At 33.0% G+C, this 72,089-nt stretch overlaps 2 protein-coding genes, 1 non-coding gene and 1 pseudogene across 3 annotated transcripts; 2 read left to right on the top strand and 2 right to left on the bottom strand.

Moving 5' to 3' along the window:
• Window positions 1-22,779: 22,779 nt before the first annotated feature.
• Window positions 22,780-22,898, top strand: LOC127563641 (5S ribosomal RNA). Its single transcript, XR_007954081.1, has one exon. It is a non-coding gene; the product is annotated as a 5S ribosomal RNA (ribosomal RNA).
• Window positions 22,899-23,480: 582 nt separating this feature from the next.
• On the bottom strand, window positions 23,481-24,449 carry LOC127559046 (olfactory receptor 2T1). The gene has a single exon (XM_051992592.1). The coding sequence runs from the start codon at window positions 24,435-24,437 to the stop codon at window positions 23,481-23,483; it is 957 nt and encodes a 318-aa protein (XP_051848552.1). The 5' UTR covers window positions 24,438-24,449.
• A 24,555-nt stretch (window positions 24,450-49,004) lies between these two features.
• Window positions 49,005-51,401, bottom strand: LOC127561406 (olfactory receptor 2T6-like; the record flags this gene model as incomplete). Its single annotated transcript, XM_051996659.1, has 2 exons — window positions 50,422-51,401; window positions 49,005-49,029 (listed from the first exon to the last, which is right to left on the bottom strand). Coding segments are annotated over exons 1-2 (1,005 nt in total), but the record flags the coding sequence as incomplete, so codon positions are not given.
• Window positions 51,402-55,381: 3,980 nt separating this feature from the next.
• LOC127561404 (CCR4-NOT transcription complex subunit 7-like) lies at window positions 55,382-67,315 on the top strand (annotated as a pseudogene).
• The last annotated feature ends 4,774 nt before the right edge of the window (window positions 67,316-72,089 follow it).

The following is a 72,089-nucleotide window of genomic DNA, read 5'->3' as shown; positions in this document are numbered from 1 at the left end:
ACTCTATTCAATCCTCTTAAACCTGATTGCCTTCAATTGCAGGCCCAGCAATCTATCCATTGCATCACCTAGGTCCTTTACTGATTCATAACTGCAATCAAAATTCTTAAAATGACAGTCAAGTAAATAGCCTGTTTTTATGTTTGCTGAAGATAATTCATATCCAATGGAATAGTGATAAAACCATAAAACCAAAAGAGAATTTTGTGGTTCCTTCCTGATTAATTAACTTTGATTTCTACTGTCTTATTCAAAACTAAGAAAGTTCATAAAGATACACATATAAATTTAATGGGAAATTCATTTCTCTTCTGTTTTAAAATTGTGAATTCTAGTTGGTAGTAGAATTGAAATGAAGAAATGAGGAAAGTGTTTAAGCTTATTGAAATGATGAAGAAAATGTTCATAATAGACATTAAACTTAAAAATGTCTTTTATAACATGTTTGTTTGTTTGGAAAGCCAATTGGTAAACATTTACCAGCACATCTCCAGTATGTATCCAGCCTAGCATGTTAGAACTGTGTTCACAAAGCAGAATCAGGAACTGGGAATAAGGAATGAGTTTCTTCTATAGCCAACTTCAAAAGTTCTGATGACATAAAAAATTGAGATGAGAAGTGAAATTTTTTATTTCCACAAATACTCCAAAACCATAAAATTATTTGTAAATGTATGTGGGAGATATGATGTAGCTTTTAAATTTTTATGAGTGTTTTTCTCACAATAGCCTTGTGAAGTTGGTAACACAAAATATTCTCTCAGAAGCTCTCAGAGCCTAGTACTCTGGTGATGGGGTGGAGATTGAGAAAGTAGTATATTCTAAAGTAGAAAAGTTGGGTACAAATACTTTGACTCTAGGAAAGTCACTGAATTTCAATTAAATTCTTTTAAGTTCCACATTCAGTTAAGAAACTGAAGTTTCCTCATCTAAAAAAAATAAAAAAGCTTATCATCTCTGAGCTCCTTTTTGTCACTAACTCCCATAGTCACATGACCTCTTCATTACCAATTCAGTGATCTTTACACCATATTTAAAGGAGTGGCAATGAAATTCTTCTATCTTGAAATGTGGAGAGTTTCCCTAACCAGCTTTCTGGTATATGAGTTTCTTATTCCAGAGTTCTGAGAATTGGACATAGGGACTCCATTATGTATGATAATATGTAGATCAGGAATGAGAAAACTAAATCCTAAAAGAATATGATCTTTTACAAGGCAATATATGGGCAAGGATATCTTGCTATGTTCAACCTTGACTTCTTCCCTTCACTGTCAACATCATTATATCTTACACCCTCCTCTCAAAAAAGCAAAAAACAAAAATTATTACAAATTCACCACATATTTATTCTTTATCTTCTGTGAAACAAAACCTAAAATTATATGTGAGTACATATGCTATGTGTGAGTATATAGATGAATACATATATGTGTGTATGTATTTAAAGAGTATTCTATGGCTAGATTCAGAAGGGCCATTATAGTCACTTACCTCAAAGTATGCTCCAAAAAGACAAGATTGTTCAAAAGAGATGACCAGGATAAATCTCTCAACCAGAGATATGAAGTAAAATTAACAATTGGATTTGCTGAGTATTGGGACTAGAATTCTAATCTATTGCTTTTTCCTAATCTAAACCCATTAGATGTAGTAAAAGAAAATTCTAGTTAGTTGTTAGTTTATGCTTTTATCATGACCACTGTTAAAGAAGAGGAGCACAAAGACTTGTGTGGATCTTGGTAAAGGAGCAAAGGAGAGGGGCCTCTAGGCAAAGTCAGTGGGTAAGATGGCCACAACTTCAGCTTATGGAGAGAGAACATATTCCTACTGCTTGGAGGCCAGTTGGGATTGCTTATTCTCCCCTTGCCAATTGGACCCCTCCTTTGAAAACAGGACAAACTATAGATTCCCTAAGGGTAGATAAGGAAGGGACTAAGTTGCCATACATCTTAGACTGTTGGGAATGTATGGAAAGAGACTTAAATAAAGGAGGGAATTTGCATCATGGCAAAAACCCAACATTTCTATTTAAAGGAAAGAGTGACTTCATGATGTCATCCTCTGGGACTTTTTGTCTTTAGTCTGCAATTAGCAAAGAGGAAGTATAACAGGTTTGTTTAAGTGTATCAACACAGAACAAAAATAGTCTCTAATAACTTAATAGCTCATCATCTAGCCCCCAAAATCTAGTCATTTACACCATCATTCTCTCTGTAATTCAGGCTTGCAACTTTTAAATCATCTCTGACTCTTTTCTTCTACTTCATCCCTTCCCAACTCTATCCCTTCACCATCTGGTCATTTACCAAATTATGTCTTCTACTTCCACAATGTCTTTAACAACTAATTGTCCTTTTTTATAAATTTTTATTTAGAAAATAACTCTTTTTGTTTCTGAGAAGTGAATGGGCATCTAGGTAGCACAGTGAATAGAGCATTGTGCCTAGACTCAGGAAGAGAAGAGTTCGAATCTGGCCACAGACTCTAGGTGTGTTATCCTGGACAAGTCACTTGACCCTGTTTGTCTCAGTTTCTTCATTTGTAAAATGAGCCAAAAAAAGAAAATATCAAACCACTTTGCTGAAAAAAAACCTAAAAAAAAAATCCTAAATGATATCACAGGATACAACTGAACAGCAAGTCTTGCCTCTAACGTCTTATTTAATCTCTTCTTCATACAATTGTTCAAATAATCATCACAATATATAATCAAATGCAAAGTTCTTAACCTGGAATTGAAGAATCTCTATAACCTGGATTTAAGCACTGGCTTATCTTAATTTCTCCAGACTATTGAAATTCTCTTCCACTTCCTTCACATAACCTTTCAAGATCTCTCCCAGGATTGAAGATAGTCTTTTCCTCCTCATATTGTTATATATCATCTTATCTGGTTCTCTTTTTTACCCTTAACATAGAATAGAACTGCTGGGATAATTGGAAATTAGTATGGCAGAAATTAGGCATGGACCCACACTTAACACCATATACCAAGATAAGATCAAAATGGGTCCATGACCTAGGCATAAAGAACGAGATTATAAATAAATTAGAGGAACATAGAATAGTTTATCTCTCAGACTTGTGGAGGAGAAAGAAATTTGTGACCAAAGATGAACTAGAGACCATTACTGACCACAAAATAGAAAATTTTGATTACATCAAATTAAAAAGCCTTTGTACAAATAAAACTAATGCAAACAAGATTAGAAGGGAAGCAACAAACTGGGAAAACATTTTCAAAGTTAAAGGTTCTGATAAAGGCCTCATTTCCAAAATATATAGAGAACTGACTCAAATTTATAAGAAATCAAGCCATTCTCCAATTGATAAATGGTCAAAGGATATGAACAGACAATTTTCAGAGGATGAAATTGAAACTATTACCACTCATATGAAAGAGTGTTCCAAATCATTATTGATCAGAGAAATGCAAATTAAGACAACTCTGAGATACCACTACACACCTGTCAGATTGGCTAAGATGACAGGAAAAAATAATGATGAATGTTGGAGGGGATGCAGGAAAACTGGGACACTAATGCATTGTTGGTGGAGTTGTGAACGAATCCAACCATTCTGGAGAGCAATCTGGAATTATGCCCAAAAAATTATCAAATTGTGCATACCCTTTGATCCAGCAGTGTTTCTATTGGGCTTATATCCCAAAGAAATACTAAAGAAGGGAAAGGGACCTGTATGTGCCAAAATGTTTGTAGCAGCCCTGTTTGTAGTGGCTAGAAACTGGAAAATGAAAGGATGCCCATCAATTGGAGAATGGCTGGGTAAATTGTGGTATATGAATGTTATGGAATATTATTGTTCTGTAAGAAATGACCAGCAGGATGAATACAGAGAGGACTGGCGAGACTTAACATGAACTGATGCTATAAAAATGAGCAGAACCAGGAGATCATTATACACTTCGACAACGATATTGTATGAGGACATATTTTGATGGAAGTGGATTTCTTTGACAAAGAGACCTGAGTTTCAATTGATAAATGACGGACAAAAGCAGCTACACCCAAAGAAAGAACACTGGGAAACTAATGTGAACTATCTGCATTTATGTTTTTCTTCCCGGGTTATTTATACCTTCTGAATCCAATTCCCCCTATGCAACAAGAGAACTATTCAGTTCTGCAAACATATATTGTATCTAGGATATACTGCAACATATCCAACATATAAAGGACTGCTTGCCATCTAGGGGAGGGGGCGGAGGGAGGGAGGGAGGGAAAAAAAAAATCGGAACAGAAACGAGTGTCAATATAAAGTAATTATTAAATAAAAATTAAATTAAAAAAAAAAAAGACAAATGAGAGAAAAAAGAAAAAAAAATTACCCTGGCATGGGCTCTGTCAATAAAAAGTTATTATAAAATAAAATAAAAATAAAAATATATTTTAAAAAAGAAAAAAAAAACATAGAATAGAATCCTAGATTTGGAAGTGTAGGACATCATAGGAATATACTTCTACTTATTTTACAGAGGAAGAATCCTAGAAACAGAGGTGAGTGAATTATTCAGGATCACATTTGTATTAACTGATATAAGTACATTATGTCATACTTTTGACCCCATTAAATTGTTAACTCTTTGAAGGTAAAGACTGTTATTTTTCATCTTTATATTCTTTGTGCCTAGCATAACTCTGCATATTCTTAATAGACATTTGCTGAATTAGTCTGGTCAAAATAGCTGCTCTAAGAAGAAGCAAAACCCCAATATCCTACACATATACCAGCAAGGTTCACAGGCCCCAATTATGATAAATGGCATGTTACATATCCCTCTTCCCTCTTTTTATAATAGAGTATTGATTTCGCCCTTCTTTCTTTTTAATTCTTGAAAACTTCACAACAGAAACAGTATACCCTGAGGATCTTTGTTTTTTATGTTAAATTCACACCAGACAAACTGATCATCAAGAAATAAAATGGAAAATTATAGTAAGTGACTTCTTTCACCCCAAAGCAGAAGTTAGCTAGAAACTCCTGGGGCAAAGGGAAGAAAGTAATCTTTCAATAATAGGTCAGTACAGAATAGTCTGCCAAATCCCAAGCTTAGAGTCATCAAAAATGAAAGGATCCCTTGAAGTACCATTCCCTACTATGGACCGAAGGTGGAAATTTGAGATTGTCCAACATGGTATCATAATGGAATATCACTGAAGTACCTAATACTATGTCTTAAGGATACAGAATGGATCCTGAAAATCCTACTTTTTGAACCTCAAAAATCTTGGGGGTTTAAGCCCAAGAAAGAGAGATTAGTACAGGAATCTAGAGGACCACAGACAAAATTGAGCTTGGGCCTAGAACAAAGTCTCAAAGCTAGAGAGATGAATAAATCAAAGAAAGCACTGACTAGAATCAAAATTTGTGCAAATATTCCTTCTCCATAAAAGAATGAATAACTCCAAAACAGTAGTAGGCAAAAACTAAAAAGAAGAAACAGATTTTCTATAAAGACTATATAAAATTAAATGTTTTAGGAGAAAGAAGGAGAAAAAGTAACTTAGGAAAGAAAGTGGTAAATCTTACTCAAAAAACAAGATCAAATAAAAGTTATCTTCAAGAGACAACAAGAAATATTGGGGGGGGGGAGAGGAGGAGGGAGGAAGATTTTTAAGAATACAACTATTTTGATAATTAAAAATCACCTGATTAGGAAACAGGTTAAGGAGAGAGAATTTTTAAATCATTAAAGACTCAAAAATTAGCATTTTTTAAAAAGCTGTACACTTTGTTCCAAGAAATAATAAAGGAAAGCTATTCACATGTACTAGAAGCAAAAGATAAAGTGAAAATAGAATATATTATTCACCTCCTTGAAAGGAACTCCAAAAGGACAAGTCCTAGAAATGTCATAGTCAAAGTCCAGAGTACTAAGTACAGTTGAAATTCCATAAAACCTGTTAGCTTTTATTTAAAATGGACAGATCTTGCAGTATACTTTGAGAAATGTGAAAAATAATAGGTTTATAATACATTCTTTCAAAGATGAGTATAATAAATATTATGGGGATGGCCTTTAAGTTAAATAAAGGATGTTTTCATCATTCCTAGTAAAAAGGCTAGAACTGAGTAGAAACACTGAAATCATAATCTAGGAGTACAAAGATACTTGGAAAGCTAAATTTAACTGAATTTTAGAAGGAAATGTATGAAAATGTATTGCTAAGAGAAGAAATAAATGTTTCTTCAGAACTTTGATGTCTTCAAAGGGTATTGAAAAAGGTTTAATATGAAAAACACAGGTTCTCAGGCTATATTGATTCTGTTGTGAAGTTTTCAAGAATTAAAGTGAAAGGAAGGTGAAATCAATATACTATTACAGAAAGAAGGAAGAGGGATGCTATTTTTCATAATTAGGTTATGTGAGAAGTGTAAACAAACGGAAGAAACAGTGAGCTAGTGGGCATCACTTATTAAGTCAATAAGAACTAATCGCCTAGCTAAAAGGCTCAGTAAATTGAGCCCTGGACCTGGAAGCAGGAAGACCTGCATTCAGATCCAATCTCAGACATATAGTAATGGTGTGACCTTGGGCATGTTATCTATCCTGTCTTTGCCCAGGAGGCAACTTGGTGGCTCAGTGACTAGAGTACTAAACTTATAGTGAAGAACACCTGAGTTAAAACTCAGCCTCAAACAGTTAATAGTTACACAACTATGAGCAAGTTATTTAATTTCTATTTGGCTTAATTCACTGGAGAAGTAAATGGCAAGCCGTTCAGGAAAACTCCATGAGCAGGATGGTCCATAGGGTCACAAAGAGTTGGACACAACTAAATTACTGAAAAACAACCAATGTTTCAGGTACTGTGCTAAGTACTGGGGACACACCCAAAAAAGGCAAAAGATAGCCTTTGGCCTCGAGTAGCTCACAGTTACTGAAGGAGATGATAAGCAGCTAGTAACAAAGTAGGACAAATAGGAAATAATTAACCAAGGAAAGGCACTAAAACTAAGAGAAACAAGATAAATATTCTTTTCTGAAATAGACAATGAAGGGTACTGAAATTATCTAAGAACTTAGAAATAAATGAATCCAAATATCTTAAGCAGGAGAAAACAAATCAACAAGGAAGGTATACAAACATAAGGGAAGGAGGCTTTTATGACATCTAAACAAATCCAAACATCTTTGAATAAAAATTGCAATATAAAGGAAATTAAACAAAACCTAATAAGGAAAAGACACAATGGATTCTCAACAGTGCAAGTTTGTGATGAAATGATTGGAGAAAAAAAAAAATTAAACCATGAAAGCCAAATGTATGGTCTTTATAATAGAATAGAAAAACTTGAATCCACAGTGGCAAACCTCACCAAAGAAAGGAAAAAGAGAACAATGGTTTTGAAATGCAAATACAGCAAAACAAAGGACAATGGAGAAGAAAAATAACATGATGCAACAACTTTAAAAGCAAATATAATCCCTGTACAAGAAAAACATTGATCTCAAAAATAAGATGGATAGAACAATTTCATGGTTATATGTCTCCCAAGATAATATGACAAATAAAAAAGTGAATATCATAAAATGACTGTCCATGTCAATATAACAAAAATTATGAAAGCACTCGCATCAATTTACACTTTTAATTTTATCAGTCTAGCTATCAAATCAATATTTTATAAAATTCAATAAAATATAATTAAATTAATAAATAAAAGAATAAAAAAGCAAAAGATGTAGAATACTGGGGGAGAATAGCACTTGCAGACCACAAATTATATTATAAAGCTATGATCATTAAAACCATCTAGTATTGCTTACAAAACAATTCAAAGGAACTTATTAGTAGAGGGAAAATCAGGACAAGTAGAACTCAGTATCCAGTATTGAAATAACTGAAAAACATAAATTATCTTGAGCATAATTCTCTATTTGATTTTTTTAAATGTTGGGAATACTTGGAATCAGTCTTGACAACACTAGATTTAGATCAAGTTGTCAAGACTAGATTTAGACCAACATATTATGTTATATTCTACAATAAATTCAAAATAGATATTTGGCCTTATTATTAAAAACTGTATCATTAAAGTTAAGAAGGGAAGCAAATCAAAAGGCTTTCACAGCTATGAAATATTCTTAACCATAAAATGAATAGACAATTGCAAAAATTGAAATAATTAATTTTGATTATATGATACTGAAAAACTTCTGTACAAACAAAATTAAGGAATCTCAGATTAAAAAAAAAAAGTAGTAGAAATAAGAAAAAGTACTTGTCTTAGATTTCTCTTATAAGGATTATCCTACATAGAGAGATAGAGATAGATAGATAGATAGATGCATCATTAATAAATATAAGAGAGATAGAAATAGATTTATGATTAAACCATTACTCAATAGATAAATTATCAAAGGACGTGGACAAAAAAAAAAAAAAAAAAAAAAAAACCTCTCCAAAGAACTGCAAAATCACATGAAAGAATGTTCTGCGTCACCAATCATAAGATAAATGCAAATCAAAACAATCCTGGAGGTTTATTTCAAACCCTGAAAATTGAAAAAGATGACAAAAATGGAAATAGTCTATGTTGGAGAGTTGTGGGAAGATAAACACCCTATCCCATTATTGGTGACATTGTGAATCAGTACAACCATTTTGGAAAGCAATTTGGAATTTTCCAAATAAAGTACCTAAAATTTTCATATCATTTGACCTAGAGATTTCACCCCAAGTCTTATACCCCAAAGAGGTCATCAATAAGAAGAAGGATTCCATATGTATCAAAATATTTAAAGTAATACTTTTTGAGATAGCAAAGAATTAGAAACAAAATATGTTTATCAATTGGAGAATGACTAAAATTATGACACATGAGTATAATGAAATATTACATAAGTATGGAAAGATTCACATGACCTGATGAAGAGGGAAATAAGTAAAACCAAAATAAATACAAAATGATTAAAACAATGTAAATAAAGAACAACAAAAATAAGTGAAGAAGTTACAAAATTACAAAGAATACCTATAGCTCCAAAGAAGAGACATGAGAAGATATTCCACAACTATTCCTTTGCAGAAATAGGAGGTTCACAGATGAGGTATATTGCATATATTTTTAGATTTTTTTCTATATATGATTATTTTGATGAGTGTTTTCTGTTTTTTCTCTTTTCTCTTTGTTTTTTTTTTTTTTTTGTTTTTTTTTTTGTTTTTTTTTTTTATAAAAATAGTCTCCCCTCAAGGGCATGGGGGAGGGATGCAAGGAATTTTGATAGCTAAAAAACAAAATATCTCAATTTTTAAAATAGAAAAATAAGTAAAATTCTGAGCAGTTTGAGTTGATGCATGGGGAAGTAAGTAAAACCAGAATAAATTATACATGGACAGTAATGTAGTAAAGATGTTTGTCTTTACAAAACATTTGAAGGCTTGAAGAACTTTTATTAAACCAGCCTTTTCTCCAAAGAACTGACAGGGAAGCATATTACCTATCTGCTGACTTAGAGAAAGGTCATAAATACAAGGTGCAGAAAGAGACCTATGTTTTTACACTTGACCACTGTGTAGAACCAAAAAGGATTTCTTTTTCTTTCTTTTCTTTCTTTAGATGTGGAAACTTTGGGGGTGGGGGAAGAGATTAACAGTAGTAATTTTTAAAATAGTAGCATTGCAACACATAAATTTTACAGAACAGAAGGAAATCCAGAAAGAAGTACAGACAAACAGGACAGTTTTGAAAATAATGTATAGAATTTGTGATTTTTTTTTGGCAGCTTATTGGATTTATTTATTAATAAATTTTTATTGACAGAACCCATGCCAGAGTAATTTTTTACAGCATTATCCCTTGCACTCATTTCTGTTCCTTTGCACCTCCTCCCCCAGCAGTCTTTTACATGTTAAGTAGGTTACAGTATATCCTAGATACAATATATGTGTGCAGAAATGAACAGTTCTCTTGTTGCACAGGGAGAATTGGATTCAGAAGGTATAAATAATCCGGGAAGAAAAACAAAAATGCAAGCAGTTTATATTCATTTCCCAGTGTTCTTTCTTTGGGTGTAGCTGCTTCTCCATCCTTGATCAATTGAAACTGAATTAGCTCTCTTTATCGAAAAGATCCATTTCCATCAGAATACATCCTCATATAGGATCCTTGTTGAGGTATATAATGATCTCCTGATTCTGCTCATTTCACTTAGGATCAGTTCATGTAAGTCTCACCAGTCCTCTCTGTATTCATTCTGCTGGTCATTTCTTAGAGAATAATAATATTCCATAACATTCATATACCACAATTTACTCAACCATTCTCCAATTGATGGGCATCCATTCATTTTCCAGCTTCTAACCACAAACATTTTGGCACATACAGGTCCCTTTCCCTTCTTTAGTATCTCTTTGGGGTATAAGCCCAGTAGAAACACTGCTGGATTAAAGGGTATGCACAGTTTGATAACTTTTTGAGCATAGTTCCAAATTGCTCTCCAGAATGGCTGGATGTGTTCACAATTCCACCAACAATGTATCAGTGTCCCTGTTTTCCCACATCCCCTCCAACATTCCGCATTATCTTTCCCTGTCAATCTAGCCAATCTGACAGGTGTGTAGTGGTATCTCAGAGTTGTCTTAATTTGCATTTCTCTGATTAATAATGATTTGGAGCATATTTTCATATGGCTATAAATAGTTTTAATTTCTTCATCTGAGAATTGTCTGTTCATATCCTTTGACCATTTATCAATTGGAGAATGGCTTGATTTCTTATAAATTAGAGTCAATTCTCTATATATTTTGGAAATGAGGCCTTTATCAGAACCTTTAACTGTAAAAATGTTTTCCCAGTTTATTGCTTCCCTTCTAATCTCATTTGCATTAGTTTTGTTTGTACAAAAGCTTTTTAACTTGATATAATCAAAATTTTCTATTTTGTGATCAATAATAATCTCTAGTTCTATGGTCACAAATTCCTTCCTCCTCCACAAGTCTGAGAGATGTCCTATGTTCTTCTAATTTATTTATAATCTCATTCTTTATGCCTAGGTCATGAAACCATTTTGACCTTATCTTGGTGTACGGTGTCAAGTGTGGGTCAATGCCTAGTTTCTGCCATACTAATTTCCAATTTTCCCAGCAATTTTTGTCAAATAATGCGTTCTTATCCCAAAAACTGGGGTCTTTGGGTTTGTCAAACACTAGATTATTAAAGTTATTGGCTGTTTTGTCCTTTGAATCTAACCTATTCCATTGATCAACTAGTCTATTTCTTAGCCAATACCAGATGGTTTTAGTAACTGCTGCTTTATAATATAATTTTAGATCTGGTACAGCGAGGCCACCTTCATTTGTTTTTTTTTTTTTTTCATTATTTCCCTTGAAAGTCTTGACCTTTTGTTTTTCCATATGAACTTTGTTGTTATTTTTTCGAGATCATCAAAATAGTTTTTTGGAACTCTGATTGGTATAGCGCTAAATAAATAGATTAGTTTAGGTGATATGATCATCTTTATTATCTTTGCTCCCCCAATCCAAGAGCATTTAATATTTTTCCAGTTGGTTAGATCAAACTTAATTTGTGTGGAAAGTGTTTTGTAGTTTTGCTCATAAAGGTTCTGATTTTCCCTTGGCAGATAGATTCCTAAATATTTTATACAATCAGTAGTTACTTTAAATGGAATTTCTCTTTGTAACTCTAATTGTTAGGTTTTGTTAGTGATATATAAGAATGCTGATGATTTATGTGGGTTTATTTTGTATCCTGCAACTTTGTTAAAGGTGTGGATTGTTTCTAATAACTTTTTAGTAGAGTCTCTGGGGTTCTCTAAGTATATCATCATATCATCAGCAAAGAGTGATAATTTGGTTTCCTCATTGTCTATTCTTATTCCTTTAATCTCTTTCTCAACTCTTATTGCCAAAGCTAGCATTTCTAATACAATATTAAATAGTAACAGTGATAGTGGGCAACCTTGCTTCACTCCTGATCTTATTGGGCATGGTTGCAGTTTGTCCCCATTACATATGATGCTTACTGCTGGTTTTAAATAGATGCTACTGATTATTTTAAGGAAAAGTCCATTTATTCCTATACTCTCAAAAGTTTTTAATAGGAATGGATGTTGGATTTTATCAAATGCTTTTTCTGCACCTATTGAGATGATCATATGGTTTTTGTTAATTTGATTATTAATATGGCCAATTATACTGATAGTTTTCCTAATATTGAACCAGTCCTGCATTCCTGGTATAAATCCTACTTGATCATGGTATATTATCCTGGGGATGATTTTCTGTAGCCTTTTTGCTAATATCTTATTTAAGATTTTAGCATCAATAGTCATTAGGGAGATTGGTCTATAATTTTCTTTCTCTGTTTTCAACTTACCTGGTTTAGGTATCAGTACCATGTCTGTGTCATAAAAAGAATTTGGTAGGACTTCTTCATTCCCTATTTTTTCAAATACTTTATAAAGCATTGGGGCTAATTGTTCTTTGAATGTTTGGTAGAATTCACATGTAAATCCATCTGGTCCTGGGGATTTTTTTTTTAAGGGAGTTGTTCTATTTCTTTTTCTGAAATGGGACTATTTAAGCAATTTACTTCCTCCTCTGATAATCTGAAGCCTATGTTTTTGGAGGTAGTCATCCATTTCACTTAGGTTATCAAATTTATTGGCATAAAGTTGAGCAAAGTAACCCCTTATAATTTCTTTAATTTCCTCTTCATTGGTGGAAAGTTTTCCCTTTACATTTTTAAGACTTACTAATTTGATTTCCCTCTCTCCTTTTTCTAATCAGATTTACCAAAGGTTTATCAATTTTACTGGTTTTTTCATAAAAAGAATTCTTAGTTTTATTTATTAGTTCAATAGTTTTTTTTTTTTTTACTTTCTATATTATTAATTTCTCCTTTTAATTTTAGAATTTCAAGTTTAGTAATTGATTGGGGGGTTTTAATTTGGTCTTTTTATAGCTTTTTAAGTTGCAGGCCCCATTCATTTATCTTCTCTTTCTCTATTTTATTCAAGTAAGCCTCTAAGAATATAAAATTTCCCCTTATTACCGCTTTGGCTGCATCCCATAAATTTTGGTATGATGTCTCACCGTTGTCATTATCTTGAGTGAAATTATTAATTGTATCTATAATTTGCTGTTTCACCCAATCATTCTTTAAGATGAGAATAGTTTCCAATTACTTTTTGGTTTATTTACACCTAACTTTTTGTTGAATGTAGTTTTTATTGCATTGTGACCTGAAAAGAAAACATTTACTATTTCTGCCTTCCTGCATTTAATTTTGAGGTCTTTATGTCCTAATATATGGTCAATTTTTGTGTAGGTTCCATGAACTGCTGAGAAGAAAGTATACTCCTTTCTGTCACTATTCAATTTTCTCCAGTTTTTTTTTAAATATTCTATTTACCTCTTTAATTTCTTTCTTATTTGTTCTGTGATTTGATTTATCTAATTCTGAGAGTGCAAGATTGAGATCTCCCACTATTATAGTTTTGCTGTCTATTTCTTCTCTCAACTCTCTTAATTTCTCCTTTAGGAAGTTAGATGCTATACCACTTGGTGCATATATGTTTAATACTGATATTGCTTCATTGTTTATAGTACCCTTTAGCAAGATATAGTTTCCTTCCTTATCTCTTTTAATTGGATCAATTTTTGCTTTTGCTTGATCTGAGATAAGGATGGCTACCCCTGCTTTTTTGACTTCACCTGAAGCATAATAGATTCTGCTCCAGTCTTTTACCTTTACTCTGTATGTATCTCCCTGTTTTAAATGTGTTTCCTGTAAACAACATATTGTAGGGTTCTGACTTTTGATCCAGTCTGCTATCCAATTCCTCTTTATGGGAGAATTCATCCCATTCACATTTACCGTTAAAATGACTAATTCTGTATTTCCTGCCATTCTAATATCCCCAGATTATACTTTTCTTTTTCTTGCCCTCCTTCCCTTCTTCCTTAGTATTAAACTTATTGGTCCCACTTGTGTCACGCAGCTCTCCCTCTTTAGTATCCCTCCCTCTTCCCTTTGAATCCCTTCTCCTTTCTTGTATCCTTCCCTTATTACTCTTTTTCCTTTTCCCTTTTCCTCTCCCACTTTTTAATGAAGTGAGAGAAGAATCTCTGTAAAACAAATATGTCAATTATTTCCTCTTTGAGCCAACTCTGATGAGAGTAGGATTCACACTGTTTGTCCCTCTCTCTAAGTTCCCTCAGATATGATAGGTTTCCTTTGCCTCGTTGTCACATGTAGTTTCCCTCTTTTTATCTCCCCTTTTTCCTTTTTCTGACACTATCCCCTTTCCATTTCTACTTCCCTTTTTTATATTATATTGGTAAAATCAAATTATACATATGCTTTTTATATATATTCACAACAAAAATACAGCTCTCAACAGTTCCTTTTACCTTTTTCTACTTCTCTTGAGTCCTGTTGTTGGAGATCAAATTTTTTGTTTAGTCTGTTTTTTTCCTTAGAAACAGATGGAATTCCTCTATTTCATTAAATGTCCATCTTCTTCCATGGATAAAAATACTCAGCTTAGCTGGGTAGTTTATTCTTGGCTGCATTCCAAGCTCTTTTGCTTTTTGGAATATCTGATTCCAGGCCCTTCGATCCTTTAATGTTGAGGCAGCCAGATCTTGCATGGATCCTTATTGTGGCATCTCAGTATTTGAACTGTTTTTTTCCTGGCTGCTTGTAAAATTGTTTCTTTAATCTGAAAATTCTGAAGTTTGGCCACAATATTCCTCGGAGTCTTTATTTTAGGGTCTTTTTCAGAAGGTGTTCGATGAATTCTTTCAACGCCTATTTTACCTTCCGGTTCTATTACTTCTGGGCAGTTCTCTTTAATGATTTCCTGTAAAATAGTATGTAGGCTCTTTTTTTCATCTAATTTTCTAGTAGTCCAATGATCCTCAGGTTATCTCTCCTAGATCTATTTTCCAGGTCTGTTGTTTTTCTAAGTAAATATTTGACATTTTTTCCCAATCTTTCATTTTTTTGGTTTTGCTTGACTGATTCTTGATCTCTCAATGAATCAGTCATTTCTATTTGTTCAGTTCTGATTTTTAGTGAGTTATTCTCTTCATTAGCTTTTTTTACTTCTTTTTGTATATGTCCAATTGAATTGTTTTGCTTTATGGAATTTTTTTTTCCATTTCACTAATGTTTTTAAGTGAGTTATTTTCTTTTTCCAATTCACAAATTCTGTTTCCCTGCACTTCTTGGGAGTTTTTTACCTTTTTCCATTCACATTTCAGTTCTTTTTCCACTTTATCAAATTTTTCTTTTAGTGAGTTATATGCCTTTTCTGTACTCTCTTGCATAGCTTCTCTTTCCTTTCCTCATTTCTCTTCTACTTCTCTTTTAAGGTTTTTAATAGTCTCCTCTAGGAGAGCCTTTTGTATTGGGGAGCAATAATTGTCTGGAGACTGTCTGCTATTAGTTTCTTCAGGGTTGAAAAGCTGTTCTCTTTCTGTATAGAAACTATCAATAGTTCTTTTGATTTTTTTACTCATTTTGTTAAAGCCTCTAGGGTCTGCCTTCAGAGCCAGGAGGTTACCAGCTTCCTCTGCAGAGCAGTGAAAGGACGGGTAGCTCTTCTGCCAGCTGGCTACAAAAAGCAGGGAGGTACTGGAGTGCTCTGGGAAAGAGTTCCCCACCCGGGAGTAACTCAGGCCTGCAGGGCTGAGCTGAGAAAGTGCCCTGCAAAGAACCCCTGCTGTGTGAGATAACAACTGCCCTGGCGCTAGACGCTGAACAGTGAGAGTTTCACTATCCCCAAGCCAAACCTGCCCTGGGGCTGTGGTATTAGCAGTTGAGCAGTGAATGGATTTGCAGGGACCAGAAGTGTCTGCCCAGGAAGCACAGCCTGCTGGGGAAGTTCTATTGCCCCAGGCTGAGCCCTATACTGTGCCAATTAGAGGCTGCCCAAGCTGTGCCCCCCCTGTTGTGTAGATTTGTAACTGCCCCTACAGAAGCTCCGAATTGCAGGATATGGCTGCAGGGCTGCATTAAAGTCTGCCTGAATCACTTCCGGGTTTGAGTGATTACAGCCAGATCTTGTTAGGTTCTGGAATTTTTTAGAGTACCCTCTGCTTTAGGCTTTAATTTTGCTGCTTTGTAGTCAAGGCAGAGCAGTTAGCCTATAGCAGAGTCGTCTCTATAACTTCCCTAGCCACAGGGATCACCTCTGCCCCTGGTCTGCTCAGGATGCCAGCTTCTCTCGCTGCCTGTGCTAGTCTGTTCCTGGTCCCTCAGGACAAACTTTTCCTGGCGATCTTCCAAATTGACTTAGGCTGGTAAATTATAGTGCTTCTAATCTTCATGAATTTAAGCAGTAAAGAGCTATTTTTGAGGCTAAATTAAATAGTTGGTTATGAGGGGAATGAGAGGAGCTTAGAGAGTTGTGTGCCTTCTCCACCATCTTGGCTCCGCCCCCTGTGATTTTTTTTTAAAGCAAGTGATATGAAATGGAGATTTTAAGATTTCATATAAAACTTTTTTGTTTTGTGTTATATTTGAAAATGTATTGTATTTTCCTCCTGCTAAGTAGGAGAAACTAGTTTTTCCTTGAAAAGGTAATTAAAATATATTTAAGACAATATCCACAGAAAGAAGATTCTAAACATTGATAGAGTTCCCAGGTGATCAGATGAGGTTCTCACACTTAATTGATTATTTGTTTTTAAGCAAGCCATTACACTTGACAGAACCCCTTTCCATGAGGAATCAAAGAGAATTAGATTTATTAATTAATATTATGTGTCTTCCCAATACTTCCTCCATTAAGTAAGTTTATTTTTGTAAAATATAATGTGGTTATTTTGTTTTCTAATATAGAACCTACATGACTACCTCAGCCTAAATTAAGCCTATTCCAGAATACATTTGTTCAAGAGTTGGCTGAAGACTTACACTTTCAAAGAACTGTTCCTTGATTCCTTTTCCCTTCTTCACTTTTAAATTCAGTATGGTTGGAATAATTTTATACTTCTGAACACTATTTTTTTTTGCTAATAGCCTTTTCAAATTATTCTATATATGTGTTTGTATAATTATGTGTTCACAAAATGTTACAGCTAGATGGGAGATTGGAAATAACTTCCTCCTTTTCAAGTGAAGAAACTGATGCTCAGGGAGGAGAGGAAACACAACCAGAAATAGAACTAAGGTCTCCTAATGTCTATTTTTTTTCCCACAACATACCGTATTCCATCAATGAGACTATAAGGAGGGATTATGTCTTTAAATTTTTTGTTCCCTGTATAGTCCCTAATATGTGTAACAGTTATTCAATATATAATTGTTGGATAAATGAATAAACACCAGTGAATAAAGAGAGCATTAGATAAACAAAAAGACAAAAACACAAATGCATTTATCTCCCTTAAAATGTCTTATCATTCTCATTCTTCTCTATTTATGACAGTTGGTTCATATTATACCCATTGTGTGCAATGGGCTACCAACCATTAAATCCCTGAAACATTTTATTGTATTTATTTTCTTCCTTTAAGGCTCAATTCAGATACTACCTGATGTCTTTCCTGACATGGACAGTGTTTCAGGGTATATTTGATTGGGGAATTTATGTAATTTAATAAGAACTTGAGTGAGAAAAATATATATTATCTGTATTTTCACTAATCCATAAATCATTTCCCGTAATCATTGAGGGGAAAAATATTATTCTAAGAAGGGGCCCATAAACTCAAATATTTATTTGGTCCAAAAATTTCATGTTATAAAGGAAAAAAAAAAACCTGTGATCAGCAAAATAAAGTTCCTAGTACACAATTTCTCAATAGATTCTTACTGATATTTAATAGGTGTTTATTAGTGGCTTAAATGACTTGCCCGAAGTCATATAGTGCAAGTATCAAAAGAAATGATTCACTGTAAGAAAATCTGAATGCAAACTCAGGCATTCATTCGATTAAAGAACTTTGAACTTAGGATATTCTCCTTTGTGTGATAATATTGTGTGTGTGTGTGTGTGTGTGTGTGTGTGTGTGTGTGTGTGTGTGCATTACAAATTTTTTGAGAGTAAGGCCTGTATCTATCATTATTACATCCCTATATGTTACTCTGTGGCCTATATACTATTTATAGAAGTATAAATAGGAATTTGAGTACTTGAGTCAAATGTGAATGGGGATGGAAAGTCCCAGTACTCTCTCCATATACAAGAATTCTAAACCCCTTATTTAACATGATCTATGGCTTTTTATCTCACTTTCTGTCTTTTCTTACCTAATCTCTTGATTACTCAGTTTTCTTCTAGGCCATTTCCTCTATACAAGCATTTTCTCCTCTTTTCCCCATCTTTACCCTTTGGTGAAAGAATTCAACTTTACACTTTCTTCCTCTAGTGAATCTTTAACTCTATATTATTTTTCTGAGTGCTTCCTGTCAAACTTCAGCCTTGAATCATTTCCACTGTTCAATGCTTTTATTCTACACATTACTGCTGAATAAAAATGGAGAAAAATATGGCAACCATTCTGTTTGGGACAACTACAAATTTACCCTACACAACCTCACTTGAGCCTGAAATTCTACTATATCTTCCTAATCATTTCTCTATCCCATTCCTTATGGCACTTCTACCAAACCCTTTCATTCTTGGCTATTCATGGCTAAGAAGCTTGCCTCATATTTTAAAAGAAAAAAAAAATGAGACAATTCTTCATGAGTTCCCTCTTCTCATCTCCTCCTCATTTCATGTCACTAAGATGTCTTCTATCACTATCTCTTTCTTGAATCCTATCACACATAAGGTGATCTTATTCCTTACCAAAGCTAATCATTCTGCTCAAGCTATTATTACATTCCAGGTTTGTGTCATTTAACAGACTGTATCTTCTATCATTCTCATTCTATCACTTATTTTCAATCTCTCTCTATGTACTCATTTAATCCTTATCATTCACAAACATATTGATGTCTCTCTCATCCTGAAAAAAAAAAAAAATCCTTATTTGGTCCTTCCATCTGCACTACATCCCATGTCTTTGTGGCTAAACTTTAAAAAGCCGTATATAATAAGTGCTTCCATTTTCTTTCTTCTCAATCTTTTCTTAATAACCCCTTATAATCAGTCCAGCTTCTGTCCTTATCATTCCACTACAACTACTCTCTTCAAAATTACCAATGATTTCTGAGTTGCCAAATTCAATGACTTTTTTTTCAATCCTCATTTTCTTAAACTTCTGCACTCTCTCTGTTTCAATATTTTCTTCTTTTAAGTTTTTGATATACCACTTTCTCCTGGTTCTCTCCCCATCTATCTGACCACCCCTTCTCTATCTTCTTTGAGGATTCTTGTTCAGATTATATTCTCTAAATCTAGCTATCCCTCAGAATCCTGTTCCTTCTTCTCTTCTCTCTCTATCCTACTTCACTTGGTGGTTTCCTCAGTTCCCATCTATTTGATTACTATTTCTAGGCTGATGATTGTCAAGTATATCTAAATTATCTCAATCTCTACTAACCTCCACTCTTGCATCTCTAATTTCATTTCAAATATATCATCATACAATTTGCAATGAAATATTATTTTGGTTTTCATTGCTTATTTTAATACCTCTAATTTTTTTTCTTCTTATTGCTATATTCAACATTTCTAGCACAATAATGAATAAATGGTGATAATGATGGCCATTATCCTGCTTCTGATTTTAATGGTCATTCCTGCTTCTGATTTTATTGAGAAGGCTTCTTGTTAAGGACCACACCTAAATGCAAAACCCAGAAAGCCTATAAAAGTTAAAGGGCATGGTACCATTAAGGGGTGGGTTGGTTCTCTGAAAGCCCCCACAGCTCTGAATCATAACACACTTGAAGGAATTGCAAATCAGCCTTTACTGATGCAGATGCTACTTGTGAATTGGGAGTGAAAGGGAAGAGGAGGGAGGGCAGAGAATGCAACTACCTCTCAGTCTCCTAGAATTGTTATCATCCTCTCACAAGAAGGGATCCATTCTGCTGGTCAGAATGAAATATCTAGCAACCACTAGCACGTTGCTCCCATGCTTGCTGATGGTTTTGGTAGATACTATTTATTTAAGGAAAACTCTGTAGAGGTCCAGAACTCTGGAGAAGTATATTTGAAACAAGGATACTTACAACAAGGTGTTAACTCTGTGTGCTTGATGGGATAATGGTTCTCTAGTTAAACATATACTTAATGTGATATAATGATGTAATCACTCTAGTTGGCATATACTTAGTGTGATATCGTGATGTAATGGCTACAGGTGGCACATGCTCAGTTTCTGCAGTGATGTAATTGTACTGGGGTATTTAAGGGCTGAGAGAACTGGGGACACAGTCAAAGTGAACAGATTGTGAAGCAGACAAACTGTGAAGGAGACAATAAAGACTTTAGACTATTCCTGACCATCCTCATGTTGAGTATCCTGCTGAGACCAAGGCCTGGTATAGAAGACCTCCAGAAAGCTAGCCTGGACATTACAAAGCTCCATTTATTTCCATTCTCTAGTGTTTTTATTGGAAATGATCTATTTTGTCAAAAGTTTTTTTCTGCATCTGTTGAGATAATTATATGACTTTTCTTTGTTTTGTTATTGATAATGGTCAATTATACTGTGTAGTTAGTGTAATATTGAACCTAGGAACTAGATTCCTAGGTATAAATATCACCTGATGATAGTGTGATTGACTCCTACATAGGAATTACTTCCCTTCCAAATTGTAGCAGAAGGGCTAGGTAAGAAATAGGACTAGTAGTCCTTAGACCCCTGAAATTCCTAGGGATACTATGCCTATTTTCCTATTGCTAGAGTTGGTCAGCAGTTGCGGCTGATGGTAATGAGAAAGGTAGACTCCAAGTCTACAATGTATTTGTCCTTCAATGATAGCAATGTGGGTTAAGATAGAAGCAAAACTTCCTGGCTTGGGATCTATCATTACTTTCCATGCTCTAGAGAAAACAAGGTTGAGAATCTTGTATCTTTGATTTCCCAATAACTGCTCCCTCTGTCTCTCCTTTAACTAGGATGGTTTGCCTCCATTGTGGTTGAAAGTTGGCAAGACACATATAATACTTCCCCTCAGAATTTTTTACTACAAATCCAGTGCTCTTTCCCCATTCCATAGTTTTCTGACAAGAATAGGTTCAATGAAAATACATAATGAAAAAACATAAATATGTCATCATATATTATAATAGACCAAGAGGAAAATCATGTAATAGGAATAATCAGAGCTATTTAGTGAGCTTAAAAGTAGACTTTGCTATGGCTTTTTGTGGGGAATCTGTGGTTGAATGAGGTTTCTGACAATTACAATTTCCTGTTTGTGTGTTGATTGTCCACTAGCACCTCAAGTCTCCCCCTGAAAGAGATAAATTCTTCATTTGAAAGTTATTAGTCCCTATCCAAACATGTCTTCTCTCCTGTTATTACATGCTATTCTAGTCTTTAAATTAGGGCATTGAAATTATGGTATGGTGAAAATGATCATTGAATTTGGAATGAAATTAATTTGCTACTTACTATAGAGGCTTAGATAAATCACTTAGCCTCCAGTCTCCTCATCTACAGTGAGTAATAAAACATGTACTATCTACCACATGATGTGACCATAAGGGGAAAAAACTGCAATATACTATATACAGATGAGTTTATAAATGGTAATTTGCATCATGGTATTGTGGTCATTATGGACAATATGTGTGCATCAAGAATCAGTTCCCACTGCTGAGGTCCCACTGCTGAATTAATCAAAGATAATCTAGGCAACAATGAAGAAGGCTAAATTTGTTCTTCATTCTGTCCCATGCGCCTTTTTACATTAGTTGTCTCTCATCTTTCAAAACCCTTCCACCCTACATATCACATTTTCTTCATCCTTCCCATTGGCTACCAAGACCTTCCCAGGTTCTGGTATTAGTTTGAAAAAATCTGAAGTAATTAAATTAGAACATTAGCAATTAATTCATAAGGACTCAAGACCTTTCATGTAATATTATTTTTTTTTAATTTAATGCTTAACTGGAAAGAAAGCGGCTTCAATATTAAAGTTTTAGATACTGTAATAAGTGGCTTAGCCTTCAAATAGGACATAGAAAGTAACTTATTTATTATTCCTAAGAATGATCTTAAATATCACTTTGGAAAGCAAATAAATTGTTGAGACAACTTCATCAGGAAGGGAGGAAGAAAAGAATGAAAGAAAAAAAGAAGGAAGGAAGGAAAGAAGGATAGGAAGGAGGAAGGAAGGAAGGATAAGAAGAAGGAAGGAAGGGAGAGAGGGAATAAGGAAGGAAGGAAAAAAGGAAGGAAGGAAAGATGGAAGGAAGGAAGGAAAGGAGAGAGGGAGGGAACAGGAAGAGAGAGAATAGGGATCACTTGAGTGGATTGATTGAGGAAAGGGCTGACATGGTTAGACCTATATTTAGGGAAATTTTTCATAAATGAGTGGTGACAGCTAAAGGGAGGTAACTTGAGGCAGGAAGATCAATCAGAAGGCTATTGCAAGAGTCTAGGCATAAAGGGATGAGGGTTTGGACCATTATGTCAGAGAATAGAAAGGGTATATACTAAAGATGTTACAGAGATTGAAAAAGACAGGATATTATATACTGGGGATGAGAGTGAGGAGTTAAACATGACACCTAGATTTCAAGCCTAAATGACTAAGACTAAGACTATGGTGATGGTCTCAATAATAATATGGAAGTTAGGAAGAGTAGAGGGTTTGAAGAGAAAGATAATAAATTCAATTTGGGTCATGTTAAGAATAAAATACCTAGTCTACAGCCATACCACCCTGAACCAGCCTGATCTTGTCTGATCTCGGAAGCTAAGCAGGGTCGGGCCTGGTTAGTACTTGGATGGGAGACCGCCTGGGAATACCAGGTGCTGTAGGCTGTTGTCCCACCCCAACTCCCAGCCCTGCAGGGGCCCGCCGGAGCTCACAGCATCGGCTTGCTCTGGGTACTTTCTTACCCACACGTTCCCTGCCACCCCTTCCTTCCATCCTTGCTTGCTTGCTTCCTTCCTCCTTTCTTTCCTTCCTTTAAAAAAAAAAAGAATAAAATATCTATGAGATATACAGTTACAGATTTTCCATGGGCAATTGAAGATATGAGACATGAAGGAAGAAAGGATGGAATGGAGGAAGGAAAGAAGAAAGGAACAAAGGAATGAAGGAAAGAAGGAAGGAAAAATGGAAGGAAGGAAGAAAGGAAAAAAGGAATAAAGAAAAGATGGAAGGAAGGATGAAAGGAAGGAAAGATGGAAGGAAGCAAAGGAAGAAGAAAGGAAAGAAGAAAAAAGGAAGGAAAAATGGGTAGAAGGAAGAAAGAGAAGAAGGAAGGAGGGAGGGAGGAAAGGAGAGAAAAGAATACATGATGTTCTTGATATTTATAAAAAGTTTTCTTTCTGTCAATTTCAGAATTACAACCACTAGGACATCAAAAACACCAGGTTAAAAAATGAAGGTCTATTCTGTTAGAAGGTACCTGCTACCCTGTGTGGGGCCTTATTTCTTCCTACTGCCCTTTTCATGGCCCCAGCCACATCCTTATTTCTCAGGCTATAGATGAGTGGATTAAGCATGGGAGTAAGGATAGTATAGAATACAGAGAGAATTTTGTCCTGGGCTGGGGTATGATATGAATGGGGTAACATATATGTATACATGGCTGCACCATAGAATAGAGTTACTACTGTCATGTGTGAAGAACAAGTAGCAAATGCTTTCTTTCTTCCTTCCACTGAACTCATACGATGCACAGTAGTGAGAATTCTGGCATAGGAGGCAATTACCACAGAAAAGGGAATCAGTAGCATCAGGACACAACACACATACATCACAGTCTCATAGAGAGCTGTGTCAGCACATGCTAATTTCAGTACAGCAGGTGCTTCACAGAAGAAATGGTTGATCTGTCGGGAATCACAGAAGGGAAAGCTCATTGTGATAGGGGTGAGTAGAAAGCCATCTAAAGAGCCGCCAAACCAAGAGCCAGCTATGATCATAAGGCAGACCCTTCGATTCATTAGGATTGGATAGCGCAGAGGGTTACAAATGGCTACATAACGGTCATAAGCCATGAGACCTAGCAAGAAGAATTCAGCCCCCACTAAAGTAAGGTAGAGGAAGTGTTGAGCTGTACATCCCACAAAGGAGATGGTCCTTTGTCCCAAGATGTAGTCCACAATCATCTTGGGCACGATAGTTGAAATATACATCATGTCAATGAAGGAGAGATGACTGAGCAGGAAATACATAGGTGTCTGTAGGTGAAGGTCTATGTAGATCAAGAAGATCATAATCCCATTGGCCATTAGGGCCGTGAAGAAAATAGCACAGACAATAATAAAAAGGAGGTCTGAGGTTTCTCTGTTGCTGAAGAGCCCCACAAAGATGAAATCAGTGGAAGAGGTTCTATTGTACCCATCCATTGATGTGATCAATCAAAGTGATAAAATGGACCTGTAGTCATGCAAAAAAAATTCATGTAATTGCTAATGACCATTCATTAAAATGAAAAATATTAAAATCATGCACAAAGACATCAGAATTGTAAGTTAGGTAGTGGGTTTCAATGAAATAGAATTTATTCTGCTTTATTATTTGTTTATTACTGGTATTTTCAGAGTATCTTTGGCAATTGAAACATTCTAAAACAGTTTGTCAAATAGCTATAGCTACAGGCATGATATGATTATCAACAGGAAAACATTTTCGTTATTTGTTGTTTGAAATGAAATGGCTGAGGACTAATTTCTGAGACAGTTAATAAAATTTCTTAACTTAAAGTTAAAATACATAGGTTCAAATCTCAGCCTTTTTACTTTCTGGCTGTGTGTCTCTGACAAGTTATATTTGTTATTATGTCATTAATAATGATGATGATAGAGACAGTTTAACAGAGGATAAAAGGCTGGCCACTGAGTCATCTGAATTGAAGTGCTGTATCTCTCTTGCTGGTTCTGTGACCATGGGCAAGTGATTGTCAATGCTGCAGGCTAAAATTTTAAATTGAAGAGCTGATGTCATTATATTGACAAAAACAGGCACAGATCAAAAACTTAATATATTTTATTATAGTTATTGTCAACAATGATATCTAATATTTATAGGACATTTAAGGTTGTCAAAATCTTTTTTAAATATTGTTTTATTTGACCTTGGCAATATTCCCATGAAGCAAGGATATAAGTAATGTCTCCATTATATAAATGAGGAAATTGAGGTTGAGATAATTTAAGTCCTCAACGGTGGTTGTAGAGACAAGGTCTGAAGTAGGATTTGAACTCATCTTTCCTGAATGCAAATCCAGTGCTCTAATTCTGGGCCGCAGTTTTCCCATCCAGAAAAATATGAATGCAATAATAATTATTTAATCTATCTGTTCTTGTAAGGAAAATTATTTTAAAACTAATATGTTATATAAATGTAAATTATTGTTATCCATATTACTTTAGATTATGATACCAATGAAACAAAATAAAATACAAAATGACCCTTAGTCTTCTGCAATCTTTTTCTATATTTGCAGTAATTGTGGAAAAGCGATAGAAAATGGGCCAAAGTACTAATCATCACAAAATTTTGAAATCATACATAAGCATCAACTTTGAATTATAAATATAATATCTCTGTCCAATGATCAATGAGTGAATATGTTACCAGAAAAAACAAAATATATTAATCTTTATTTTCTCATTATATTAAAAGAAGAAAAGAAGTTGAACCTAAGGGAAAAGATGGCTGACAAATTTTCTTTAATAAGACAAATAAAGGAACTAGTTTAATTATGTGCCCCAAAGCAATGAGAAACAATTTTACAGGACATTTAATGAAAATAATTTTACCTTTTTCACATCCTTTGCCGAAAAATGGGTAGAAAAATTCTCTGAACTCAATAAAATTTTCTAAGTCAAATTTAACTCAATGAATTCAATGCAAAGTTATGAATTAGCAATGCTGTTGAGATCCATAAGAAAATATCAACCAAAAATATGGAATAAATTGCCACAGACTGTAGGCTATATTGAAACTTCATAACTATGTGCCATATACATTTCATTTTACAAAAGAAATGGAAATGCTAGACATAATTTTTATAGGATTTTTTTATATAACTGGTTATATTTTAACAGACATAAATTACTTGTTTCTGATATCAATTGTCTATGTATAATCATGCCACCAACTTCTCTAATAAAATATCAAAATTTTCATGAATATAAAAGGAAAAAAGAAATATATGTTGGCATGAAATTAAAATAACTAACCTATTTTAATATGTTATTGATGCTGAAAAATGGACAGAAGAAAGGACATAGACATAGACTATTTTATATCTATTTGAAAGAGAAGTTAAATCAATGTAAATCAATTACCATTGTAAGAGAACTAAATAAGGTATAAAATGCTGTACTTGGAGTCTAGAAAGCCTCAGTTCAAACCACACTTGCTAGTTGTGTGATTTTAAACAAATTTTAAATTATTTTCTTAAGAGTCTCTCACAGATTTTATTTTTCATCTGTAAAATAAAGAGGTTAGAATGGGATTTCCTCTGAGATTCTTTCCAATGCTAAATTTATGATCCTATAATCCTTGAAGAATCTAAAAATATCCTTAAGTCAAAAACTTGACACTGGGCAATGAGATTTGATAGTTAAGTGCTACACTTAAGTTTACAATATAAATTTATTTATCAGTTCTTACAGGGAAAGATGATTAGAGATTCTGAGCAGTATCATTGTGAAAAATAGAGAAAGAAGTAGACCCAATTTAAAGAAAAACTGGTAAAATATACAACTCAAAAACACTCAAAACATATATGGAGGAAAATGAATGGTCAACAAACAAAAGAAAATTATGGAACTCATCTGCACAGATTTTTCTTACAAACTCTCTTTGCCATCAAAGAACAATAGGACAACCACATTTGCCTTCATCAGATTCTACTTTTAAGAGGTTATAATAGCACTGAGGACATTAAAAGATCAATTCACAAAGTATCTGGAGGAAGGAAAGATAGCAAATATATGGTGAGTGGAGGTGGGGGAAGAGAATGAGAGATCATACCTTATGAGTAATTCACCCAAAAAGATAACTTAGACTTCACTCCCAGATCTATTGCTGATCCTCTGGATTTTTCTACCTTGTCATCAACAGCCTTTTCACTCTGAAGATAACTTGAAGTCTTCTATAATAAGTGCCTGAAACAGATCATCATTTCATGAAGTATCTGTGATCCTCTTTTCAGTCCTGGCTCTTGACTTCACACCACACTCTCCAGACTTTTCTATCTTCTCCCCAGCAGCCACACCCTTTGCTCTTCCCCATCTGCTTTTTAGTTCCTTTATATATGTATTATAATCTAATTAAAATATAAGCCACTGCAGGTAGGGACTATCTTTTTTGCTTGTAATTGTATTTCTAGTGCTTAGCACAGTGTCTAGCACATAGCAAACCCTTAATAAATATTTCATCTAACTTTTTGAAGTAGCTGATGGTGCAGTGAAGAGAGCACTTAGTCTAGAGTCAGGAAAACCTGACTTGAGTTCTGAACCCTAGCTCTATAATCTTGGGCAAGTGAATTAATTCCTGATTGCCTCAATTTCTTCAGTTGTAAAATGATGTTAATAATAGCATTTACCTTGTAAAGAGAATTATTTTGAATATCAAATGATATATTAAAATTTAAGATAAAATTATAAATGTCAAAGTGGCAGGTGTACTGTAGGAGTTGCTTTATAAATGCTTATTCCTTTCTCTTTCTATATAGAGAATGTGAATAATTATTGAACTACTTGCCTCTTTCCCATCTATATTAAATTGTCCTGAGAAAAATCTTTATATTATTGAGGTTATCATTAAGAGGGCATTAATATGGAACAGGTAGGTTTTTGCTAACATTATTCCATATCAAAGCATATCCTTACCATCAAACAACTGACTGAAAGCTGTAAAGAATACAAGATCCTGATCTATTTTATTTAGTTGATTTTTAAAGTGTTAATTTAATAAATAAAAACACATTAAAACCTCTCATCTGATAAAGTGCCTCTCTCTCTCTCTCTCTCTCTATATATATATAGATAGATAGATAGATAGATAGATAGATAGATGTATTTATATATATCTATATATATGTATTTATATATCTATCTATCTATCTATCTATCTATCTATATACATATGAAAGTGTTACAAAATACTTTGAAAGACAATTATAGCAGAGATAGCTATGCCAAATCCTATATCAGGTAAGGTACAAAATACACAGGAATATGCTTGCCAAAAGTGGCCTTTATAATGAAGGATATGCAGTATAACGTTGAAAAAAGACTTTCTAGGTATAGATGTCCTTCAAATGTCCTTCTTTACAGATAACAATATTCTAGTTGTTTTAAGCTCAGAATTTTGCAGAAGTTTCTGGAAGATAAATATAATAAATTAGGCATTTGGCCTAATCATCCATATTAAAAAAAATGCAAATAATGCAGATGCCTATTGTTCAGTCTATAAAATGAACAAATCACATTAACTGGTGCATATAAGTGTATTATATGTACACATGTTTATGTGTGTGTGTGTGTATGATATACACATACATCTGCATACATATTCCATCATATGATGTAAAACCAAATGAACAATAAATTGGTACCAAAATTTTCAGAGAAGAAAACTAAGTTGGATGACTTTCAGGAAAGTAAAAGACTCCTTTAATGACTTTAATTACTTCTCCCAGAAACAAACCTCCATCTCCTTAATGTCAATATCCTAAGTGAATTGCACGGTGGTGAGTCAATTCTGATAGTTAATAATATCAAATTTTAAAAATGAGCACCAGAAAAATTGAGTTCAAGTTCCTCTTCTATTTTATACTGGTTGTGTTTCCATAGGCAATTCACTAATTACAAGGAAAGCTGATTGAACATTAATATACATTGGCAGAGATGTTTTCCAAACTAAGGATTTCATATCCTAGTGAAGTCATAGGAGTGGAGGGGAAAAAAAACTGTTAAAAAGAATCTTATATATTCATTAAATCATTATCATAAAAATGTAAAAGAAAAAAAAACAGTGGGGGAATTCTGGGTAAGGTATAAGACTCTTTAGCCCAGAGAGAACCTGCTGACATTGTCTGGTTTGGCTCCCCATCTCCCTTTGGAGCTCTCACCCTTCCTAAGAAGTCAAGAAGGACATGACCACCTGTGTTCTACTTGAAGCAAGGGATACTTACAGTAAGCGGAATTTACATATCAATAGCAGGGTGCTTATATTAGCATTTGTGCAGTGTGCTGTGGTGATGTGGTGATGTGATGTAATGGTTCTACAGTTGGGACATGGCTCAGTGTGTTGTAGAAAATTTAACATATAAAAGGAAACATCAAAGACTAGTTTTCAGGAACAGTCTATAAAAGACAGTTTATATTTTCTGAGAGTGATATTAGTAATTAGTCCAAAAGAAAGACTGAGACAGAGGTAAATATAATCTGACTTTAAAGAGCAAAACTATCTGGAAAAAGTAAAAATAGTAATTAGACTATGTGAATGAGGTGTAGTGTAATCCTACTAAGATATTTAAAGGCTGAGAGGACTTGAAATAAATGTACTCCATCTTTGACCATCCTCGTGGGTCTCCAGACTCATCATTCCTCCACTAAGACCACTGAGACTACAAGCAGCAATAAAATATTCTAAAATCATCTTGAGGCAATTCTGATATAGAGAAAAGAAAGCTAGATTTTGAATCAGAAGATTCTGAATTAAAAGAACTATCAAGTCCTCATCTACAAAATGGCCATAATACTTTCTGCACAATTTATCCCATTATGATTTTTGTAAGAGTTGAATATAAAATGTTTTATAAACTTCAAATTGTGGAAGTGTGTGTGTGTGTGTGTGTGTGTGTGTGTATACACATGCCTGTGCAAATATACATATATGTAGGAAGGTATAATTATCAAAATAATTATTTAAAAAGCATTCATTGACAGCTATAATAAAAAACAGCAGGTCCTGGAATGTTATATATCAACAATTAAAAGAACTAAATCTGCAGCCAAAAATATCATATCCAGAAGAACTAAGCATAATATTGAATGGAAAAAAAAATGGATATTCAGAGAACTTACAGATTTTCAAGATTTTGTCCCACCCAAAGCTGAATTTAACAGAAAATTTAACATATAAAAGGGAACATCAAAGACTAGTTTTCAGGAACAGTCTATAAAAGACAGTTTATATTTTCTGAGAGTGATATCATTAATTAGATAGTCCAAAAGAAAGACTGAGACAGAGGTGAATATAATCTGACTTTAAAGAGCAAAACTGTCTGGAAAAAGTAAAAATAGTAATTAGACTATGTGAATGAGGTGCAGAGGAAAAACTGATGTAGAGGTACTTAGATGGGGGAGAAGAACTGATAGTTCTGAAAACCTACTCACATCAAATAGAGAACAATACACCCCACACACACATATACACACACACATATCATGAAGAGTATAGTACCCCTCAAAATCCACAAAGAAATAAAGAGGAAGGGAATAGGAAAAGGTAGGCTATGCAAGGGTGTATAGATTAATGCGGAAGGGATAAAGAGGGAGGGAAGAGTGGCATAGGATAAGGTGTAGTCCAGTAAGGTGTTTATATTAATGGGAATGGGATAAAAAAGGAGGGTAAGGGCAAAAGGAAAAATTAAGAGAGGGATCCATGGGTGAGGCCAGGTTAAGTAATAGCAAGATAAATTAAAGAGTAGAACTAAAGTAGAAGAGTTAGCAGGGATAGAAAATAAGAGATTATACCTGAACAAGAATTAGGAGTAGAATTTATTAGGAAAAAAAAAGTCAAACTAAAAGATTCAGTCAAGAAAAGTTTTTAAATGCATCTCTCTCTCTCTCTCTCTCTCTCTCTCTCTCTCTCTCTCTCTCCTTATGTATATATGTATTTATGTATATATATCTTGTATGTGTATATGTGTATCTTTGTGTGTGAATATACATATACATATATATGCATATGTGTATATAAATAAATCCCATGCTTAATTCTAACATGAATGAGTTGGCAAAAGGGGAAAAACAAAGTAAAAAGTTCATAGCACAGAACAAAGAATAATCTACAAGGAAGCAAAGAAAAGATGGATGGTCATGAATATAATGTCTTCTATTATAATGTATGGTTTCTTGAAATGGAAATTTGCTGTTACATATTTTGAATCCTCTCTAATGTTGTGCGGCACACATGACAATTTAAAAAAATTTTTCTTTTTCTATCTTTTTCTATTTTATTTTTCTAATTTTGTATTTAGTTTTAAATAAATAAATATAAAAAACCCATTACTATTTTTTAAAGAATCATTCTTTGAACTTTTATGTTTAAGTTGTCTCCTCTTATTCATGCATATAAGTAATTATGTTATTTAAACAAATTTTCAATATCAAAAATTAGGAAATGAAAAGAAAAATAACATTATTGAATATAATAATTTTTCATTTAACTTTAAGCAACCTAAATCAATTTCCATTTTGAAGAGATCAAAAGGATGAAAAAAGTCTCCTTATTTAGCCAAAAATTGACTTAGTTGCTAAGGAACAATAATAGCCAAGAACAATAACTGTTTAGATTTTAAATTCCATTAATCCAGATAGAGAAGGATGGCACAAATGTGTATTATGTACATATATACACTCATACACACACATATGTGAGTAAAATGAGCAATATTGTGGAAGACAAAAGGTTCTGATACACTATGGCCCATCGGGGTCACAGAGAATCAATATGACTAAAAATTGAATAACAACAGTAATTTCCTTATAAAACAAGGATAAAGATAGAAAAAAGTACAGTTTTCATGAAAAATTTGTCTCATAAAAGGAAAAAGAAATAGTTATAAAGGAAATATCAAAGGAAAATAATACTAATACTAGTATATTTAAAGAAGAATCATGTCAAACTTCTAAAGAACAATTAACAGCAATATTATACAAATTATTCTCAATATCTGAGAAAGTACTCTCCCAGATTCCTAGTATAAGACAAATATAATTCTAATACCCAAACCAGGGAGAGATACAATAGAGAATTGTGGAACAATGTTATCGATGAATATTGATTTAAAAGTTTAAAATAAAATCCTGTCAGATTATAGCAATTCATTGAAGAAATAATTAATTATGATTGGATCCATACCAAGATGCAAGGATGATTCAACATTAGGGAAATGGTGGGCATAATTATCTTCATGAAAGTAGGAAAATGACGAAACACAACACCAATTTATGCTTAAAATGAACAAATTATAAGCATGGAATGATATTTCTAAATAAATAATTTTAAAAATCTATCAAAAACCACTGTATACACCATATGCAGACATTGCTTGCAATGGAAATTTACTATGAGTTTTTCCAAGATATAGAAGACTCAAGCAAGAATGCTTGCCTTTCCAATTGTTATATAATATGGTTCTTGAAATACTATGAATGGCAAAACAAAAGAAAAAAATTAAAAGCATAAGGAAAGGCAAAGAGAAAATAAAACTATCAATGTTTGCTAATTACTTAATAATTAACTTAGAAAATTTTAGAAAATTAGCAAAGATAATTGTGACAATAGCTTAAATAAAGTTGCAAGCTATAAAAAATTATATCATCTTTATATGTTAATAATAATAGCAATATCCAAGAAGCTGTAATAGAAAAAAAATTGAACAATTTGTTTAGCCATTCTCCAAATCTTTAAGAATAAGAGAAATTCAAAATAAAAAGAAAAATAAGTTTTAAACCATCATACAAATTGACAAATATGACAATAGGCAGAAATAGTAAATGTTAATGTGGCTGTGGGAAGATAGGCATGCTGGTATATTTCTAGTAGAACTATGAATCAGTATAACCATTTTGGAAAGTAATTTGGAATTATGAAATAAAAGTGACTAAAATGTCCATAACCTTTGATCCAAAAGATTAAATTTATCAACTTATATCCCAGGGAGGGCATTTATAAGAAGAAAATCGTATGCTTTTTTGCATTGTTGTCATCATTGTGTATATTGTTTTCTTGGCTCTGTTTACTTTAGTCTGCATCAGATCGTATAAATCTTTATTTTTGTGTTCATCATTTCTTAAAACACAATAACATTTCATCAAATCAATGTACCAGAGTCTGTTTAGCCATTCCCCAGGCAATAGGCTGTAATTTGTTTTTTATTCTTTGCTCTCATAAAAATACTGCTATAAAACCTTGTTGGATGATGAACTTGTTATCATAAATTTCTGTGCTTACCAAGATTGTTTTTTACTGACATGAAAATCCAATAAATACCAAATTCAAATCAAAGACAAATTTTCTATTAAAAAAAATCTATTTATAAATGGTGAGGTCTTCTACATATTGCTAAATAACAATATGACCCAAAGACTGAAAAGATTCCTAGATGAGATTGATAATGTCTCAAAATAGCGTAGCTTAACTACCTGCACAGGAAAAGGCAAGTGGATAAATAATGACTATTTCTAGATATGCAGTTGGACTGACAATCTAAAAAACAAAAACAAAAACAAAAACAAACAAACAAAAAAAAAACTTGTTTATCAGTAGTAACGCATTTCCTTTTATTGCAAGTATTTCAGAAAAGGTTGGATGAACACTTGGGAATACTGTAGAGGGCAATCTTGCCTCAGTAAAATAGATAACCTTGTGATAATAAGAATCTATGATGTTATGAAATTAGAGAGGTTTGGCAATTGGTAAGAAAGACACTCCTCCACAGAGGATAGAGGATTCTGTGGTGTTATTTTAAAATAAATAAATAAATAAAACCTTCAAATGTTGTGTTATAAAATATTATGATTCCAAGCTTGAAGTCATACCATCTATATTTTAGATCTTTTCCCACTTGCTACCTATGTGACCTTGGACCAGTTCCTTGCATTGTAGAACTTCAGTTTTCATCTTCTGTAAAATGTGGGAAATAATATCTAATTTACAGGGTTATCATGAAGAAATCAATATTATACATGACAACAGTATATAAATATGTTATTATCAAAATAATAATTATTTCTTGCTTCAGTATTTAAAAATTCATAGTACAATGAAGTATTAGTGTATGGTTTTAGGAAATTATAATAAAATTTATTATGATGATGACAATAATGACAATGGGGATGAAGAAGATGATGATGATTATGGTTGTGATGGTGATAATGATAATGATGTAATGATACTGTATTTAATTACTCTGGCTTGTATAATTATGTAGATCTATGATTAATTTCAGTAAAACCAAAAGTTGCTCCAAACAACCTGCACATCCATAGCCCTGAATTTTTAATTAGGACATTCTGGTCAGAGACAGTGTGTGCAAACTATTGCCACTTATCAGATAACTAGGAGTTCAGTTAGGAGTAGCTAGACATGAAAGTGTTAGAAAAATCCATTTTCCCAAGGTTGGCTTCAAAGAAGAGATAAGAAATTAACTTTTCTCCTTTTTTTGCAAACATGTTTTGTGAAAAACAGCATGACATTAACTGTCAATATGTTGTCTTGTTAAGCCACTTTTCTGTTTTATATTTGTTTTAATTTTCTGAGAAAAGGGAGAGTATATTTGGGAACAAAAGTGCTTTTTAAAATAAAATATATTAAAAAATTTTAAGGAAAAAAAGAATCACTTTTTATCCAGAGAGAAAGCAGAAACTGGGACTTGGAAGATTAGGAGATCTACATCTTAAATACTATTTTATTATTAACTAACTATACAACCATAGGAAAGCTGTTTAATATTTTAATTTCTACATATTTTGAAAGGGAATTGTAATAACTATCTTACTGTCCTCATAAGTTTCTGAAGATCAAAGGATATAATGAAAAAGTGCTTGAAAATACATAAACACTATGCAAATATAAAATATTATTAGAAAGTGATTCTTTTATATGAGAAAAATAATGAAGTTCACACTTACATATCCATAGGATACAGAGTCCTTTCACATTTATCATCTCATTTGATCTTCACAATAACCTCATGAGATAGGCAGCATAATTTTTTTCTAATTTACCAAATAAAGAAACTGAGACTCAGAGAATTTGTCATTTGCCTAAAATCATAGAGCTTTTTCTTCATTCTAGTTTCATTATTATATACTATTCCTTCTCTAATGATTTTATTCCATTATGTTTTATCCTTATAGCTAGAGAATCTGTAACATTACACTCCCCAGACCTACAGAAAAGAGAATACTGCTACTTTTTCAGTAAAACATAGCAATAAGGACTGATATTTACATGTTTAAAAAAACAACTGTTATTTATGAGTATGAGTCAGCTCTCCTCTGACCACTGGTCCAAAAAAATCTGTTTAAGTATACTTTTCAATCATATTATCATAGAATGTTAGAGATAGAAAGGCCATTACTCACTTCTTCAATATCACGATCACATAGCATTGTATGAACTCTGAAAACAATAATAGTTGAGTCTCAGACTATTTGCAACATTAGGAAAATTCTCCTTCAGTTTGCTGACAGAAATGATTCTGTAATGGTTTGATTAACCAACAAGTTGATTTTCATATCTGCTTAAAATTTGCTATTTCATAGATAAAGAAAGAGGTTAAGAAAGGTGAGATGACATTCAAAATCACACAGTTAATATATCACAGAACTGGAATAATTTTGTATTTCAATTCCAGGGCTTTTTATGCTACAGCACTGCATCACACAGCTTTAATTTCACTTCCTATAAATGATCATCATAGCCCATACTGTTTAATTTTTATTGTATCACTATAACTTTTCTTCATCCCTTGATATACAAATCTAAAACCTAGTAACTAAGGATAGTAAATTCTATCAGATAGCAAATATATACATTAAAATACTATTTGCACTTGAACTTTTACCACAATCCAAGAACCTAATGGTTCTTAATCCTTAGGCCTTGTTATATCTTTTAATTTATGTGATTTACTTGAATGTGCTAATCCTTGCCAAAAAAAAAAAAAAAATCATCCTGAATTGCAAAGGAAACACTGAGAACTGAAAAAGAAAGAATTATGGTTAACTTTACCAAGCAATAAATCCATTGCTGGACTCAGTGGTGAGAATTTATATGGAAAAATTTCTTTTAAATGTGTTTTAAAGGGAAAGAAGAAAAAAAGAAAAATTGTGTACTAGTTTCAAATCTGCCAACTTGCCATCTCTATAAATTGGGGCAATTCATGGAAACTCTTTGAATGACAATTTGCTTAATCTGAAAAATAAGGAGATTTATAAATGTCTCTTCCAGATATAACATTTTATGGCTTTAAGAAAAGGAATCTAAAGGAGAACTGAGATTTTAAGAAAACAAATATTTGAAAAAACAATAGATCTAATACAGAAAAGAATTATCTATGCTAAAGAGATAAGGGAGACTAGTCTAAGTTTTATTCTAAGATCTCCAGGACTTGAGAGGAAGATGTCTCTATGAGTTTTCAGTACCTAGGATACAGAATAACTTTAGAATTTTCCCATAACCTAATTCTCTAGAGCAATGGGTTTCTCTCTAGATGCTGTGGAAGTGATATGACTATAGATATTGTTCAAGATTATAAAAGCCTAAGTATTAAATATTCTGGTAATAAAACTCTGGAAAAGAAAGTATAATCAAGGATAGGAAAAAACATGGTGGTAATATATAAGAGACTTAGATGTGGAAATCCACAAATGTCTCTATTCTTCCAATGTGGTCAATAATACTTATTTCCTACTTTCCTCAAGGGCACATCTAGAAACCAAGAGAGAAAATACCTCTTGACATATAAGAATGGAGAGACCATAGACAGTCACAGAATGATGATTTCTTCTAGGCCCATCTAGTAAAATGGGCTCTTTGAAGAGTCAGAGCTAAGGAAGACAAAGGGCTTAAATAATTTACTTTGAGAGCAACTGGAATGTTTTAAATAATAATGAGATTTCTCATGGATGAAATCCATTTCTTTTCTAAGAATCCCAAAAGGAATCAATTAGACAGTTAAATAGAACTTGATTTACAGGGTGCAGATAATACTGAGGGAATGAACCTCATAGAAACAAAAACACAAGGGATTTTTAAAAGTTGTTTGCTATTTCCCTATGTTCCAAGCTGATGATGAAATTTGTTTATGTTTTTTTTAATAAATCATTATTGATGCTTCTTACCTCTAAGAGTAATGGTAAAAGGAAAAATGATGCTTTTGTTTTTTAGCATTTTAATAGGAGGAAATATTTTAGACTTGATGCAAAATATTTATGCCACACTGGTTTATGCAAGCTTGTTCATCAATCAAAAACAATAGGAATAATCACTTTGGTTCTTTTTATTGTCATGACAGTTAAAACAATTGTAAAAGTGAATCTTGCTGTGGTAGAAAAGAGGATCATGATGGGAATCAAGGTGGGGAAAAAGTATTAGTTTTGGTTCTGCCATTTACAGTTCTTTGATGTTGAGAATAAAATTGTATCTCTCCAGATTTCAATTTTCTTATCTGTAAGACTAATTAATTGAATTCTATTAAAAGTCTTTAACTTTAGGCCCATCAACTGTTTTTAAAAATGTTTTGATAACTATTTCAAAATAACTGATTTCCTTTGTATCGCTTTATGTTCTATGTTATGCATTTTAAAAGATCATTCTTAGAAAGGCTCCATATACTTCATCAGACTACCAAAGTCTATCAAAAAAGGGGGAAGATTCTCTAGACTCACATTTTTGAGGTTCCATTCATTTCTAGGACTCTAAGATAAATGAATCAATGAATAATTAAATTGCATAGGTCAAGAGTATTTTAAGTACCTAAATTTACTATTTAAGGATGTAGGCAGCCCCAGTACCATTGAGGTAATAATTTGTATTGGAAAAGAATAAGAATTCAGAAGACCTGATTTCTAGTTATAATGCTATCAAGTTAAGTATCTATGAATTACTTCCTCTGTTCTATAAAATCAAGCAGATAGAAAACATTTAAGATTGTTTCTAGATGTAATATTCAATGATTTTTGTGATTCTAATACAAGAAGATATCAAGCAAAATCCTTGAGGATACTGATTTTCAGTAGTTTCCAAATAAACTATTTGCTTTTAGTGATGAAACTGCCAGGCATATTGGAAAGAGTAATGGATTCTAAACTACTAACTTAATCTCTCCAGCCTCATTTTTCTTACCTGCATTGTCAGGATAACAACATTTCAACTATTTCATGAAGTTGTGAGGAAATTCATTTCAATTAAACAAATAATTATTATGTGCCTATGATGTGTAAAGGCTTCACTAATTTTTATTCAAATGTATTATCATGCTGTGGAAATGAGCCTAAGTTCTTGAGTGAAAAAAGAGCAGCACAAGCTAGAAAAAGTTCTGACAAACTCAATCAGGTCATGTTAGCTCTCCAAACATGAGTCTCCCTGAGTAAAGAGAAGCTCTCATCAGAGAACTGGATTTTGATCACAGAAAAAACAAATGCCCACAATTAATGAATTTGTATAATTTTGTATTGTTCTTTTTTGGCTTTTTTTTTTTTAAGACAATCAAGGTTGTCTTACACAACCTTGTGTGGAAGGTGCTCAGGGTCACACAACTAGTAATTGTCAAGAGTCTGAGGCTGTATTTGAACTCAGTTCCTCTTGACTGCAGGGCCAAGATTTTTTATTATTATAATATATGCAAGTCACTGGGCAATGGGGGGAGGTACAAAAATGAAAAATAATGAAATATCTGTCCCTACAGAGCTCACACTCTAATAGAGAGTGAGACATAAGTTAGAACAGGATTAAGTACATAAATTATAAAGACTTACTTTCCCCTGCATCAGTCCTAAATTCAGTCACTTATTCTGTAGTCTCTCTATTCCTAAAATGTAATTGCTCTTGATCTACATCTATGGACTATGACCCTTTTATTCCAGATACTTCTGTAGTCACTCTTTCCATCTTCTTTTGGATTGATTTCCTGACACATTGGACTTCTCCATCATTCCGCAGCAGACTTGCCCGCAACAACCATAGTCACTCTAGTCCTCTCAGCGTTCCACTCTTCCCTCATCAAATTTCTCCAAATGCTTCATGAGTATTTTCTACCTCATCCTACCCAATCTTTTCAGCCATTGTTGTCTTTCCCATTAGATTGTAAGTTCTTTGACAGAAAAGATTATCTTTCTTGTTGTTTGTATTTGTATTCTTTGCTTGGTCTCTTTCCCCTCATGAAAGGAACTTGAATGAATGAAAATGGATCTTAATGTTTATTAATCACCATAACTACTATTTACATTTTCATATTAATTTATAGTTTATAAGAACCCTTTGAGATGAGATTGGTAGGGTGATTTTTTATTATTATAATATATGCAAGGCACTGGGCAGTGGGAGGAGGTACAAAATGTATATTTACATTTTCATATTAACTTATAGTTCATAAGAACCCTTTGAGATGAGATTGGTTGGGCAAGTATTTTTATTGTTATTTTATAGAAAGGAAATTTAGCCTCAGAAATTCTTTGAATCATCTCTATCATCATCAAGCTAGGTGATAGGTCTCCAGGCCAGACTTTTTCCCTCTAAATTCAGTGTTCTTCTCATTATGGCAACTGTTTGGTAGTCAATCAAATAAAGTGAATTTTATCAGCTTCTTTATAAGCAACTCACTCCAATATTCTCTAGTAGTATGCAAAGTTTTTTCTTTGAATTTTCACAAATTAACCTTATTGTATCTTTTTGACAACATGCTTTTCAGTGTCAAAAAGGGACCTAAATTTTTTTACAATTCTTATATCTATGCAAATCTTTAGATGGCTTCCTTATGAAAGTTATATTTGCTCAGCTTCCTATTCTGAGTTGGAAGATTGGGAACATTATATTTCTTATGCATCATTTATCAGAACTCTAATTAAACAACCTGGTGCCTGGGAAAATTCAATTGTGAGCAGGTGTATTATCACAGAGGATAGGGTACCTATTTCATATGATCAGGTTCAGTCACAGTTGAAGAAGAGTGGTTGATCCTCAAGAGTACTGCCTAGACCTCCATAAGTTTGACTGATAAACCTAGGAAGAAAGCAGAAGAATATGGGAATGAATGATAAGACACAGATGAAAATGACTCTTAAGGTATGTGGCCATACAACAAGAACATTATATAGCCTCAAGAAATAGGCACAGCAGGCCAGATACTTTAGGAAATAAGCATCTTTCCCATTCCATTTTCTTGGCCCAGTTATTATACATCTCTAGATGTATTGTAGTTAACAGCTTTCTTTCACAGTCACAACCTTATCTGCTCCTCACATATAACTGCTAGGTATACAGGATAGGAATTATAACTCACCTTTATAAAGCAATTCAAAGTTTCACAAACCATTTTCTTTAGAATAACCCCATGAGGCATGTAGTTCAAATACTGTAGTGATGTGTTGTAGTGTTCTTGGTGGGTTTTTTGGAGGTCTCTGGGTAGTCTTCGTTTCAGTTCAATAATCACCACAAGAATAGCCAAGTCCAAATCCTTTATTATTTCCTTCACAATCTAGTTTCCTTCCTGGGGCCCAGACCAGCTTTCTGACTGGCCTTGGTATCACTGGGAGAAATGCAGGAGGCCAGCCACAGGAGATGTTAAGATGGAAATGAATCTGGTTCCCACTGGCTCCGAGAGCTTGAGCTCCTGCCTCCAGTCCACTTGCCTTCTCTGGCTCTGAATGAATCTGGCTCTTAGTCCCCGCTTATATGTTCTACACTGAGTATAAACCAATCATTATATCACTAGGAAACCATTGTTGTTATAAGATTAAATCAATCATACTAAACTTAGAGATCTATTAATCACCATGCTAAACTAGATAATCATTGTCTATATCAATTCCACTGACAATACTTTGTAAGAATCCTTGTTTTAAGTATAGAGTTCTGGCCCATAACAATGTGTGAGTTACTTAAGACAAAGTAAAATAATTTAAAATCTTGAAATAAACCCTTTTTACACCTTAACAAATTTTAATATGCAAAATATCCTTTTGCTGTAGTCATTTGTTTTATACAATGTGGTACTGAATTGACAGAATTTTAATACATTCTTTAATTTTCATCATGAAAATATATAATATTGTATATCAACATACCTTTAATAATAAATACATCATTAATATTTAATTACCTTTGATAACAAATACATTATTAATATGCTTGATTGGTATTATTAATGTTAATAATAAACAAATAATAAATCAATATATTTTTAATAAAGTCCATTTTTCCAACTTAGTTTTGATGACAGCTTATAATATTTTAATTGAGCTCATATAATATCATTTCATAGGCTTTAAGTGTGTTAAGTTCCATATACTGATAAATTTCTTAATCTTTCATAACCTGTGACATAGATGAAAATATGAAAATATTCCATCTCCATTTAGGAATTTCTATAAATCTGGATCAATTCTGCTTCTCAGTGTAGCAATATATTTCTCACATCATTTGCTCAATGAGGACATGACTTCCAGTCCAAGTAATGTGCATTCTTTAAAACCACAAAATTAAAAAAAAAAAAAAAACAGCAAAAGAGAAAAATGAAATACATGCTTTTGGCACAAAATTCAGGACTCACCTGATAGAGAATTAAGTAGAGGAATATCATTCCTTTGATATTCTTGAACTTTTGTTCTTCCAAATGAATTTTGTTATTATTTTCTCTAGCTCTATAAAATATTTTTGATAGATCAAATTATAAGTAAATATGAATAAGTAAATTAATTTAGCTTGACCTACCCATAAGTAAAATTTTTTACTGTTTAGATCTGTTTTATTTGTGTGAAAAGTGTTTTATAACAGTGTCCATATTATTCCTGGGTAATTATATAGGTAAGCTTCCAAATATTTCATATTGTCCACACATATTTTAAATGTAATTTTTCTTTCTATCTCTTGTTGATAAGTTTTGTTGGTAATCTAGTTTCATCTGGTCAAGGTCAGACATTATGAGTCAGATTAGTGTTAGCAAAAGAAGATAAATGTGATCATTGATATTATAAAAAGAAAACATCAAAACTACTGCTAAGATCAAGCAATTTTGACACCATGTCATTATTCTTATTTTATGGAAGAGAACAATAAGTTTAAAAGAGCTGAAATAATTTTCCATAGTTTATGCAGCCAGAAAATGGGTTGAAGCTTGAAAAATCTGAAACCAAATTTAGTGTTCTTTCTTTTGTTTTCTCCACTTAATGGTATTTTATTCTTTCCAATTACATGTAAAGATAGTTTTCAATTCATTTTCATAAGATTTTGAATTCCAGACCTCTTTTCCAAGAGACAACAAATAATCTGATATAGGTTATATATGTATAATCAGACAATATATTTTCACTAAAGGCATGTTGTGGAAGAAAAATTAGAACAAAAGGGAAAACCACAAAAAGAAGCAAAATCAGTATTCTTTGATCTGCTTTCAGAATACATAGTTCTTCCTCTAAACATGGATAACATTTTCCATCATGAGCCTTTTGAAAATATGTCTTATATAATTTTATTGCTGAGAAAAGCCAATTCTATCATACTTGATCATCACACAATGTTGTTGTTGTATACAACATTCTCCTTATTCTTCTCACTTTGTTTCAGTTCATATTGTCTTTCCAAGTTTTTCTGAAATTGGTGTTCATATATATATGTATATATGTAAATTATAGAACAATAGTATTCCATTATGTTCATATACCACAACTTGCTTAGCCATTCCTCAGTTGATGGGCATCCTCTCAATGTCCAATTCTTTGCTACAACAAAAATAAAAGTTATAAATATTTTTGAGCTTGTGGATCCTTTTCCCTTCTTATGATTTCTTTGGGCTAGACATAATAGTGGAACTGCTGGAACAAAAATGATACATTTAATAGCTCTTTGGACATTGTTTCAAATTGTTTTACAGAATGATTGGATCAGTCCATAATCCTACTAACAATGCATTAGCATTCCAGTTTTTTCACATTTTTAAATTTAATGTAATTTGAATCACATGAAATGTAATATAATTTTAATTAGATTTTACAGATAAACTATTTCTGAGTTAATCATGATACAGGATGTGAGATGTTGGTCTATGTTTCTAATAATAATATTTTCCAGTTTTTCCAGAAATTTTTGTCAAATAATGAGTTCTCATACCATAAGTTGGAATCTTTGGATTTATTAAACAATAAAATGTCTATCATCATTTACTATGTAATATACCTAACCTGTTCCACTGATCCACCACTCTATTTCTCAGATCGTATCAATAGTTTTGATAATTGCTGTGTTATAATATAGTTTTAGATTTGGACACCTTCTTTTGCATTTTTTTTTCATTCATTCATTCCTTTGATATTCTTGAATTTTTGTTCTTCCAAATGAATTTTGTTATTATTTTTTTTAGTTCTATAAAATACTTTTTGATAGATTGATTAGAAAGGCACTGAATAAGTAAATTAATTTAGCTCAACTTACCCATGAGTGATTGTTATTTTCCAATTGTTTGGATTTGTTTTATTTGTATGAAAAGTGTTTTACAACTGTGTCCATATAATTCCTGGGTTTATCTTGGAAGATAAACTTCCAAATGTTTATGTTGTCCACAGTTATTTTAAATGGAATTTCACTTTTTATCTCTTGCTATTGGGCTTTGTTGGTAATATATAGAAATACCAATGATTTTTGTAGATTTATTTTATATCCTGCAACTTTGCTAAATATTAATTATTTCAAGCAATTTTTAGTTGGTTCTCAGATTCTCCTAAGCATGACATCATGTCATTTACAAAAATAGTTTTGTTTCCTCATTGCCTGATCTAATTTCTTCAATTAATTTTTCTTTTCTCATTGCTAAAGCTAATATTTCTAGTACTATATTAAATAATAATGTGATAATGGACATCTTTGCTTCATGCTTGGTCTTATTAAGAAAGCTTCTAACTTATCTCCATTAGAGATAATACTTACTGATGATTTTAAATCAAAATGGGATGGAGGGGGAGTTTCTGCCAACTATCAATGAATATTTCTAATATCATTCATGCGCCATATAAAATTATTAACTTATAAAACTCAAGTAAAGGTACATTGTTATACTCAGCTTTACCTCATCATAGTCCATAGTTTACTTAGCTAATGATTTCCCAGCAGCCAGGCATTCCTCATCACTGTATTAGAAAGATACTGTCTTTTTATCATTTTGTATCATTTAAAAGAAAACTCCATCTATTCCTATGTTTTCTAATTTTTTTTTAATAGGAAAGGGTGCTATATTTTGTCAAAAAGTTTTTCTGTGCCAATTGAGATAATCATATGTTTTTTGTCAGTTTTCTTGTTGATACAGTCAATCATGCTGACAGTATTCCTAGTATTGAATCAGTTTTACAACCTCTGTTATAAATCCCATTTGGTCATAGTGTATAATCCTAATGATAAATTGCTGTGCCCTTTTAGCTAATATTTTATTTAAAAATTTTTGCAGCAATATTCATTATGGAAATTGGTCTATGTTTTTTTTTTTTCTGGTTTATTATTTTTTCAATAATTTACATAGGATTGAAATAAATTGTTCTTTAAATGTTTGGTAGAATCCACTTGTAGATCCAACTGACCCTGGAGATTTTTTTCTCAGGGAGTTCATTGATGTTCAATTTCTTTCTAAAGAAAAAGAAATGTTTATTTCCATTTCTGTTATTTCCTTTTCAGTTAATCTGGGCAGTCCATATTTTTACAAATATTCATCCATTTCACTTATGTTGTCAGATTAACATACAGTGGGCAAAATAGTTCCTAATTATAACTTTAATTTCTTTTTCATTGGTAGTGAATGCATTTCATTTTTGATACTGATAATTTGGTTTTCTTCTTTCTTAATGGAATTAACCAACTTTTTTCTATTTTATTGTTTGCTTCTCCTCGCCCCCCCCCAATAAAACCAGCTCTTAATTTTATTAGTGCAATAGTCTTCTTATTTTACATTTTATTAATCTCTCCTTTGATTTTCAAAAGTTCTAATTTGGTATTTGATTGGGGGTTTTCTGAAATTTGTTCTTTTTCTAGCTTTTTTTAGCTGCATAACCAATTCATCATTCTGTTCTTTCTCTAATTTATTCATGAAAGCATTTGGAATATAAAATGTCCCCTAAATACTATTTTGGATATGTTTGGGTACATAGTTTCATTGTTGTCATTCTCTTTGATAACATTATTGACTATTTCCATGATTTATCATTTGATCCACTAGATGTTTTCAATTAGGATTTCATTGTATCATGATCTGAAAAAAATGCACTTAATATTTCTGCCTTTCTGCATTTGATTGTGAAGATTTTATGCCATAGTACAAGGTTAGTTTTTGTGTAGATGCCTTGTACCACTGAGAAAAAATTTATACTCCTTTCTATCCCCAATCAATTTTCTCCAGAAGTTTATCATATATAACTTTTCTAAAATTCTATTCACCTCCTTAACTTATTTCTTAGTTTATATGGGGGTTTTTTTGTTAGGTTTATCTAATGCTAAGAGAGAGGTTAAAATCCCCCACTAGTATAGTTTTGCTATATATTTCTTCCTATAAATAATTTAACTTCCCTCTAAGAATATGGATACTATACCATTTGGTGCATACATATTAAGTACTGATATTACTTCACTATCTAAAGTACCTTTTTAGCAAGATTTTGTTTCCTTCCTTCTATGTTAATTAGATCTATTTTTGCTTTTGCTTTGTCTGAAATCATGATTACTACCCTTGCTTTTCGTTTTCTGCAGCTGAAGAATGATTTATTCTGCTCTAGCCTTTTACCTTAATTCACTCTGTTATTTGCTTCCATTAGTACAATTCACATTCATAGTTATGATTACTGTGTATTCCCTCCAAACTATCTTCACGTTTATAATTTTCTCTTTCCTTTCCCTCAATTATACTTCTTAAGGAGTTTTCTTCAGTCAATTTTTGTCCTCTTCATCTTCCAAGCTGTGGTCTCTCTTTTGCATATATCTCATTTTTAAAAAATGTTTTCTTTTTTTTTTCTTGTTTACCTTTTATTTTACATCTTTGTCTTTTCTTTCTTTGTTTTGTTTTTTTTTTACTGAATACAAAATAAGAAAAAAATTTTTTAAAAGACAGAAAAGAAAAATTTTTTTAAAATTGTCATGTGCCCAGCAGAATATCAGGGAGGATTCAAAATTGATAACAATAAATTTCCATTTCAAGAAAGCATATATAATAATAGAATATTATATTCATGCTGTCCATTTTTCTTTTGCTTCCTTGTAGGTTGTTCTTTTGTTCTCTGTTATGCACTTTTTACCTTATTCTTTTTTCCCTTTTCATCTCCCCACCTCCCCCAAGCAGGTTACAATTAAGAACAGATATACTTATATATACATATATATATATATTCACATCCACACTTACATATACATATATTACATATACACATAAACACATACTCAAACATATAATATATATATTTGCCCATATAAAGCATGCATCTAAAACAATTTAATATGGCTGACATAGAATGTAGATTTCTCTCTTGATTGAATCTTTGTTTGACTTTATCTAAGATCAATAATTACTAACCCTACATTTTTTTCTAATAAATTCTACTACAGATCCTTCTTGCTGTGTTTCTATATATCTCTTAATTTATATCCCTGTTAACTCTTATACTTTAATTCTACGCTTTAATTTGCCTTACCATTACTTAATTACCACCTATTGATCCCTCCCTTATCTTTCCCATCCATCTTTTCCTTTCCTCTTTATCCCATTCCCATTAATCTGCAAACCTTATTCCCCCCTGTTTCTAAACACCCTTCTGTACCTCACTTTATACTATGCCATTTCCTCCCTCATTTATTTCATTTATCTACACACTCATATCAAACTACTATAACTCCATACAGGCTTCTATATTCCACTTTATCCTTTATCCCTTGCCCCTTAATCTACACACTTTGTCCCATTGCCATCAATCAATACATCCTTCTATACCCTATGTTATCCGATTTTCTCCCCTTTTGTTTCTTTATAGATTTTGAAGGGTGCTATATTCTTTATAGTATATATGTAGTGTTGCCCATTGAACCCATTCCTGATGTGAATAAATTTTCAGAACTGAGTCTCCTCCCTCCCCAATGCCTCTGTGTCTATTCTTCCTCTGCACCTCATTTGTATTACTATTTTTATAGTTATTAGACAATTTTGCTTTTTAGAATCAAATCATACTCAACTCTGCCCTAATCTTTCTTTTGAGCTACCTAATTCCTGATATAAATCTTAAATTTATGACATACATTTCCATGTAAAATACATTTTGTTCATGTTAAGTTCCTTGAAATAAATCTTTAATATTGGATTTTATATATTAAATTTTCTATTAAGTTTGGGTTTGGTTGAAATAAAGTTCTGAAAATCTGTAAGTTCATTGAATATTCTTTTTTTTTCCCTTCGATATGATAGATGATTTTGCTGGATATGACATTTTTGGCCACAGACCTAGTTCTTTTGATTGCTTGTATATGATTCCAGAACCTGCATTCTTTTACTGTGGCTATTGATAAATAAGTAAAATCTAATTGTAGCTCCACCATATTCAAATTGTCTTTTTTTTTTCTTGTTTCTTTGAAAAAATATCTCTTTGACCTGGGGTTTTTCAAAATTTGGCAATAATATTCCTATATGTTTTCCATAAAGGGTCTTTTTGGGGTGTGAACAGTAGTTTTTTGTTTTTTTTTTTTTTTTTTTTTTTATTTTTTATTTTTCCTTCATGTTCCATCACTCAAGGACAATTTACTTGGATTATTTCTTTCATTATTGTGTCAATGTCCAATTATCCTCATATATTCTTTTCTTGATCTTTTCTCCAGATCTGTTGTTTCTTTATGTTTTGAACTTTTCTATAAATTCTTTCTTGGCAGATACCCATTTAACATTACTCTTTGAAGTAAAAGAAACTTTTTTTACTTCATTGTCTTTCTCTGATGATGAACTTCTGTCTTCCCTATTTCCATAGTAAGTTTCTATGGTTGGGTTCTTTCTTCTTTGATGATTCCATTGTTTTTAGTGAGATATATTAGTGTAATTATCTCTAATCACAGTGTAGGGGAATGTGTCCACTTCAGCTCTCCCTTCTGTCCTGGAACCTCAAACTAAAAGTTCTACCTTTCTGCAAGTGCCCATAGCCATAAAAGTTCTTGCTTCACTGTTTCTGCTTGCACCAGATGTGCTGGTTCCTTTCCCCCTACTCCTTCCCTCCCATTTCAGTAGCACAGCAGGGTCTGGCAATTCTAATCAGCAAATATTTCTTCAGTCTTCCTGGACTCAGAACCCCAAGTCCCCACACTGTCCTATAAATAAAAGTTTCTGTGTTTCCATCTGAAGCTCCAGCCAAACCCAGCTGGCCCCAGGATTCTCTACTTGCTGTTTCTAAACTAGTCTAGACTAGACTAGAGCTAGTCTAAAAGTATTTACACTTCACACTGGTTAATTCCCATCCTGGGCTCTTTTTTCCACAAGAAGATCCTTGTTCTGCCCCAAGTCCACTTTATTTTTCACCTTGAGGTGCAAGTTTTCACCTGTCTAAGAGCTTGAAATTTACTAAACTATTCCATCTTCCCAGAATTGTCCCCGCCCCATATCTTTTATATTGTTTTCCCAAGTTTTCTTCTACTACCTCTCTTATTTTTGTTGTTGTTTGTTTGTTTTGCTGAGGCAATTGGGGTTAAGTGACTTGCCCAGGATCACATAGCTAGGAAGTGTTTAAGAGTCTGAGATTAGACTTGAACTCAGGTTCTCCTAACTTCAGGGTTGGTTCTCTATCTAGTGCTCCACCTAGCTGCCCCTTTTATTTGTTTTTTAAAATCCTTTTTGAGTTTTTCCATATCACAGCAGACATTTTGACATTGTTGTCCTCTTCTCAGTTTGTGTTTGGATCTTACCCTGTCACCATAGTAGCTTTCTATGGTCAAGGCTCTTTTCTCACTTTTTGCTCATTTTTTATCCTATGGCTTTTAAAGTTGAACTTTGCTCTTGGTGCACCAAGGGCACTGTCCCAAGCTTCTTTTGCTAGAGGCCTGGGGCCTGAGGTCTGTTCACTAGCTTTCTACATTAGTGTATTCTAACACAAAATTTGGAATTTCTGTTGCAATTGAAATCAGGAAGAATTGATTTAAATCACTAATAATTAGTCAGATGTCTTGCCTATAGAATGCAAAATATAGAACCTTACTACATAATTTGACTGAAATAACCAAACTTAGGAAAGAAGAGAGGGACAGGTGCATAGAAGGAGGGAAGAAAATGAAAGAGAAAGGAGGAGAGGAAGAGGAAAGGGAAAGAGGGAGGGAGGGAGGGAGCAGAGTATCTTTTGATTTTATTTTATTATCATGTTGATAGAACATGAAGGAAAAATAAAAAATAAAAAAAAAATAAAAATAAACTACTGTTCACACCTCAAAGAGACCCTTTATGGAAAACATATAGGAATATTATTGCCAAATTTTGAAAAACCCCAGGTCAAAGAGAAATTTTTTCAAAGAAACAAGAAAAAAAAAAGACAATTTGAATATGGTGGAGCTACAATTAGATTTTACTTATTTATCAATAGCCACAGTAAAAGAATGCAGGTTCTGGAATCATATACAAGCAATCAAAAGAACTAGGTCTGTGGCCAAAAATGTCATATCCAGCAAAATCATCTATCATATCGAAGGGAAAAAAAATTGATATTGATTTATTTTGATTTATTCAATAAAATTTGATTTGATTTGATTTATTATCAAATAAATTTGATATTTATTGATTATTTATTTATTAATCAATATAATTATTGATTTATTTGATTTATTTTCCCTTAACCTTTCAGGTGTGTGATTCAGTATCATAGCTCTATGGAAATCTAAAGTTTTATACATAATAGAATGCGGTGCTTTGATACCACTGTTGCCTGTGAACCTTTCCATAGTTGAGAGAAACAAATTTATATATTTTTAAAATCATTATTACCTGAGTTAGTAAATTAATTGCCTGGTTCTTGATTCATATGGAAAGAGACAAGGGGAAAGCAAAGGAACAAGTATTTATGAAATGTCTGCTCTGTGCTAGGTGCTATGCTAAGCACTTTTTACAGATATTGTCTCATTTGTTCCTCACAGTCCTATGATGTAGATGTTATTATGATTCATATTTTACAGTGTAGAAAACTGAAGAAAACAGAGGTCAAATGACTTACCCCAGAATTATAGAGCTAGTAAATGTCTGAAGTTGCATTTGAAGTCAAGTCTTTCTGGCTCCCGGCCTAACAGTGAATCCACTGTACTATCTAATTGCTCCATTTGGATTTGAATCTGGATTGTTAGAATTCACTTCCAATTACCCTGGGTGTCCTTTTGCACTTCCCCAGTGCCCTCTTCATGGCTCCAGTCACATCATTGTTCCTCAGACTATAAATGAGGGGATTAATCATGGGTGTAAGGATGGTATAGAAGGCAGAAAAAATTTTATCCTTGACTGGGGTATGGTATGATTGAGGCAACATATAGGTATATAAAGCTGCTCCATAGAATAAGGTAACCACCATTATGTGTGAAGAACAGGTGGTAAAGGCTTTCTTTCTCCCCTCTGATGAGTTCATATAATGCACAGTGATGAGGATCTTAGTGTAGGAGGTGATAACTACAGAAAAGGGGATTAGCAGCATCATGACACAGCAAACATACATCACCATCTCATAGATAGTTTTGTCACCACATGCTAGCCTCAGCATAGTGGGTGCCTCACAGAAAAAGTGATTGATCTCATGGGAAGCACAGAATGGTAGACTCATTGTGATGGGAGTGAGAAGAAAACTATCCAAAGACCCCCCAAACCAAGAACTGACCAATATTATGATACAAATCTGTCTACTCATGAGAACAGGGTATTGTAAAGGGTAGCAGATAGCTACGTAACGGTCATAGGCCATAAGACCCAGCAGGAAAAACTCAGCTCCCACAAAAGTTTGGTAGAGAAAATATTGAGCAGTACAAGCCATGAAAGAGATAGTCTCCTCACCTGAAAAATAGTCCACCAGCATCTTGGGGACTATAGTGGTGATGTATATGATATCAATGAAAGAGAGATGACTGAGTAGAAAGTACATGGGTGTGTGGAGGTGAATGTCTGTGTTGATCAAGAAAATCATGACACCATTAGCCATCAAGGCAATTAAAAAAATGATGAAGATGATGATAAAAATGAAGCTTGAAGCCACATTATGACTAAAGAACCCCATGAGGAAAAAATCTGTATAATTCATTCTGTTGTACCCATCTATTACTGTTGAGAGAGGCCTTGGGTCATTCAAAGAAGAATCAACATCCAAAAGAGAAATCATCCATGGGCAAGAGTTTTTACCCACCTAAATAAGACTTGAAAAGAAAAAAAAAGTGTTAGTGAGATAGTGTTTGAAAAATAAAAATCATATAAATTTTATACACATACACAAACATATATAATTTAAATAATCATATATCTCTCATATAAAATACATGTGTATATAATTGAGTAAAATTATAATTACATAAATATAAATATATGTAGAAAACACCATTTCCCTCTTCTAAGTTGTATTCTTGTCATCCTAGTGAAATTCTGAAGTTGTCTGCCTAGCACAAATAGAAATTAATATTTAGTAAGTAAATGTTCCATTTTATCACCCAATTTATTCAATTATATTGATAAAATTAAATGAATACAAAGTCTTCATGCCATCTGGGTTACATAATACATACACACACACATACACACACACGCACACACATATATATGTTTCTCAAACCATTAATTAAAATAGTCTACAATCTGTTAATTAAATGAACTATTTAATTGAGTTGGTCTAAAAATTCAGACAAATCAATAGAACAAGTAATCTTGTTTGGAAATAGGTGAAGTCCATTTATCTAAACTAAAACATAACTAGAGATAAGTGTTATCTGGATCATGTTCATGGTAGACAAAAAAATCGTGTGCCTGAATGGAACCATGATGGGATCATGAACTTCAGTTGTTAATGTAGATGAAATTATTATAGTTTACATTTCATAATTATAAATATTATATATACATATATAATCAGGATCTAATGATTTCAGCTTAATTTATACAGCTGAAACATGCTGAAATTGCTAGATTTTCTAGCAATTAGTATCATTCACTTTTTAACCGATTTTACAAGAAAGAGAAGTTAGAAAAAAATGATAAAATGATTATAATTGTATTCAATGTCATTTAAGGTACATTTTTAAAGTTAGAAAATTAATTCTAAGATAGATATTATACTTAATTCTCCATACTATTTATTGGAAACCAGAATACTATAAAGCTACTGAATAAAATCTTGTATAGATTTGTTGGAGATTTCGTCTCCTTTTATGATGGTGGATGCAATTCACAATCCTAAAACATATTAAAAGTGTTGTTATGCCCTAAGGTACTTAAAAGGAAGAATTATGAGTTTCTATTATGAAAATAGGAAAGGTTTTTGTTTCCTTTCTTCTAATTTTTCATATTCTCCTCAGAGTCAGAGTTCATGTATATTATTCCTTATACAGTTTAAGTAGAGAGTATTAATGGATACTTAGTCAATTATTATGTGTATATACTAATGATATTTGGTTCTAAAATCTCATAAATAGGTACTGGAAATCTCATTCTGACATTTATAAGACAGTTCTAATTTTCTAGATGAAAGTAGGAAATGAATAGAATTGTAGTAGATTAAAAAAGAATAACTATGTCTGGGCCCTACTCAATAATAGTAGACTTCATGAGATCAATCACAGAAGCAAAATACCTTGCCTATGGGCTCACTTAAATCATTGATTATAGAACTATGACCTGAACCTCAGTATCTGGGATTCCATTTCAATACTTTCTTGCCTCTATCTCACATTCATACTAACTGAGAATATATCCCATAGCTAAACAGATCAAAAAATGGATGAAATCCTCACCCAAATGTAGAAATCCTGAGTCATAGTTCCTGATATTCTAGCGTTGTTAACAATTTTCTCTCTCAATCAGAAATGGAGCAAACCTTATTTGCAACCTCAATCAATGTTATAGCTAGCTTGTTTCAACTAGTGTCATTGCATAGGACTGTAGAAGGTTGCCCTCCATGCAATGAGCCACCTCAGCCTTTTTCAGCTAAGGTCTTCAACAGATCTCAGTTTGAGTGAGCCCACACCCATTCAGTGATTAAGATTAGGCAACAATTGAAGCAAAGAATCTCCTCTTTAATCTAGTAAAAACAAAACAAAACAAACAAACAAACAAACAAAAACTAGATAAATCTGGGAGAGGAAAACCTTCAAGTTTTCTAGGCAAAACAGAAATAATTGCTATTTATATTCAATCTGAATCAATCAGGACCCAAACAATGACAAAATGGAGCTTGGCCTGGGACCTATTGACAGCCAAGCTATGAGAATCAGATGGGCATAGTCTTGAAGATGGAAATCTAAGCAGTAAATTCCAAGATATCTTGGGAGGATCCATAGATTCAAAAGAAAAGAAAAAAAAAAAGCTTTTAAGTATCTGTAGTTAAGGGTATGCTACCTATATGGTATGAGGAAGGAAGGAAGGAAAGAAAGAAGGAAAGGAGGAAGGGAGGAAGAGAGAGAGGGAGGGAGGGAGGGCTTTAGTCAGAAATCCTGAGGTCTTCCTCTCCCAGATTTATTTATTTATTTGTATGTTTAGATTTTTTTTTTTTTTTTTTTTTTTTTTTTTTTTTTTTTTGTCTAGGTGAAAGGGGAGATACTTTGCTCAACTGCTACCTAGCTTAATCGCTGAATGGGTGAGGCCACAGTCAAACTGAGATTCATTGAAGACCTTAGTTTAAAAAGGCTAAGATTTCCCATTGCATCCAGGGCTATCTTCAGTCATTCTGACTTATATCTTGTCACTGAATCTATATGTCTCTGGAGAGTAAAATGAAACAGGTGACTCTGCACAGCCCTCCCTCACTTAAATACAATTCACTTACATGTCATGGCATAACCTTCCTCATGTCATGGTCCTCTTCTAGAATGAAGGACAAACAACAAATAATCTATAATCTACTTTAGATTACATAAAAGGAGGTAAAAATGAAGTAAGTTTCCACCCTCCAGATTCACCTCCCAGAAACCCCTTACCTACTTGAAAATTAGAACAATGTACTGCTATTTTTTCTTATAGAGGCAGGCATAATAAAAGAAGGAACCCAGTATTCTTTTTCATTTCTTGTGATTCTAGGCATCATGATCCTCAACTCTTTATACTCAGTCGGCATGTGGTGGGTAGTCAGGAAGACTACCTTTGGTGTGAGGGTTTGCTAAGCTCTTTTCAGAGCTGCTCATTCACTTTTGGTGTCCACCTGAGCCATCCAACTCTCTAAGATTTTGCTGTTACATTGCAGCAGTTACAATCCAGTAAACCATCTTGGCAGGTAGGCTGAACCAGATTAAGGGCAACTGAAAGGCCTCAAACCTGTCACTAAGTTAGGAGGATGGCTACCCCAAACGTGTAAGACTTTCCCTGGTGGAATTTGTTTCAATGGACATGAAGGTGGCTGAAGTAGGCACTATGAAGCACTTAGATCTTGGTTATACTACAAAGTCAGATTACAAGGTCATCCACTACAATCTGGAATATCATGAGTTGTCTTGATTTTTGTCCTGCTACTGGACTTCAATGACTCAGGAAAAGAGAGTGAAGTTGATGACTTTGTGCAACTCTGTTATTACTCCAATTTGTACACAAGTCAAGATATAATCTGTGATGTTATATTTCAAAAAAAAAAATAACAAATAACAAACAACAACTCTCATCTCACATATGTCATCAACTGCCAAATTTTGCTGTTTCTGTCCTTTATTATCCTCATCTTTCTCTCTATTCCTATGATCCACTTCAGGCCCATATTCTCACTTGAGCTTTTTTTTTTTTTTTTGGTAGTTAGAGTGTTAATTTAACACAAATAAAAATGTGCAAAGCTTTTTTATTCATTTTTTTTCACTTCTCATTCTAGCATTTGGATTAGTGCTCTTGATGGCCAGTTGAACTGCCCTCTCAACAATGACTTTTTTGATTCTTAGAGGAAACATTGTGAGCAATTTCAACACAATAAAATTTGTTATATATCAGGAGCACTTCTAGCTCTTTGACAATGAGCACCAAAATCTTCCTGAATCTACTTGGTAACATGTTTTATCTTCTTATTGCTTCCATAACTAATATTAAGCAGGCCCTGTAATCATCTTCGCACTTAATTTGCCAATGCTTCTTGGTTTACAATTTCTCTTGATCTTGACATGTCTGTCAGACTGATGCTGGATGAACTTTTTGGTCCTCTTCTTGATGATCTTGGGCTATACAGGGGATAGGACGGCAGGTATGGTCTCATTGAAGAGATTGTGACCCTTCCACAGGAAGGGCCAAGAGAAAAAGAGAGCTCTCACTTGTACTATTGTAAAAGCCTCTTTTTAAATTTAACATGTTATTTTCCCTAGTTACATATAAAAATAATTTTTTAAATTTGCAATAGCTTCTTATTTGGGCTTTCTGTCTTAAGCATCTCCCCTTCACTAACTCCATACCATTGCCATTGATTTTTCTTAAGAGTAGTCTGACAATGTTACTACCCTGTTCGAAAAACTCCAGAAGCTCTTTCCAACTTCAAAGATTAAATAAAAAATTTTGACTGACATTAAAATTTCTTTATAATCTAATTCCAACCTATCTTTCAAGCCTTATTACTCCCTCTCTTTTACTCTCTCTGGTCTAATTCTACTTTTTTTTTTTTCTTTTTAGTATCAGCACTCTTTTATGCTCTTAAAAATTATTGAGGATTCCCCTCCCCGATCTGAACTTTTAAGGCCAGTTGCTGTGAATTATCTTTTTTTCCCTCCTTCATTTTCCATTACTCAAGTGCCTTCTGACACACTTTCCTACTCTGTCCCCACTTCTCCCCTTCACACATATAATTTTTTTTACTCTTTACCAAGGCTAACTCCTCTACTTGTTTAAGGTCTAATAGATTGATCTCTCTGTCCTCCCTATTTTTTCATTTATGCTCAGTTTCTCTCTCTGTCTCTCTGTCTCTCCTTCTGTCTGCCTGTCTGTCTCTCTTTCTCAACTCATTTTCTACTGTCTACAAATATGTACATTTCCCTTACCCTAAAAAAAAAAACCTCATTTGACTCTTTCATTCATATTATTGCACTGTATTTCTTCTTTTCTTCATATCTAAATTCCTCTAAAAGATCATCTACAATAGGTACAATTTTCTCCTCTCACTCTCTTCTTAATCACTTAAAGTCTGACTTCCAGTGTTATCATTCAACTAAAACTGCTCTCTTCAAAATTACTAATCATCTCCTAATTGTCAAATATGATATCTTTTCTCAGTATTCATTCTCCTGACTTTTCAGCAACTTTTGACGTATTGATTTTTTACTATGTGAATGGTAAATAGAGTACTACTACATTAGAGATAGAAAGGACATTAGTGATCAAATAGCACAATTCTTCTTTTATGGAAAAAGAAACAAAGGTCCCAGAAAGAAGGCAGTGGCTTATCGAACATTTTGCAGCTAGTAAGTAACAGAACTGATATTAGAATCTAGTTTTCCTTCCAACCAAGGTAGTTGTGTTATTGTTCTATATAAACAATGTTAGAACTATAAACTACAAAATTATCTATTGAAATTTAGACTTAACTTAAGGGTGTGCTATATGGATCATCAATATTTCATTCCTTAGACTGAATTATTTTAGATAATGAAATCTCAGAATATATTTCTTTTAGACTTTGTCACTGATATGAGTTCTCAGTGAACAAGTAGAATGCAATGCAATGTGAATGATTCAGGGAAACTTCTGAGTAATTTTACCTTAGGAAGAAAACTATTCTAAGTAAATTTCATAGGATAGCAAAACCTAGAGCAAGACCCTGGATAGCAACCATTATTTATAAAAATTAAGACCTGACAGGACCAATCTGGTTTTCTTCAGTAACCAGGAAGAATCGATATTGACATTAAAAAGTTTCTTTCTGATGGAATGCTACCCTTAGCTCATGCTGATAATGAAAAGCTTTCATTTTCTATCTAGTTAAAAATTTTGCTTTTTCTTCCACTGGTACTATCTCTCCCATACTAGATAATCATCTAATATATATTTGTATAAATGAATGGGACATGAGGGAAGCAATAATGAATAGTATACAAAGAAGGAGAATCTGGGGAAAAAAAAAAAAGATGAGAGGGAAAGAAATGTCCTATGATTATAGCTGAAAATAGCACTTGAAAAGACCCTAGAGGTCATCTAGTTCTACTCTGTCATTTTATTGTCAGAAAATTGAAGCCCAAAATCATTACGAATTTGAGTTCAGATCCTCTAAATTCAAATGTAGAACTTTTATGACAAAATATATTAGGTATATCATAGCTCCAGCAAGCTGACATCAACGAAATATACATTCTCCATATAATAGAAATTTATTAAAAAGAAAAAGGAGACAAATGAAAATTTTCCTAAACATATATGTAAATCTAAAGATTCTTTTATAGTTCTAAGTATGAAAAACTCCCTAGCTGATCATTATCTCATTCCACACTATTTCTGCTTTAACCCACTGGAAATGGGAAATTAAGTTCTTTTCCTCTGATTTTCTTTCATCACAATCTTGGGCAACTGATTCAGCAGTTTATCTGTCAAGATAAGGGAGGGAAGGAGGAAGGAAAGAAGAAAGGAACAGAGGGAGGGAGGGAGGGAGGAAGGAAGGAAAGAAGGAAGGAAGGAATCTTCTAACATGAACTAGTCATGTAACTGTTCAGTGCCCCAGGCAACTCCCTAAGATTGTAAATTGCAAAGAAGATACTTTTTTGCATTGGTAGAAGGGAATTCCTCATTTGATTGAACCACAATTCAATAGTCCGTTTTTTTTAATCCAATATATGAGAATTGACAATTCAACATGCTGAAAACCATGAGTAATTCCCAAAATGATATGTTCTCAAAGAACATGAACAAATCATTTTAAATGAAACAGTAGACTATAAATAAACATGCAAAAATGCTTCAGATCATTAATAATAAAATATTCAATTTCTAGCAACTAATGTTTTACTTAATATACATTTAATTGGCAAAAATGACAGATGAAAATAATCTAATTTTGAGGGACTGTCTGGAAAGACACACTGACAAGTTGTAAATGGTGTTTTGATCAGGTCTAGCAGTTTGGGAATATAATCTAAAATTGCATAATAAATGTCATACTCTGTAACCCATTAATCCTAAAACTGAAAATAGACCCCAAAGACAGAGGTTCCACATATACCAAAATACTTTAAGTAGGACTTTTTGTGTTAGGAAAAAACTAGAAAAAAATAATATAATGAAATTTGATTAAGCCATATGAAATGATAAATATAAAAACTGAGAGAAACATAGAAAGATTTGTATGAACTTACTTTTACAATTACACAATAATTAATTATAAAGGGCAGCTGATATCAGATTAATTGAAATTGTAATTCTAAATCCTGGAGAACAGTTTTTGATGAAATGTATTTCCTTCTTCTTATATAGATTAGAACTTTAAGTAAGGAGAGTTGTATGTATGATTTCTTTGCCAGATGTGTATATGTAGGAAATAAATCAGAAACTGACTGTGATGTAAAAAACAACAGTTAACAATAAAACATTTTTAAAAGAATTGTATGATGAAGAAGAAAAAGAAAAAGAGGAGGAGAAAGAGGAGTCAGGATGACCTTTGTCCCTAAACAAACCTGTAGATCTTACTATTTAAATTTAAATCTCTTGAATCAAGAAAAATAAAGATCTAGTATAAGAAAAAATTAGCAGTTTAATAGAGAATTTAATTCATTTTGCTGAGTTCAATTCTCTTTTATGTTGAGGTAGTGTAGCATACCTAATTAGGACTCAGAAGATTTACATTTTATCCCAGCTCTGCTCCTCACCAATTGTCAGTTTGCCTCTTTGAAACCCAATCCCTGAATCTGTAAAAAAGTAGATAATAATATTTGTTTTTTAAAGGTGTATTGTGAGGATCAAATAAAATAATGTATTATATGGCTTTATAAACATAAAATACTATATTCATAAAATGGGCTAATGAAACATATTTAACTAGATTCTCCATTATGCTATTACAGTTTTCCAATAACTAACTTTTACAAAATAGTAGAATTTATAACATACCTGTAAAAGTTGAGAAATAACTATCTCCTAACTATCAGTACATTCACAAGGGCTCTTATCTTCTATTTTATTATGATTCAATCAGCTTATTCAGCATATAATCATATGTAGTCTGATGAAATGATAATAGGTAAGTCAGTAACCCACTTATCATAAAACAGGCTAATAATTCAAAATAACTGATTTTAAAAAGCATTGGTCACTGAAAAGTGACTAATCTAATCATTAGTTCAGTACTTTTATATTGATCATCCCACTTACTTCAGAACTCCAACAATTTATGATTTCACTGCTATGGATATTCCCTTCACTGATACCAATTATGTTTGTTTTTAAATTGCTGTGATCAAAATCATTAATCAGATCTTGGTCAACTGCTCTAGGCTATTCCCACCAAAAGAAGAAAATATAGTCCATTACCATTGGTCTCAAATTGAAAATCTTCGACCTGAAAGGACCTAATAGAATTTGCACTTTCTTCCATTTGCCTTGAAGAACTAAGGGTCATCCTCATGCCATGCTGGGACATTAGAATAGAGCTTTAATGGAAGCTAAATTAAGGGTATGAAGTAGACAAAAGTTCCTCACATTACCATAAAATATAGGTTCTATTATTTAAAAATTTTTCTCTTTTCCTCTCTATATTTTAAGAAGTAGAAGTTCATATCCAAATGATTCTGAGTGTGTTAGAGTAGAAAGGGCACTGGAATTTTAGATAGATCATCTAAGTTGAAATCTCAACTTTGACATTTACTAGATATATGACCATATGCAAGATAATAACTATTTCCAAGCTTCAGGTTCCTCAAGTGCAAAATGGATATCATAATCTCTACCCAACCTGAATTTCTTGACTGTTGTGGAAAAAGCATTTGGTAAAATGTTGAGCAGTTTAATAATATGTTTTCCACACTACATAAACAGTTCCATTCTGCATCTTGGAACATTGAAGGAAAAAATGCCATTCTCAGTGCTCATTGTCTAACTTCTTTATTTTTGATTTAAGAAATTTTTAAAAATTGAAGCCAAAAGATGAGATAACTTGCTGAAAATCACTTAGACTGTAATAATAAAGTCTTTTGATTTTGATTTTGATTTCAGGTTCAACACTTTCCTCTATACAACACTATCATATCCATGTATCACTTGTAGTTTAAAAAAATGGTAGCAGTATCTTGTAACAAGCCAATATTAAAACATTATTTAAGGCTATTGGTACTAATTCAATGTACAAAAAGATGGAAATTCAGTGCAATTTATTTGTTGGCCAAAAACTAGTTTATTTGCCTGATGGAAACAAGCTGTCTTATGGTAATGAAGCCAGATTCTTCTCCTCCCTTAAATATAACCTTTTTCCATAGTCCTCAATTGTCAAGGTTTCTTCCAATGCTCCTATTTCCAGACTCTTCATTATTTTGATTTCTTTATTCTAATTTATCTCTCTTTATAATAAATGGAATTTTAATATTTAATGCAGAAGGTGGTACAGTACATAGAAATATGGGCCGGGAATCAGGAAGACTCATTTTGCTTAGTTCAAATCTGGTTTCAGACACTTACTAGCTATTTTAGGTGGGCATGCCACTTAATTGTTTTTGTCTCAGTTTCCTCATTTGTAAAATGAGCTGGAGAAGGAAATCATTTTAGTATCTTTATCAAATATATTTTTGAATATAGCATCACATTGATATCCAAGGTATAACAAGTCAATAATCGTCCCATTTAGAAAAATCCTCACATCTATTTAAGACACAATTCATTTATTTACCTCAGTGATATGAGAAAGATGAGAGATATGGGAAGGAGCACATTCTCCAAGTAGAAATTGCTCAGAGTAGAGAATATTATTTTGAGATACTGGTCTAAAACTGATAATATCTTTGATCTGAAAGGACCTAATTGAATTTGCACTTTCTTCCCTTTACCTAAAAGAACCAAGGGATATTCTCATTTCATACAGGAACATTAGAATAGAGCTTTAATGGAAGCTTAAAAAAAAAAAAAAGCACTTTGTAAGCATAAATCCCTACAATTTTAAGTTTTTTGGTCTATAACTATAATTTCATTGAAACAGGGAACTACCAGTACAAAAATTTGCATTCTCCAAGAAAGTTTTTGAAAGTATCCATAACTTAAAATCTTAGAATTGCAAAGGAACTGAGGGGTCAAAAGATTTGTCCATGGACTCATAGTATGTGTCAGAGACAATATTTGTCATCCTGACTTCAAAGCCAGTCTTCCACCTGAAATAATTTTAATTCAAATTAATAAAATTGTTTCTAAAATATTCATTTCTTAAATATGAGTTCTTAATTTTGTTATGGGAGCTATAAGTACCACCAAATAATGAAAATATGTAGTGAAATATATTTTAAATGACTAATATTTGTAAAAAATAAAATAAAAATTTAATTTAATTGTTCCCTCCTATCCCCTTAAGCAATTCTACCTGTGAAATTGAGTTTTCAAAGTAAAAAGATGAAAAAGTATAAAAGAAAAGGGAGACATAGCTGATATTTCTGGGGTGGGAGGGAGAAAATTTTACCAATCTGCAGTCTCCTTCCAATAGTTGAGCAAAAGACATTACATTGTCCTAATCCAAGGGAAAATAGAAAATCTTACATTGGCTCTTATAACAAGGAGGGAAATGGGATTGCAAATTATCCTACCTTTTATAGTCTATAAAGAATAAACAAACAAAAACAAACTCAAAACACTCCATAATTTTCATTTAATGGAACTAAGAATTGGTTTACTTAAAGTGATAAATAGTTTAAGTTGCTTTTCTTCTTCATGATTACAGAAAGGATAAAGTAAGTGATAAAAAGATAAAAGGAAAGAAGGAAGAAAAGAAAGAAAGAGGAAAGGAAGGAAGACCAAGGAGGAAGCACTTTAAGAAGGAAGGAAGGGAGGAAGGAAGGAAGGAAGGAAGGAAGGAAGGAAGGAAGGAAGGGAGAGAGAAAGAGAGGAAGGAAGAGAAGGAGAGAGGAAGAAAGGAAGGAGGAAAAGGACAGAGTAAAGGAGAGACACAGAAGGAGAAGCAGAGAGAGAGAGAGAGAGAGGCATTTTTCTATGGAAGGAATGAGATGTTCATTATAACTGTAGAAGAAGACAACTACACAATAAATATTAAATTAAATTTTATGCAATATCACCAGGTTTAAGGAGAAAGTCCCTAAGTTTAAAAGACTTTGCTTTTTAATAATTGTCTTATCTCTGACTCAGATAATATTACATTCTCTTAAATTGCCTTATTCTCCAGGTTCCTATAGATAAAATGTGGATAATCATAATTGCTGCCTATCTTCCAAAAATCATTGAAATCAAATAGGGAAAGAATATTAAATACCTTCAAAGGAAAATATTAAGATATTCAGAGGGTGATCATTTCTCTTAGATCCATTGGCCTTTTCACAATGGTACAAAATAATAAATACTTTGGGTGAATCTAGCACCAGGGATTGAAGAAATCAGAATTTAAATAAGCTATAGTAGGACGTCAGTAAACAGACCTGAGAATTTTCACGGAAGAAACAGAGTCTATGCTTAAAAATCCAAGGGGAATATCAACTAAGCAGGAGTCCCTTTGCTTAAGAAGAACTTTATCCAAAAGATTCAAATAAAAACTGTAAAGAATGCTTTCTTGAAACCACCTGTCTGGATCTAGTTCTTTCATGTTACCTTTAATTAACAGCTGGTGTGTAAGTAGTTTCTCAATGTTTCATCATCAATCTTATTAGGTGTTTTTTCCTTCAGAGAGGATATTACCAGTCATAGGTAAAATACAAAAGAAGAAAATATCTTAATACTTTAAGATCTAGAGGACTGGGAAACTGTGTGAGGGGGCAGGAGAAGGAGAAGAATATTGAAACAGTATATTTGCTTTGCATGGATTCTGGAGCCCAATGTATTATTTGGGAAAGGGTAATCAGTTTATGGTCAGAAGGCCTAGGTTTGAATCTCAAAAATGAGTAAATCTCTTAACTTGGGCATCAGTTTTCTCATTTGCAAAATGAAAATATTAAGTATAGGTATGATCTCTCAGCTCCTTTTCAGCTGTAAATCCTATAATAATGAACAGATGACTTTAAAAACCTTTCATCTTTCCCCTATTAAAAATAATTAATTTTTTAGAGGTTTAGAGCCAAAAGTTGGTACAGTGGATAGAAGTCAGGATGACCTGAATTCAAATTTGTCCTCAAACACTTAACATCCTAGTTGTGTGACCCTGGACAAGTCACTTAATCCTAATTGCCTCAGGGGGAAAAAAATTATCTAGTTGTGGCCAAGTCACTTTACCTGGGGATAGGTAGGCCTAGGTCTCAATTTCTTTATCTTTAATAGGAGGAAGTCAGACTATATAATGGCTGAGTGCTCTTCCAAGACCTTTATTCTATGATGATCATTGAATTCCTTCTTTTAATAAGTGAGAAAACTGAGAGAATAAAATCTTATAGAGTCTGAATTCTCAAAGGCTACACCTAAACTCTGAAAAATTCTACCATATGGAAAGAATCCACTAAAAGATTGTCTCTTTCTTTCAAGAACTATTTTTGTAAGGGACTTGCTCTAGACATGTCCAGATTGCTCAACATGTACCCTGCATTCTGTGCTTTCCTACCAGATAGGTGGGTATAGCATCCTTTCATTGACTGAGTATCCAGAAAAGGCTGCAGTTATAAAAGTGACTTTGCTAAGACAGTAAGTCTTTTTGCAACACACTCCTTCCTGTGTCCAGAGAGTTGAGATCATACTTCACTTAACACTGCATGCACCATAAACCAAAACAGTGAGAGAGAAAGGACTTGCTTACCTGGCTCTTTCTTCTTCTCTGATGTTTTTTTTTTTTTTTTTTTTTTTGGCCTGGAAGGTGGAGGAGGTGAGTGGGTGGGTTCAGTTCTAGTTCTATGTCATTTGTTTCAGGTGCTTTTGGTAATTAATTCATAGTCCTTGTCAGGCTTGAGAGTTTGATAAATGTAGACTTTGAAGCCAAGATTACGGGTGAGAGATTGTAGACAGTCAGTCGGGGAATAAAGCCCTGAGAAGCCCGGTATCTAGCCTTTAAACTCAAGGGAAGTTTTGTATTTGGAAATGGGATTGTGCTGTATTTGGACCTGAGCTAAACTGATGCATATATGTTATTCTACGTTTTGAAGTAAATATCCCTTTGTAAAAGTGAATCTAACAGTGGCTAAAATGGAATTTCATATTTCTCTTAATAATCAAGGGTACCACCATGCTCTTAAGGGAAGTTCACAACCGAGGTGTCCTCCTTTATTCTTTTCTTTTCACCTCATTTGTTGCTAAATACTAACAATTTTACCTTCATGACACTCAGGAAAGGTCCTCATTACCTCACTCCTGAACTATTGTAATAATTTACTGCCTAGTATTTCTGACTCATCTTTCCCCATTCCAGTCTATCCTCCATTCAGCTGCCAAATTAAACTAACTAAAGTATAGGTGTGGTCTTGTCACTCTATACCTAACGCTCCATGATTAAATATAAAATCCTTATTTCTATTTAAGGCCTTTCATATCATTCATTTATTATATACATTTTCAATGATCTTATACCATCCTTCATTCCTTTCTTCCTTTCTTTCCCTAATCATTAGCACAATGCTTCATTCATAAAAAAGTGGACTGATTCATAAATACTGGACTGATGAAAAATATGTAGTTTTCTTTTTCTGTAATTTTCAAAGGAAAATGCAAAGTGACTCTACTCCTCCTACAAGGATATTGGGAGGAGTGGCATAAAATGAAAGAAAGGATATTAAGAATCATATTGTTTTTAGGACAACCAAATATGCTGACAATTAGTTCTCTAGATTTAATTAAATGAAACATGTTAATATGTCTATTCTCATACCTTCTTTAAACATTTTTAAACATCTTTTCTAGTCTGATAGGTATGAGATAGAACCTGGTTTAATTTTTATTTAGCTTATCATTCATGATTTGGAATATTTTCATGTTGTTGATAATTTAATACTCTCTTGAGATGTTTTATTCATTTCTTTGAACCATTTATTCATTATGTTTCTTTTTATTAAAATATTTGAATCAGTTCTCTTTGATATATGATTTTTGTCAGAAAACCTTTGCTATAAACTTTTTTCCAAATTGGCTGTTTTCTTCAAGTTTTAATGAAATTGATTTTATTTTTGCAAAAGTTTTTCAATTTCACATGATCAAAATTATCCATTTGTCTCTTCTAATACTCTCTATGCCTTATTGAGTCAATAACTCTCTTTTCCACAGTTTGAAAAATATGTCTCTGCTCCTCTAATATGATTAGAATATGACTTTTTATAATCTTATTTCTAATTCTACAAAATAATCCTTCAATAATTTGAATAATATGGCATCAAATAAATAAATTAATGTATGTGATATTGTCATTTTTATTGTAATGGCATGGCCAAATGTTGAGAATAAATAGCTCTCCAATTATTTAGACCTGTTTCTTTCCCTTTTTTTGTTCATTCTTTCTCACTTTTTCTCTCATTTTCTCTCTCTCTCTCTCTCTCTCTCTCTCTCTTTTCTCTCTCTCTTTCTCTCTCCATATATACATATATATGTTATATTTTTCTAGTTTCCTGTAAAACAATTTTTTAAAATTTATTTTTAAATTTTTGAGTTACAGATTTGCTCACTTCCTCCCTCCCTATCCCATCCCCCTTTATTGAAAAAGCACATATCAGGTGCATCAGGACAACATCAGTGCAGCACCAGGTAAATATTCAAGACCTGTAGCCACTGGCACAGAAACTTTGAGACAATGCTACTTCAACCCAAGAAGCAGAGACTAGAATTCAAAAAAAAGGGGAAAACCCCAAAATGAGCAAAAAATAATAACAACAAAGAATCTGACCATACAATGAGTGCAGGCATAGTGGGACAGGGAAGCAGCTAGATACAAGTACTAGGCTAGAGGGGAGAACTAAGGTGAAGTCAGAGATACCATCAAACTTTTCACTCCCAAGACTGGAGGTAATTACTAAATTTAGTAAGCTCTGATTAAAAAAAAAAAAAAGCCAACCAACAACAACACAGAAATAGAGAAGACAGATACTGCAAGCCTGGGTCAGGTGGAGAGGGCTACCAAGCCAGGAGATGAGCCCCTCATCTCTGGAGGTATGCAAGCGGAGGCTGGATGACCACTAGTTGGACCTGAGGTCCAGGGTATCCCTGCTCAACAATTGTAGATCATAGCCAAAGAATTTGTGAAGTTTGGACTTGCAACGTAGATGATGAGATAAAGAAAATTTATCAAGTTATACAGAAGTAAAATTACATTGCCATGGACACCTAGTTTCCAGGTGTGGCTGCAAGACCCATTGGAGAATTCAGAAGTATGCCAGTACCAACTATTGAGATGTAATGTAGATTTCCTAAAGATAATTCAGCTTGGATTAACATATGAGCAAGGATAATACCCTGCAGAAACTTCATCATAGCAGTTCAATTTCAAGTTTAATTTAATGGCTGACATGTATGCTCAGGACTTCATAGAGTCCCTAATAACCTCTGGAATCTAGTTTAAAAAGCACGAGAAAGAAGGGATTGAGACACAATATTTTGCAGAACTTCTCTTGACATCAGGTGTCATGTTGTCTGAGGGAGTCAAGAGGCTTTCATTTCACAGTGGTTATGACTTTGGCTATTTAGTCAAAATTCTGACCAACTCTAATTTGCCTGAAGAAGAGCTGGACTTCCTTGAAATCCTCCAACTGATTTTTTTCTGGTCATCTATGATATTAAGTACCTCATGAAGAGTTGCAAAAACTTCAAGGGTGGCTTAGAGGACATGGCTGAGCAGCTGGAGTTGGAGCAGATAGAACTACAGCACCAGGCAGGATCTGACTCATTACTGACAGGAATGGCCTTTTTCAAAATGAGAGAAATGTTCTTTGAAGATCACATCCATGACGCCAAGTATTGTGGACACTTAATACCACCTTGGTTCTAGCTCCTCCTATGTGCAGTATGGGGAATGCATATGAAGAGGAAGCCAGCAAGCAGTTGACATGAAATGGATGACAATAGGCCTTGGTGTTTGGAGTTACACACGTCCTTGTATCTAGGTTTTATCTCCAATTAAATCCCTTGACAGTAGACAATAAGGCTTTTTCTTTTTTTTTACCCTGCTTTCTCAAACTGTTTTCTCTTTTGTCTTTCAGTACTAATTATGATCCTGATCCTGATAAGTAGAAGAGTCTTCAGGTTAAATTTGGCTATATAATTAATCCATCTGTTACTAAGTATGTGTGGCCAAGGGGAACATCCATATCAAACTCAATTTTTTGGTAAACATATCTAGTTGGTCTTAGTTTATGCCCCACCTCTCTTCACTCCCATTCTCAGATTAACAAACACTGACTGTAATTTATTGCTCTGTTTCATCTCTCTCCCTTCTATTATGCAAGAGTTTTAGCTATTTGAGATTGTGGACCATCAATTTCGCACTTTAAAGTGACTCAGATCCACCATTTTAGTAGAAGTTTGGGTTTTCCTTGCTATCAGCCTGAAAATCGATCATTTGCCAATTTTACACAGCACTCTTGTTTTGGATCCATGGAACAGAGTCCATTTACTGTGCTGCAGATTGTTGACTTGGCAAAGCTCTCCAAAGGGTAAAAAAGGGCTCCTGAAGAATTGAGTCCCTGCTCACTGTCCCTAAGGCTGTGTAACCCTGCACATCAGGCTCAGTAGGTTTTGAATTGGTCTCTGAATGGGCTTTAGGACTGAAGAAGTGCTTTGCGGCAGTTTTGCACCTGTGTGCCAGAGCTGCTAGCACCCCTTTGGCGTAGTTGTGCCTTTGCCTTGGTCCACTTCCTTGCTCACTTTTAGCCTTCATGCCTCAACTGTCCCTCGCCCCTACCCTAGTCATGTTTACTGAGCCCTTGATTTAACTTCACAGGTCACCAAGCAAGTCACCAAGTCTAAAGAGAACAAGTCACCTTAGGTATGACTTATACCAAAGTAAATTAAATTAGAAGAGAAGAGATTAAGCTTTTGTAGTTGCTTTAAAGAAAAAATGATTAAGAAATTTGTTGTAAAACAACAAAATGAGAAGAAAAGTTAGAGTGAATAAAGTCACCTGAGGAGTGTAATGCTTATTTATTTTGTGTGTATATCTTTGCAATATATTTTCTATATATTGACAGAATAACTATGAAGTACTTTCTTAGTTATGTAGACAGGAGCATATGAGCAGGCCAGAAGGAAGACTTTGGTAATGGGTAACTTAAATATTATTCAGAAATCATGATGGATGCAAGCTCTGTGTGTGTGTGTGTGTTACCTGGATTTAACTCAAATCACATTAGCAAATGCCAGATCGGCTTTACTTGTACTTTAACATTCTTTTCTTGTTGAGCTACAATGCTGTAACTGGATTGTCCTTCTTCAGAAAAATTACTTCAAAACAGAAGGCATTATTTGTTTTTAAAACTTTTGTACAAAAAAAAAAAAAAAGGAATAGGGAAGACAAAAGTTCATCTTCAGAGGAAGACATTAAAGTTAAAAAAAAAAAAAAGCCTTTCTTATGCCAAACATTAAATTATTACCTGAGCAAAAGGAATTTATGCAAGAATTTTTTTTAATTTGAAAAAAAAGGAAATACAAAATCTCAAATTAAAAAATAACTCAGTGAAAATTAGAATTGGGCAAAGGGAAGATTGTGAAATTATGAAACCAAAAAATTAAAAAACAAAATAGAAGCAATAATAAAATACAAAAGAATGTGAAACATCTCAAAAGAAAAGCAACAAAGCTTCAAAACAGATCAAAAAAAAAGAAAATATAAGCGCAATTGGACCACCTAAAACTATGAACAAAAAAAGACCTTGATACAATAACATAAAAAATAATTTAAAGAAGTCCTGAAGTGATAGAAAAAGAGGAGCAAGTAGAAATAAAAAAAAATAAAATCCACAAATCATAACCTCAACAAGTCTTACAAGGAAAACATATAGGAACATCACGAAATTCTTTAACTCCTAGATAGAAGAGAAAATTTTACAAGCAACAACAACAAAAAAAAATGCAAATATGCTGACACTACAATTAGACTTGCACAGGATTTATCAGCAGGTATAATAAAAGACCACAATTTCTAGAATACTTTATAGCAACAATCAAAAGAATTAGGATTGTAAGTATAGCTAGGTGGCAGTGGATAGAGCACCAATCCTGAAGTCAGGGGGACCTGAGTTCAAATGTGATTTCAGACACTGAACACTTCCTAGCTGTGTGATCCTAGGCAAGTCACTTAACCCCGATTGCATCAGTGGGAAGAAAAAAAGAAGATCTAGGGTTGTGGTCAAAAATATATTCACAAAATTAATTATAATATTGAATGAAAAAATGAACATTCAAAGAACTCTCAGGTTTTTAGGATTTTGTCTCAAAGAAACAAAGGACTAGCAACAGGAGCTCTTGGAACCAAGAAGAGAGATAGGCCTCTAAGAAAGCTAACCAGGCTATTTTGAAGGAGACAATAAAGGATTGAACTTTTAACAGTTGGCTGCATTTGAGGTGGTTATTGAACTGGACTGAAACTAAGGCTGCCTCCAGAAGCTCCCCAAGAAATCTGCTCCCAGAGAACAATTATATTTTTGAAAAGAAGAGAATACTACATGTAAGAACTAACATAAAAAGGGATTCAATTTCAAGGGACTCAATATGGACAAACTGCTTATGTTTTATATATGTGGAAAGGTAAACCAATGTCTAAGACTGACATTAGTAATTGTGTAGTTCAAAAGAAAGGGTGGGGTTGAGCTGATTATGATGTGACTCTAAAAAGGAAAACTTTAGAAAAAGGTAAAAATAGATATTATGGTATATGAATGAAATGTGAAAGCAAGAATTGCATAGGGATTAGATGGGAGAGGAGGGCTGGTAATTCTGAAAATCTACTTACATCAGGAATGGGTTAAAAAAGAATTTGTATGTGTGTGTGTGTGTGTGTGTGTGTGTGTGCGCGCGCGCACTCCTCTCCTCTCTTCTCCTCTCCTCTCCTTTCCTTTGTTCTCCTCTCCATTCCTCTTCTCTCCTCTCCTTATATATAAATATATAAATCCATCTCAGATTTAAAAATGAACAATAACAAATATTTTAAAAATTGTATGTAATTTAAAGGCAAATCAAGAGTTAAAGCATTTCGATTGCCAAACTCAGATTGTTTTTTATTCACATAATAATTGCCAATTGCCATGGTTCAACTGGACATTTTCAAGGGCTAATTAAAAATAAAAGCATTTAAAATACAAAACAAGTTTATTCAAATGAAATTTATTGAAGGACATGACACAGTTGATCACATCTTAGGATAACAGAGAAGAATAACAGACATTAGCTGCCTTTAGTATCTCTTGTAATCTTTGCTGAGCATTGATTTCTTATGTGATACTCAATTGGAGAAGCCAGGTAGCTATGGTCTGTGGAAATTCTCTGTAGTAGAATTTCTTCAGTATCGGGCATTCTGAAGGGAATGGCTCTTATTAAGAGGAAAGCCATGCTTCTGGAATTAATCAGTAAATGTACTTCTTCATTCTAGACCTGGAAATTTTTAACATACTATGACTAACCTCATAAACAAATTCATGACCAGTCTTCTGAGAAGTTTGGCCTTGAAATACATTCAACAGATTATTTATAAGTTGCTGAAATAGGAAATCTTTATTAGGCAGCCTCAAATTATTATTGTATCTCAATCTACACAGGCTGCACATTATACTAAATTTATCTTGAGAATGATTATAAAATAAATTACTATTATCTTAAGTTGGAAGAAGACAAAGAGCCTTCAGGATAACAGTTCTCACAAATTACGAAGTAGGAAAAAAATGAACTTTTAACAAAGCTACTATAAAGTTACAAGTGACTAGTTAATAACTGGTATTAGTAAACAAAGAAAGTGATTAATTCAACATGTAAGCAGTATGCTACATTTAACACAAATGTTTAATCCACTAAAGAAGGAACTATTTATTTAAAAAATAGAGTGAAGACTTTTGGCAACCCTGCAAAGAAACAAACAGAAAGTTAGAAAAAGTTAGTGGCATAGATGACAATTAAGTATCATGCCCATAGTGTTTTAATCTTCCAGTTTTAAGATCCCTAATTCTCAAATTTGAGAAATCAGAGAAAATCCTCAGGATTGCAGTCTCAGCCTCCCACTCCCAAGTGAAAAATAACCATTGAAGTTGAAAGTCAGCAAAACAACAAAGAGAGAGTGCAAGCAAGTTATACTATCTAATCCAATACCCAATTTTAAAAGTATTGAAAAGCACCAATTGCTTGGTTTTACAATTACAATTACTTGGACAGATGATTACACAAATGAAAGTACCATTCTATATCAAAAGGCATTTGTAAATCCAATTCCATAACAGCTACAAGCAGAGAGTCAAAGGGAAAAAAAATGTATTTCCTATAAGAACTACATAAATATCTAGAGAAATTAAGCATGAGCTTTAAAATAAAATCAAATTTCTAGGGGAAATAATTTGAATGAGAAAAAATAGTTTAGGAAGAAAAGTGGCATACCTTACCTAAGAAACAGAATACCTGAAAATTAAAATTAATTAAGGAGAAATCAATGATTCCAGGGAAAAAAATGAAATGCTAGAATAAAATCAAAGACTGCAAATAGAAGGAAGTATAAAATACCTGATATCAAGCGACTACTATCAAAAATGCAATTTAAGAATCATTAAACTAAAAATGATTTTCAAAAAGTCTAAACAATACATTTCAAGAAATTACAAATAAGAACTGTCCAGATTAAATAGAATTA

The sequence above is a fragment of the Antechinus flavipes genome, chromosome 4 (genome assembly GCF_016432865.1).
Source record: "Antechinus flavipes isolate AdamAnt ecotype Samford, QLD, Australia chromosome 4, AdamAnt_v2, whole genome shotgun sequence".
In the NCBI taxonomy this organism is placed as follows: Eukaryota; Metazoa; Chordata; class Mammalia; order Dasyuromorphia; family Dasyuridae; genus Antechinus; species Antechinus flavipes.
The sequence above is the reverse complement of the archived record's forward strand: the minus strand, read 5'-3'. Positions and strand labels throughout refer to the sequence as shown.

Bases quoted from the DNA above. Each gene is read 5' to 3' on its own strand.
- LOC127559046 (XM_051992592.1), bottom strand. From the start codon at position 24,437: ATGGATGGGTACAATAGAACCTCTTCCACTGATTTCATCTTTGTGGGG.